The sequence below is a fragment of the Mus caroli genome, unplaced genomic scaffold (assembly GCF_978045245.1).
Source record: "Mus caroli unplaced genomic scaffold, Mus_caroli_1 scaffold_12, whole genome shotgun sequence".
NCBI classification, from domain to species: Eukaryota; Metazoa; Chordata; class Mammalia; order Rodentia; family Muridae; genus Mus; species Mus caroli.
Genome location: NW_028227267.1, coordinates 36,143,013 through 36,212,605, shown reverse-complemented (window position 1 = coordinate 36,212,605; position 69,593 = coordinate 36,143,013). Strand labels below are relative to the sequence as shown.

Here is a 69,593-nt window from a genome sequence, read left to right as displayed (position 1 = left end):
CCTTCTTCCTCCTCCTCTGTGTCCTCTCCCTCTTCCATTTTCTCCTTCTTCTCCCCCTCCACCTTCCCTTTTACCTGCCAAATCATCAGCTCTCCTCTATTTTACAAATTAAAATGGGAATAAGGTTTACAGGAAATCACCTGAGTGCTGACTCATTCCTTGTTCACAACCACTCACAGGAGAACAGAATTAATATCTTATATAATTAGCCCCAGGGCTGTCCACAAAAATCCTGTGATGGGATCATCTCCAGTTTCCTCTCTATTATTCCTGCTAGGAATAACAAGGGGCAATGCCCTTGAGCTTCAGTGAATGTCAACCCTGGTTATGCATGCTGACCACTGGAGGTGTCTTTCTACTAAAAGCTCACCCCTATACTCTACAGTCTTTGACTCTAAACAGCAGGAATGGGATCAGTCATAGGTGTCTTCCAGGAAGCTCTAATGGTTATTCTAATACTCAGGCACTGCTCTAAGCCACAATGTTACCTTCTCCCTCATTAGAGCAGTTTTCACTAATCCCAAGAAATAGAGATTTGGTGCAAACTAATAAGAGGTCATCAGGACTTTGAGACAGTTGGTCTGGGGAGGAAAAGGAAAGATCAGAAATTTTGCATCTGAGGCCCCTTCAGGAGGTGTTCATGTTTTTAAAAAGCCCTTGCACAAACAGGAAAGATGCAAGTCTGGTACATTCTACAGGAAACAAACAGATTTCATGTGAGTGAAGGCTGACATCATTATCCGTGAAATAAATATCAGCAAATGTTTTAAGAATAGCCATTTGAAAAGTCCCATGTTAATTTTCTGGAGCTATCATTACAAAGTACCACAAAGTGGATGCCTTAATCAATAGAGGATTTTTATCCTCGATTCTAAAATTCAGGAGTTCAAAACTATGGTGACTTAATTTCTTTTCCTGTTGCTGTGATATAATATCCGTAGACAAGGGCTAGCTTTCTGTGCTGCCCAGGCAATTTGCAGGACTGCTCTCCTGAATGCTTCAGCTGGTGAGGAGCAGGGCCAACTGTGACACTTGTATGGCCCCACATCCTGCTCCACTACCTGGCACAGGGTTGGGAATTTGGGGACAACCTCTCTCCCATGCCCATGCCACAGCTCAGCTGCCAAGTGACAGAATCATGTCTGCTGTACTCACATTCTTGGGGCTGGGTCACTGTTGCTCCTGCAACCTGGCCCAGATCTAGTGTGCAGCCCAGGTGATATGCTGGGTGTGCTGCTCTAACAGCTATACTTTGTGAGGGATGGGTAAGCTGTCACTCTCTCTTTTCCCTCAGGCTTCCTTCCTGTCTAACTAAGGTGGCAAAGGGTAAGGGCAGGAAAGGCATCTCCCCTGCATTCTGGCTTCCTCACTGCAGAAGAGTGGCAGGACCAGCTATCCTGTGGTGAAACAGGGAAAGATCAAGAGATGTGGCATTAGTGTGTGTGTGTGTGTGTGTGTGTGTGTGTGTGTGTGTGTGTGAAGTTGTAATCTCTCAGCACAGTGACTTACTGCCTGACTGCCTGATGCCATATTCTCTAGCCATGATGGCCACAGACACATTTTCTGAAATTTTAAGTTCCAAATATGCATTTAATGGTTAAATTCTTTTGCAAATTTACTGGATTAAGAACTACCTAGTGGGCAGGGTGTGGTGGCACATGCCTTTAATCCCAGCACTCAGGGACAGGGGGGTGGGGGGCAGAGGCAGTCGGATTTCTGAGTTCAAAGCCAGCCTGCTCTACAAAGTGAGTTCCAGGACAGCCAGGGCTATACCGAGAAACCCTGTCTCAAAAAACAAACAAACAAACAAGAACTACCTAGTATCGGAATGAGGTTAAAAACTACAGATATATGTACAAGGACATTTCCAAAGAGGATTAACTGGGTACAAAAGACCCACCCTGCAGTTTGGTGGCACAGTTTTATGTCCTTAAATCCCAGACATGTAATTGAAGAAATATTATTAAAATGGAAGAACTTAGAGATATTAATTTTCCTTGTAGAACAGTTTTGACATGTGCTGGAGATACTGTTGTGTTGTTCTTTCCTGGAAATTTTCTACTTTTTTTCTTTTTTGATTTCTTCTTTGATGTATCATTATCTAGCACTGAGTTGTTTAATTACAATGAGTTTTGTACTTATTAGAGATTTGTTTGCTGTTGGTTTTAAATGTTACTGTACTGTGTTGCAATAGGATATGTAGACTTATTTCAATTTTGCTCATATTTCTTTTGTGGCCCACAAACTTGTCTATTTTAGAGAAGAGTCCCTTGATTGTTGAGTACAATGTTTATTCTTTGGTACTTGGGTAGAATATTCTGCACCTATCTGTCCATTTGATGTGTAATATTTAATTCTCATGTTTCTTTATCTTTTGTCTTGATGACCTGTGTTCTGGAGAGTAGCATACTGCAAAATAGCTCACTACTATTCAATTGGTATTAATTTGCAGTAACCATAGAAAACAAAAATGTAAATGGAGACTATGGGAGTAGAATAGGCTATTAGGATACAGGTGATAAGGTGATATGAAATGGAAAGTGGACAAAACAGGGAGAGGCTTAATTTGAGAAGGATGAAGGGGATAATACAGAAGGAGAGGGAATTTGTGGGAAAAACTAACACTAAATTAATATGACTTAAGCGGTCATATTAATTTACAGATACGAAAAATTGTATAACACACATACACACACACAGTAACACGGGGAGAGAGAGAGAGAGAGAGAGAGAGAGAGAGAGAGAGAGAGAGAGAGAGAGAGAGAGAGAGAGAGAGAGAGAGAATTATGCTACTGGGATAAAAAGTCTTCCCCAGAGCCATAGGCTATCGAACAAAAAATCCCAATATAAGGCATGGAATACATCCTTTGGCTGTGTTAGTCAGAAGGCTCCAAGAGTCTCTTAATGAATCATAGACTATTGATTTTTGTGAGGCCAGAGAGCTAGGGGCTGAGGGAAGCAGGCCTGGAGCAAGAGGCAGTTGAGGCATGTCCAAACCCTGGAAATTTCATCCTCAGAGTGGCAGCAATAGAATACATTTTAGACTTTCAGACGGATTATCTGAAAAGGTGTAACTGCAAATCATGTGGCAAAAGAGCTTTTCAGAGGATTCTACTGGTTGTAGTGTATAACTGTTGTCATTCATTTCTCCAAGTTGTAGGGCTGAACAAGATCACTATAAGAAAAAAGTGTTTATGGACAATAAGAATTTCTATCATGCTCCAAGCTGAGAACCTAAGAAACTTCATTATTTGCAGCTAATGTGTAGACTTGGGGATGAACAAAGCTTTGAGTTCATTAGGCTCAATAGCCATTTCAGAGAGAAAGGAGCAATACCATACTCAGGTCTGTGCTGCTGTGTGTAGTACATGTCAGGAAAAGGGGGAGGGGAGCTATGTGCTCCAGGACAAAGCATTGAGAACACTTAGGTTGCAAGAATTTGTATTCTATACTATATTGGTTATGCTATATTATATTATATTTATGCTACAAAATTATTAATGTACATCAAGAAGATATTCATCTTCTTAGGAGTTGAAAGACCTGAGCAGAGATTAGATGATGTTGCTGGTAAGCAGGGGTAGTTTATTTCCACATAGAGGTGTATGGGCTTCCCCTCTTGCTGAGGTTGCACCTGGCAGTGCTTCAGAGAAGGCAGAAGCTCATCCAGAGCTGCTCAGAATTCAGGAGAAAATGTCTAAGACTGTAAATTAATACTTGTCCTCACCAACCACCAAGAATATTTAATCGATGTGAGTTAAGTAAATTTAAAAGACTTTGAGCAAAATCCTGTAACATGTGTCATCCTTGGTCTTACAAAGTCTTAAACTACAAAGCCCCCAAAGAAACATGGCAATGCTTGCCTTGATAGCTATTACATCTGAAAATTTCTACCTTGTCTTCATGGCTGACCACTTGTTGTAATTCAGTACCACTAAACTGCCCCTGTTTATTTGGGTTTTGTTTGCTTACAGGCTTAGCGTTTTTGGTTGCATTAGTTTGAGGATTTGATATTTATTTTCTCTTTCTTTTTTCTCGTCACTATTTTGATATTTTGCTAAAGCTATATACACTGCATATACTGATCCAGCTGAGTAGAGAGAGGTTCTTTTTATGCCAGTACCGAGTGAAATGTCTGCATTTTTATGAATTGAAAAACAAACCAACAATAAGGAAACAAGTTCAAAGCCTACACTCTCAAGCCCAGCATTTTTAGCCAGCTATGGTGTCAACTTCTGGAGCTCCAGAATTCACAGGCAGAGATGTTTTTCTGTACTCTCCAGGCATCATGGTCTAAATCATGAATTCCCAGTGCTTCACAAGGGTATATTTTGGGGTGTGTGGATGTCATGGCCTACTCTGTGAATAAGCACTTCATGATAGAAAATGGATTTATACTGTATCCTTTAGGTCATATAATTAGATACCCCTAAAATATGGTATATGGTATTCACATGTTCCTGTAATAGTCATGCTGACCACATTTGCCATGGCACTCTGGTCGAGTCAGCTTTTCAGGTAGGGATGCCTAAATAAAAGCTGCTCATAAAGCAAAAAGAGTTTCACAGAAACTTGCTTCTGGAGTCTGGCTTTCTCTTTAACCCATACATTAATTTTCCATTCCCACGTTAGTCTAGTGGATGGATCCACGTGCTCTCTTTATTATAAATGCCTTTTAAGATTGAATTCTGACATAGCTAAAGCCTTAGTGTTCCAACAGTCCTAGAACGTCCTTGAGCAAGACCATGGGCTTGAAATTCAGTAAGAATGTTGCTTATTCACTGACATTCAGAATAGCCTCTGGTACTACACTATCACTTAGAATAAAAGTCAAGTCGCTCCCATATACAGGAATTTACAATGGTTTAGGAAGTAGTTTAGGGCTGTGGTTTTAGAGTATTGCATTATTCATGAGATGGTTAGCTAGAATGGAACTCCCTAGTTAGAACCATGACTTGGGTGTGAAAGCCCTTGCCCTAGGAGTGAAAAGATCTCACACCAGGCTTCTAAGACTATAGCTGATCTTAGATAGGGCTGACTTTGTTTCAGTTATTTTATTGCCCAGTTCCTGCCAGTCTTTGTGTTTTCATTCCTCTGTTCTGTGTAAGAGTCATTAAGCATCCGGTTACCTCATTTGTACCTTGCGAGTATGTCACCCAACTTCGTTATTGTCTTCTGCATAAAAAGTCTGATGCTCGAATTGGCATTACATTCAGATTCCACAAGACCTCTCCTGTGTGCATCTGTTTGTCATTCATCTGACGCTTTGCCCACAGGTGACTAAAGACCCGTTCCGTGCAGACAAAGGGGCCCAGAGGGTCTGTGGCACACATTAATAAGAGTCACAACTGTATTGCTCTAAAGCTTCTTAGGAAATGAATATTCATTTGGGGTTCATAATAAATCAGGACCCAGATATAGCTGTCTCTTGTGAGACTATGCCAGGGTCTAGCAAACACAGAAGTGGATGCTCACAGTCAGCTATTGGATGGATCACAGGGCCCCCAATGGAGGAGCTAGAGAAATTACCCAAGGAGCTAAAGGGAACTGCAACCCTATAAGTGAAACAACATTATGAACTAACCAGTACCCCCCAGAGATCGTGTCTATAGCTGCATATGTATCAGAAGATGGCCTAATCGGCCATTAGAAGAAAGAGAGGTCCATTGGTCGTGCAAACTTTATATGCCTCAGTACAGGGGAAAGTCAGGGCCAAGAAGTGGGAGTGGATGGGTGGGGTAGTGGATGGGGGAGCGAGTGGGGGACTTATGGGATAGCATTGGAAACGTAAATGAAATAAATACCTAATTAAAAAATAGAAATCAGGTAACCCAGAGCTATCTGCTTTTCATTTCCTCAAAATATAGCATTGGTGATAACTGTAAAGCAGAAATACTGACCTTTAAGAAAAAGACCTCCCTACTATCCATGTGGAGATTTCCCATACATGTTGAGATAGGGCTTTCTTTTTAGGTAATATTAGTGTGACTACACATTTGATGCCTTTAGGTTTTTTGTTTATTTGTTTGAATTTGGAGCATTGCTATTTTTTTAAATATATGTATGTTTTACCTACTGCAAGCCGCACCTGGTACCAGCAAAACCTGGAAAAGCAAGCCTGCCAGGCAGGAGGGGCAGACCCCCACAGGATCCCAGAGGGGGCTCTAGAAAATGCCTCAGGACCACATCTGTGCACCAAATGCATGCAATTCCTCCAGAGGCCAGAAGAGGGCATCGTGTTCAACCCAGAGACTCATTAATAGGATTGTTAGCTGCCCTCTGGGTCCTCTGTTGGATAGACAAATGCTCTTAATGGAGGAGACTTCTTTCCTGTATCTACACTATATTTCTTCTTTGTCCTTCAAGATTGTGTGGTTTTCAATTGAACAAGATCATCCAAAATCAAAGATAGAAGTTTATGGAGACCTATAGGTTCAGGTGCTTGAAGAAGGAATTCTAATTTTCCTAGGTTACCTGGCACCCATGCAGATCTGTTGTGGGTTCAAGATAATGCCATAGAATTGTCAAGGCTTGAGCAGATCTGTCACCTCTCATGTAGGATAACCAGGCAGACTAGGCATGAAATGCCTACTTGATGAAATGCAGAATTGAGAAGTTCCTCAGTGGGTAGAAATGGAGGAAGGAATAACCATTTAAGGCCAGCTCACCAGTGTTGTGATAAAACTTCAAACTCTCCTGCATGGATGGAGCCTGAAATAGAGGTCACATGCCTATGGTGGAGAGCATGTCTGTGCAAGGCTAGGAAGGGAGAGAGATGGTTGATATTGATCTTGACCACACTGGATCTCAGAGTTTATTGAGGTAGTACTTCTTCCAGTGGATGCTTCATGCTTGTGAAGGTCTCCTAGAACAGATCTCATTTCTGAGACTAAATGTGAGTCAGAGACTTAATGTGTAAAGGAATTCATCCCCCGAATCCCCAAACTGGTGCTGTCAAACCAGGGCTTTAAAGCAGAAGCCTGAGAATGACTGGGGGATGTGTTAACTTGCTCACTGTCTTTGGACACCTTCTCTTTTTAAGCTCACTCTGACACAGAAAGGGTCACCTGTAAATACACAGGAAACCAATCATTATCAAGTGATACGGGTCTTCTTGTCCATCTCTTAATTCTCTGGTGGGTCCTGAGCCTTATTTACTTGTAGGTCTTCAGTGTAGTGCTTGGCTGTTTTGGTAAATGCTACCTGTCAGGTAGCTTAACCTGATATCTAGTAATGCTATTTGAGCAGGTAGATAACAGCTTGACATCAGTCTTTAAATGACTAAACTGTCCTGAGCATGCAGTGTGGACTGAGACACTTCCTTTTCCTTTTCAGATAGATATTCCTAGTCTTGAAAGTATTCTGAAAGCCATTCTCAAGGACCAATCTTGTAGCATCCAAACTGACTATGGAGTATCAAATTGCCACTTGCTTGTAGCTGTTGTAGCAGATGAATGAAGTTACAGGCCTGGAATGTAACTCAGGGAGCATGGACATTATTAGGTTCAATCATAGCACAGGGAGGTCAAAGAGAAGGAAAAATTACCCCATCTCATCCAGACTTGTTGGAGACAAAAAACTGTGAGGCTCCATTAAGTTTTAAATCCTGCCACCCTCCTCATAGATCCCTCCCAGACTCCATTTATTGCCCTTAATTGAGTAGATATATTCTCTGGGGAAAGTTTTCATAGTCGGGTTATAACCAGAAAATAAATACAAATACATAGATCATTAAATTCTGTGTCTGTGATGACTGGCTGATGAGAAGGCTCAGTGGATAAAGGTAAGGCAACCAAGCATAGAGACCTGAGTTCCTTCCCTGTGATCCACATCATAGGAGAGAAAAAACTCTTATCAGTTGTCCTCTGACTTTCATGTACGTGGGGGAACCAGGTCTTAGCCCACAGCATCTCAACTTTCCCACGGCTCGCTTACACTGAAAAATTTCCACCTGATACACACATGTAAGTATATGACTCTGTGCTCCATTTGAGAGATTCAGTACTTTTTTTATTTTTACTTTTGTTGTCCAGAAGCGAGAGAAACCAAGGAGGCCAGCATGGGACCATCACTTGAAAACCAGGTTAGGCATTATGGATACAGGGAACTGGTAACTGAGGTGTGAACATCATGAGGTCCAAACTGCTCTAAATGGTTTTCTATACATTCATGGCCAACTGTAGCTGATGCTGTTGTTTCACTGCAGTTTCTTTGTTGCTATTGTTTTGTTTTATTGTCTACCTCTGATTACCTCAAAGAGACAAAACCTGTGATGAAATTCCCAATAATTCCTCTGTCCTGTTGAATCCTCATTAGATGTTAGAGTCAGCTTTAGTGAGGATGCTGGCCTGGATGATGCACAGCAGCTCCGGGTTGCCTGTAATGCCATGATAATATCTTCCTCTGACAAAATAGCAGTTATCAGTGATACAGAGTGAAACGATTTACAGTGCTAGCACTCTTAGGTTTAAACAGACACCAGTTGGAAAGTACAAAGTACCCTAAGATGGAGGCATATGCCCCGGCTGACAACAGTAGGCTTTAAAACGATTATATTGACCTGGGAGTAGACAGTGGTATGTGAGGTGCATGCAGAGGCCTAGTACAGAGTGACTGACAGTTTTCCAGGTAGAAGGTATTCCCACTACTAGAAGGTCTTTGGACCTGTGGTCTAGGCAGCATATGGAGAGTAATGAAAGTCACTGTCTTGTGAATTTGCTGCTGAGACAATTGCTTTCTATTCTGAATATACATAGTGGAGTTGGCTCAAGGTCAAGAAGAAACAGCCATTGCTGTAGTTCATTCCTCTGAAGAACATTCTCCTTCTCTTTTCAGCCCACATAGATTAATCATGTACCACCTTGTTACCTGGACCCTCACATGACAGGGATGTGGTCCTACTTTCCTGTTATGTGTACCAGAAGATCACTTTATAGTGGCCCAGATGATCTAGTTCAATCTTGCAAGACACAATAATCTAGCCTAGTATTGTGACACTTGCCTTTAATACCAGGAGAGGCAAGGGCAGATAGAATGCTATGAAATCAATGCAGTCTAAACAGTTGGTGGAGATTATGTTTTTTTATTCAGGATCAAGTCAAATAAATTCCTGAGGTTGGGAGGTTTTAGGTTTACCTGTTAAGGGAACTTTGTACTTGTAGGAGGGGATAATGAAAATATTCACAGATAAATTGTAGAACCCGGGCCATCCATCATTCAGCTACAAGTAAATGCATCCAGGGGAATAATTAAGAATCTGCTTTGGGGATTCTGACTAGGCTAACAAAAGAGTACTAAACGTAGTTATTATAAGGAAATTGTCCCACCAATTCATATACAGTAAGATGCATAGCCCACATTTGGACAGGTTTTTTGGCACCATGTATTTCCATGCATGATGTGGGTACATGGTGTCAGGAGACACAGAAGAAGGCCTCATATCCCTTGAAACTGGAGTTACTGACATCTCACACTATTGCTTGAAATCCAGCACTTGGGAGTGGGGGTCAGAATCAGGAGTTCAGGAGCATCCTTGACTACATAAGGAATTTTAAGTCACCTTCATTACTATAAGAACTTCATTGAGTTTCCATTTGTTGCTACGTATTGTAATGCTAAATTCTTTTCCTAAGAAGGTCTGGGCCTAGGAGAGAACTGTCTTATAAAAAGATTTTGTTGTGAAAATATTGTTGCTTAATTTAAAACCACTGGTTAATTAAAATTGGCTACTGGTATTTACTGGAGGCATTAGACATATGTGAGTTTTAGTTATCTGGTTGCTGATGGAGAAGTGAAAGATAAGAGGAGAAACTAGAAAAAAAGAGAAAGGCACCATGGAAGACAGGTACCATGAGAACATATGGAGGAGAAACAGCAAGTATTTGGGGTCCACCCCTGGGGAGGTAGCCAGGTGAGCTGTCAGAAAAGCAGATTACGGGTCACCCCACAGTAATTATCTCTGTGTTTGTTTTTTAAGACAGGGTTTCTCTGTATATCCCTGGCTGATCTGGAACTCACTTTGTAGATCAGGCTGGCCTCAAACTCAGAAATCCTACTGCCTCTGCCTCCCAAGCACTGGGAGTAAACATGTGCACCACCACCTCACAGTAATTGTCAAAGCCAAATGATATAAGCATAGTCTGAGTCATTTGTTTGGAAGCAAGTCAGGATGAGCTTAAATTGGTTCTACTAAACGTTTGTCTCAAAAAAGAAAGTGATGGGGAAGGAGAAGAGCATTGGCTGGAAGGGAGAGGAGAGAAGACCATGGAGAAAATGGTCAAAGACATACTTGAACAGATATTCTCCAAAAGCCATAGTATGTACACTTTTTTATTGAATTATTTATTTATTTCCATCTGATCACAGCCCCTCCCTCTCTTCAGATCCAATGTCACATCCTTCCCCCTCCAATTCCCTATCCCCTTCTCCCCAGAGAAAGGGACCATCCTTTTTCCCCAGTACCAACCCACCCTGGCACATCAAGTTGCATCAGGAATAAGTGCATCCTCTCTCACTGAGCCCAGACAGGGCAGCCCAGCTAGGGAAAGGAGATCTAAAGGCAGGTAACAGAGTCTAAATCCGAGGTAGCACCCACTCCAGTTGTTAGTCGCTCACATGAAGACCAAGCTGCACATCTGTTTCATTTATGTAAGGGTCCTAGTTCAAACCCCTACATGGTGTTGGCTCATGGTTCAGTCTCTGTGAACCCCCATGGGCCCAGATTAGTTCACTCTGTAGGTCCTCTTGTGGCTTCCTAACCCTTCTGGCTACTACAACCCTTCCACCAACACTTCCACAAGACTCTGACCACAGTTTAATATTTGGCTGTGGGTCTCTGCATTTTTACATTTAAAGGGTGATGGAGAGAGCATGCAATTAGAGGGACTGCCCACAACAGGTCACAATGGAAACCTCTCAGGAGCCTGCAGCAGTTACTTGTAAAAAAGAATGGTGACTGTGGTCTTGAGAAGTAGGAGACACATTCCTCCTGGGTACCTGCCATTTGAAAAAAGGGACTGCCTGATGTAGGCTCTGATAGAAACATCTCAATAGCCTGTGGAAGGTCTTCATACTAAAACGTAATTCCCCTTTATCTTAACCTTAGCCCTGTACAATCACTGTATAGAATTCATTGTGTATGACTGCTTTTCACCTGGCCTTGATGGGTAGAAATATTCTATTATATCTGAATTTCCTATTTCTTTCTTCTTCTGCTTTGGTGGAGTCTGTGAAACTCGATGTTTCTTGATGTAATGATTCTTTTTTTTTTAATTTTTAATATTTTTATTACATATTTTCCTCAATTACATTTCCAATGCTATCCCAAAAGTCCCCCATAGCGCCCCCCACTTCCCTACCCACCCATTCCCATTCTTTTGGCCCTGGCATTCCCCTATATTGGGGCATATAAAGTTTGCAAGTCCAATGGGCCTCTCTTTCCATTGATGGCCGACTAGGTCATCTTTCGATACATATGCAGCTAGAGACAAGAGCTCCGGGGTTCTGGTTAGTACATCATGTTGTTCCAACAATAGGGTTGCAGATCCCTTTAGCTCCTTGGGTACTTTCTCTAGCTTCTCCATTGGGAGCCCTGTGATCCATCCAATAGCTGACTGTGAGCATCCACTTCTGTGTTTGCTAGGCCCCGGCATCGTCTCACAAGAGACAGCTATATTTGGGTCCTTTCAGCAAAATCTTGCTAGTGTATGCAATGGTGTCAGCGTTTAGAAGCTGCTTATGGGATGGATCCCTGGATATGGCAGTCTCTAAATGGTCCATCCTTTCATCACAGCTATGAACTTTGTCTCTGTAACTCCTTCCCTGAGTGTTTTGTTCCCAATTCTAAGAAGGTGCACAGTGTCCACACTTTGGTCTTCATTCTTCTTGAGTTTCATGCATTTAGCAAATTGTATCTTATATCTTGGGTATCCTAAGTTTTGGGCTAATATCCACTTATCAGTGAATACATATTGTGTGAGTTCTTTTGTGATTGTGTTACTTCACTCAAGATGATGCCCTCCAGGTCCATCCATTTGGCTAGGAATTTCATAAATTCATCCTTTTTAATAGCTGAGTAGTACTCCATTGTGTAAATGTACCATAATTTCTGTATCCATTCCTCTGTTGAGGGACATCTGGGTTCTTTCCAGCTTCTGGCTATTATAAATAGGGCTGCTATGAACATAGTGGAGCATGTGTCCTTTTTACCGGTTGGGACATCTTCTGGATATATGCCCAGGAGAGGTATTGCTGGATCCTCCGGTAGTACTATGTCCAATTTTCTGAGGAACCTCCAGACTGATTTCCAGAGTGGTTGTACAAGCTTGCAATCCCACCAACAATGGAGGAGTGTTCCTCTTTCTCCACATCCTTGCCAGCATCTGCTGTCACCTGAATTTTTGATCTTAGCCATTCTGACTGGTGTGAGGTGGAATCTCAGGGTTGTTTTGATTTGCATTTCCCTGATGATTAAGGATGTTGAACATTTTTTCAGGTGCTTCTCTGCCATTCGGTATTCCTCAGGTGAGAATTCTTTGTTCAGTTCTGAGCCCCATTTTTTAATGGGGTTATTTGACTTTCTGGAGTCCACCTTCTTGAGTTCTTTATATATATTGGATATTAGTCCCTTATCTGATTTAGGATAGGTGAAGATCCTTTCCCAATCTGTTGGTGGTTTTTTTGTCTTATTGATGGTGTCTTTAGCCTTGCAGAAGCTTTGTAGTTTCATGAGGTCCCACTTGTCAATTCTCGATCTTACAGCACAAGCCATTACTGTTCTATTCAGGAATTTTTCCCCTGTGCCCATATCTTCAAGGCTTTTCCCCACTTTCTCCTCTATAAGTTTCAGTGTCTCTGGTTTTATGTGAAGTTCCTTGATCCACTTAGACTTGACCTTAGTACAAGGAGATAGGAATGGATCGATTCGCATTCTTCTACATGTTAACAACCAGTTGTGCCAGCACCATTTGTTGAAAATGCTGTCTTTCTTCCACTGGATGTTTTTAGCTCCCTTGTCGAAGATCAAGTGACCGTAGGTGTGTGGGTTCACCAGCAGTCTCAAAATCCTGTGGCAGGGGTCGTGGGTAGCTGGCGAGTGTCTGCCGACCCTGCGCCCTAGCTACCCTGGTGCTTTTCCGTAATGATTCTTAAACTATGAAAAACTGAGATATAAGGGCTCAGTACAGCACAATTCAAAATATTCCAGGTGTAGGCTGTGTGTTCTCATCTTGGAAACAATGTAATAATAACTGTATAATGGTCGTTCTAAATTAATGCATAACTTTAAAAGAAACTTTGAAGAAATTATTAGAAAATGAAATAGAAACAACGTTGCGACCTGAGAAATGTAAAAGTTATTGAAGTTATGAAATTAGTTTTACAAAACATTTGAGAGTAGTCCTGAATAGTAAAGTATAGAATATGTCATACTGTATGCCAGTCAAACTAAGCCAAAACACTGGGACTCTTACAATGGTTATTGTGTGCAATGTACAGAATCAGAAAGCTAGCAGAAGTACTGAGATAAGGGTTAAGCACCTCTGACCCATTCATTGCTTTGGTAGAGGCTTTCCCATCAGAGCCCTACCCTGCAAAGCAGAGGATGAATCTCCAGTACACACCAGCTATTCAAATGGATACCATGTTAACTATTGTAAAGAAATGGAAGAGTCCATTCAGCCACCATCTGGGAAGGCTCTATCTCATTTTCAGAGTCACTGCAATTTCAGGGTTTTACCTTGGCACCAGCTCCATTGTCTTATGTCAGTATTCTCTGTATTGTCCACTTTCCTGTGGTAGTGTCAGTGATGAGCTCTGCACTATGATTTGTCCCTGTTACCTGGTGTTGCTGCTCACAAAACCTATTCTCTGATCCAAAGAAAAACTTCAAATCACATCCTAAACTGCTTTGGCTCTGAAAGGAAATGGGTGCTTCCACTTTTTTACAACAAAGTAAACATACTTCAAGAAACACTTTCTACAGGTATGATCCATTCGACTAATATAGCACACAAAGAAGGACAAGAGTCCATATTAGGGGATGGAGAGAGAGCCCTTCATTTGAGAATATGTTTCTCAAAAGACCCACATGGCATCTAACAGTCCTCTGTCATTTTCGTTCCAGGTGAAACCCAATAACTTCTTCTGGCCTTTGGGGAATGGCATGCAAGTGTTGCACAGACCTACAGAAGGCAAATCATGCATAAATATAAAATAAATGCAAATAACAAACAGAATCGCACTGGGGGAAAAAAAACCCCGAGGGAGAAAACTCATAGAGCATATGGGCCTGGATTTTGTCTCAGCTTTTAAAAACATCTGGATACTGAATACTGGACTACATTCTGTGCTTGTGTTAAAACTCCCTTAAAGAACCAAATGTATTGTCAAGCACAAAATTCACTCTCATAATAAAAAAAACAACAAAATAACCAAAAAAATAATAAATCCCTATCTCAAAAGGTCCTAAAATTGAATCTCTCTAGTAGTAGTTACCACTGATAGAACATTTAAAGGAAAGCAGAAGCATACATGTCTGTGTTTTCTGAAAGCTTTTATATTCCCTTAGAATATGTTTTTATTTCCTGAAAGACATTTCAGAAATGCTGATATATTTCCCATTAATTTGTTCAACACTATCATTCACAGTATTTTAGCAGCAGCTAAATATTTGACATGCAAGGATACAATATGGGTAATTTTTCCATCATGACATCGGTATCCACAGAGTTGGACACACTATCCACACTGAATGTAAAATCAATCGCTTTTGTTGCTCAGTCTGGCTGGGAAGTCATTATGGAACCCACTAAAAGTGGGCAGTCAATATGTACAGTGTGTAGACTTATCAAAATATTAAATCAACTACAAAACAAAACAACAGCAAAGAAACAAAGATAAAACTTCTAATGAAACAAAAAACCAAATAACAAAATTAATCAAATCTCAAACCAAGAATTGTGCTAAAGAGCCTTCTTTGGCTGTCTAACAATCTTTACAACAGAAATTTAAGTAGGTCTCCTTTTTTGGAGTATGGGTTTGAAGAATAAGGACACCCAAGACTAAGCAGAAAACATGTTACAGACTTTGGCTCAAAGTCTTTGCAATTTTGTAGAATGATTTTGTAATTTTCCTTGATGACCTATCAGGACAAGAAAAATTTACACTCTCAGAATCTTCCTGTTTTCCCAGCAGCTCTTGATGTGTCTCAGCACATGTCTGAATCCCTCTACATGCTCACTCTTGCTGAGCCAGAGCCCAGATGAAATTAAGGGCTATTCATTCCAATAAAACAAACGTAAAGAAAGAAAATGCAGCAGATGATAGCCATGATTACTAGGGATGAGAAGAAATATTTGCTTCACACATGCAGATCTCCCCCTATAGAAGTTATCTTCAAAGGAGACCTTGTCCTGGTCTGTTCCATGTTCCAGTTTCTGCTGGAGTATTTCACACCTAGGGAAGGAAGGAACAAAGGCCTGATTAGGATTTGTCAATTCAGCTCTCCATCCCACACTAGATCTATTCAGCTGGATAAACTATTATGACCTATCATTGGCTGAGGTCATTCCCTGCATCCCCAAGTGTCATAGAGCACCTGGGCTTGGAATTATTTCTCAGCTTTTAAAAACTGTTAGAAACTGAGCTGTGAACTACACACTGTACTGTAGTTTAAAAGAAAAACACTATATTACTCCAATAGTCCAGGTATAATATATTGAATAATAACATTGTAGGAATGTACAAATCTGAGTTCAAGAGAGATGTGAACAACCTAGAAAACCATGTGGATACCTTATGGGGAACCTGCCTAGAATTGAAGTGAAGGTTATGATTATTTCTCTAGTGCAGGATCCTGACAGGGTACCACTCATCAACCCTTATATCTGGAAATAACCAGAGAAAACCTATAACATGAAATCCACAGGCACTGCATGTGTTCTAAAATCAGAAAGAATGTGCTAACTGAAAATATTCCCCAGGCTAGGAACTGAATTTAAAAAGTGATGGTCATGAAGGAACATAACAACACACCTGTACATCTGAGACTGTTGTAGAGTACTCTGTCAAATATGCAAATTATTTGTGTTCACACATCACAAGCACAGTATACCTCAGTAACCTGTTTAGTTTAGTTTCCTAGCTAATGCTATTATAAAAATCTCCCAGGATATTTTGGAGTCATAAAAAACAAATCTTGAATGGGATAGGTACGTAATGAGCAAAGCATATAGACAGCTCAGTCAGTGATAAGCTTTCCCCTCATAAACACAGACTCGGAATCAGGGTTCTTGGCATATTATTCAATATGTCTTAGCAAGTTCAAAAAGCTATGTAGAGTAGGCTTGTCTGCCAGCAAAGGATCACATGGTGGTGGTGGACTAGCCTCTCCTTCACTGTTTCAGTCTTTTCCCAAAGTAAACAGTTCCTTCCTTTAAAGGCTCCCTTTGTCATTGCCTGACTGAATCGGTGTCCAAAGGTATGATCCCAGAAAAACAGGAAGTCACTATAAATAGTATGTAATGGAACAATTTTCACCCAATAATGTGAATGTGTCAGGGATATTTTGAGTAAGATGAGGCTAACTAGTTGAAAGTAAAATACTTACATGGATTATCTAACACTGAGCTATAATTCATGAAAGGGCTGCATCACATAGTATATTTTCACTCTTTAGCTGATTGACATCAGGATATCATCTTTTTCTGGGCTACTCTGAGGACCAGTATAGACCTCATGTGCCCTAGAGACTCTCTGGATATGTACTTATTCTGGAATCAGTGGGTCAAAGGGGACTTTTTTTCTACTTTCTGAACCTCGCTTCTCAAACACCTACCTGATTTTATACTACCAGACCTGTCTGAAGGTCCTCATTTCTCCCAACCCCTGTTGAGGCTGATTTTAACACTGAGAAAATGATTTTGAATAACAGCAATTGCAGAATGCTACACAGATAACATAGTGTGAGTTCTTTAGATTATCATGATCCTCAAGGGGTTCCTGAAACAGCCCCTTTTTGTACCACAGTATGGGAATTCTGCTGGATGCATGTACAGCTACGTGCAACTCAATCTCTCTATGATTAGAATCCAAGCCAAATTATAAGGCAACATTTTACTGAGTAGAGGTAGCTGGAAAGTGATGGAGGAAGGCAATGATGAAAACAATCTGGATTGCTGAGAAGAGACAGTGAGCCACCTGACATTACAGTGGGCCTTCTTAATTCTTCCAGAGCAGAAAAGGGACATAACACATGGATTTTATACACCAACCTCCTCCTCAACACTATGTACCATATTCCATTGATTTTCTCCAAAGGATTTCAATGAGGATCAGCAATTTGGTGCCTAGTCAGTTGAGAGTCTGACTTTACATGAGTTTTTGTGTCCTTTTTTTTTCCCCTTGGGAGCTAGGTAGAGTTGCACACTAATTGGACTGCTGTATTTGATTTTTCATGGGCAATTTGAAATCTCAGGGGCTTTACTCATCATGCTTGGCCTCTACAGACAAACATGGTTGCATGTCCACACAAACACACACACAAACACATATACACACACAAACACAGTTGTATATAGAGCATCCATACCAAAAACACTTGGAAAGGCATTTTGCATTATACAAACACACAACTTAGAATAAACACACTGAGTCACAGCTGGTACACACACACAAACACACACCACATACCACACAAAGACTGACACAAACACAGATACATCAGTGAAATTCTTGCTCTTATCTAGCATATTTTCTATTGTATGAGCATGTAGTGGGACCTATGATGTGTACAAGGCTTTTAGACTCAAGGGGGCTTCGAAGCCCTGACCTGTACTTATCTCCTCTTCAGGAACTTTTTCTATGCAAATATTTGCTGGTCCTACAAGTAAATTACAAGCTCTACACAGATATCGTGGACAACACAGTACTCAATTGCCATGAAAGAGATTTCTGTGTATAGCCTCCAGTAAGCCCCATTTTGACTCATCAAGGCCCTCTCACTAAACCTACACTGAGTCCTTTTGAGCATCCGAGGAAGACTGCGACTTTTGGTCATTACTCAGGATCTTTTCAACATATTACTTATTATATGATATTAAATCATCCTCAAAATCAGTCAGGAGAAATCTAGTTAAATGACCTGCTGTGACATTTATGAAATGCAGCACTCTGCACAACTCTCAGTGAGAATCTATCCTGAAACAAAGTCATGCCCAAAATACAGTTAGCAAAACAACGTCAGTAGAGTGATGCACTGTAGGCTTCTATGTATGCCGATGGTTAAGCCAATAAGACAAGCCAGAATCTCCCAGGCAATAACCATAAGCAGAAAAAATTAAGAAATGTAATACTAATTTTAAAAATAGTATTATTGTTTAATGATTTGTTGATATAAAGAAGAAACAGATCTCTACCTGGTAGTGGACAGGAGATGAAAACTCTACTGGACATTAGACAATAGGAAGTATCAGGTTTATTGAGAGACGTAGGCCCAAAGAACTGTTAGAGAATGACTACACAAAATCAGATGTCCTTAACTGGCCTTACAAAATACCCACAAAGGTACAGATTGGCATAAGCATCCATAAACACACATACACACACACACACACACACACACACATCTAAAATCATAAGGGAGCAAAAAACAATGAAGAATCTGTCATGCTAGTGGAACAAAAAATTTAGACTATGCAGAGTAGATGTTTCAACTGAGAAACACAACTCTGGTATCCTTACTAGGAAATAGAAAGATCTAGACAACATTCTTCTTGGTCAGAATGAGGGCTATATATGGAGAAATTTTTTCATGAAGCCTCAAAACTCTCACACCAAACCTGAGACTGTGAGAAGCCTTTCCTACATCCCTGCTCATTCAGCCAGCACCAGACCAGAAGGCCCAGGAACTCCAACTCCAACAGCACTCAAAGAAAATAGGACTGACAAGCTGCTACTCAGGCTCACTTAGTGTGAATCAAGATCTACGGTGAAAGGGTTGGGGTGGGGAGCAAAAACTTCCAAAAGGCAACAATGAAATCCACTTATTTGTCTATTCCACTAAGCTCTCATCCATGGCAATCTACTTCCTTCCAGGAATCCCACCTGATCCCTATAAAGCAAATGAGCTTCAGGACTTCTTCCTTCAAAGCTCTCTACTATTCCATCTCTACTATTCTAAAGAAAGGCTCCAGCCAAGTACCCTGCAAACTTAATGTCATGTAGAGTTGTGATGTGTAATCAACTAATCTCCCTTAGTAAACTGCACATTCTAGCAGAGCAGAAATATTTGCTTGCTAAACATACAGTTTCTTAAAAAAGGATACCTCCAGAGAAAGCCTTGTAGATGATCACCTAAATAAACACTTGGAGGAGACACAGGTGAGTGCCTGGATAAGTTGGTGGATGTTACATTGGATTGTCTATGTTTATGGTTAGCCATGAGGGCAATCTGCCTCTGATACACATCATCCTACCTGCTACTGCTTAGCACTTGGAATGCATGTTCTTGCTGACCTCATCACAGAACCTCTTTTCTTCAACATAAGATGCTCCCTGGTCTGCCTGCTCTACCAGCAGTTTTCTGGTCTTATTCAGCAACATCCTTACTTTTTCCTTCAATTGATTGCATTCTTTCAGGAGGTAGGTGTGCCTGAAGCTGAACCACAAATAAACAAAAAAACAAAAAAAGGTGATTCCCAGCAAGCTTCCTTTTGTCTGCCATTCCTCCAAGTACTATGATCCCTGCAAGAGTCCTGATACCCAAACAGCCCCAGACTGGAGTCCACAGTATACCCATCAGTACCAAATAGAGGCAGGTCAAATCCAGAGACCAGCCAAATGCCACAAGAATCAAAGGACTTCTGAAAACCCTGACACCAACAGTGTCCCATGTACATCACAGAAGAAGAAATGTTCCCCATGGGTGCTTATATGTCTGTGGTACCAGAAAACCATCAGTAGGGAGAGGGCAAATCCCCTCTGAGGGAGGAGAGGATACCCAAAAGTTATAAAATCTTTCCATTTTTGTCATGGATCCTGTTGTGGCCCGCCCGCAGTCCGCAACGCGAACGGTTCAACTGAGAATGGCAGTTCGAGCTGAAAAGAGAGGAAGCTAGACGGGGCGGGAGAAAGAATGAGGCCAAGATGATTCCATGTTCAAGGCCCCCCTTTACTAATTCCATCTTTTAGTTATAAAGGAAGGGGGAGGGAACCCAATTTCCCGCCAAGTAACTCGGGGTCCAGTAGCAGGATGAACACGTGTGTGCCTCCAAGCAGCAAAGCTGACAGGGTCCAGCAGTGGGCGTGGCAGAACGAATGAGCAGGAAACTCCACCCTTGAGCAAGCAGGTTCAAGCAGGTGGGGGAAGAGAGACCACAGGATCCCATATCTTTTAATCTGCTGTCAGAACCCTAGAGATCAGGGTTGCTTGTGATTCTCAGCATGGTGGAAATTGTTTCTATAAAGAGGATCCTGAATTTGGAAGAATAAAGACAATCTTGGACAATCTTCACACTTAGGAAAACTGTGTCCAAAGGTACAAATCCAAGACTCTTGCCTCAAGGAAGGTCTACTATTAAGAAACAGATATTATAGAACAGAGCTATTACTTTTGGTCAAAGTCCTGGAAGGCCACAAGCATTTCCTGACTAGTGCAGGGTCTCAGCTGTGTCTGGGACTCACCTGTAGGTATCCTTATCTTCTATGAATTCCTTGTACTTCTCAATGGTATCACTTATTGACTGCATCATTTTTCCATATCCAACATTGTCTTCTCATGTTGTGATTTAATGATGGTGAATTCAATGTTCATCCTGAGCAAATAATCCTCTGAACTAAGCAATCAAGTATCATGTGCAAAAAGGCTGTATCTGACTACCCAAGCCAATTGTATGCCACATCCTTGCTCCTTCAGAGTGGGTCCTATTGGTACTGATTAAATATCTTGGGCAGAGGACAGCAGAGCCAGGGGATCAAATGGAGATAGCTGATCTCCAAGTGTTTCTTACGTGAGCCTGAAGGAATATACTAGTTCTGTGAGATGTTTCTACAAGACTGTGCCATAGTCTTTGGTCCTTAGATTTAAGGCTTTTTTCTCCTCTTAGTTTTAAGGCAGGGATAATCCTTTGTTCCTATTGCTACATGAATTCTCAGAGGACATAACTAGTATTTACAAGGAAAAAGGTTTTATAACACCTCCAACCCCAGGCCATTCCTATGTGACACCAAGGTAAACACAGAGAACAAAGTATCCTGATGATCAATATGAGCCTCTAAAGATTCAACAGTAGCATGCTCTACAAACTGTGCATCACACAAATCCTCAGATCCCAACAAAGTTCCCATAACTCCAGATCCTGAAAAAAACGCATAAAACAAACTTCACACACAGGAAAATTAAAATGCCAAATAAATCCAGGTAGGTTCCATAGTTTCAGAGTACAATGAAGAAAACAAGAGTAAAGCAGCAATGGCCTGCAGACATTACATTCTTACACAGTAAGGCAGCTATTGTGACCAGGTCCTTCCAGCTGTTGACAGAACCAATCAGACTCCAAGTACCACAAGGGCAAGTACAAAAGGTTGGTGAAGAATTTTTCCCAATATGTAGTTTGCCTATTTGTCCTATTAATTATGCCCTTTGGCTTACATAAGTTTTTCAGTTTCATGAGGTCCCATTTATCAAGTTTTGATGTTAGACCTGAGCCATGAGAGCTGTGTTTAGAAAAATTGCCCCTATTTCGTGAGTTTGAAGCTCTTTCTCAATTTCTCTTGAATTAGATTCAGTGAATCTGGTTTTATGTTGAGGTCTTTGATCCACTTGGACTTGAGTTTTATTCATGGTGATAAATATGGATCTACTTTAATTTTTCTACATACTTACTGCCAGTAGCACCAGTACATTTATTGAAGATGGTTTCTTTTTTACATTGTATATTTTTGACTTCTTTGTCAAAAATCAAGTAACCATACGTGTGTTTTCATTTCTGGGCCTTCAATTCTTTCTCTTTTTATTTTCTATTTTAAAATATTTTAATCTTACTTTTCAAACTTTATCCTCTTTCTTGGTTTTTGGTTCAGAACTTATTATCTCATGCCCGATCCTTCAAAGGAACAAGGGCGTCTCTTTCCATTCATGTCTGGCAAGGCCATTCTCTGCTACATATGTAGATAGAGCCATGGGTTGCTCCATATGTACTCTTTGATTGGTGGTTTAGTCCCTGTAAGCTCTGGGGTATCTGGTTGGCTGATGTTGTTCTTTCTATGTTTGCAAGCCCATTAACACCTTCAGTCCTTTCTCTAACTCCTCCATTGGGGACTCTAGGCTAGGACCAAAGGGTAGCTGCAAGCATCTACCTCTGTATTTATCAGTCTCAGGCAGAGCCTATGAGAAGACAGCTGTAGCAGGCTCCTGTCAGTAAGCACTTTTTGGCATCTTTCATAGTGTCTGAGTTTGGTGTCTGTATATGGGATGGATCCCCAGGTGGGAAGTCTCAGGATGGCCTTTGCTTCAGTCTCTGTTCCACATCTTGTCTCCAAATTTTCTCCTGTGATGCTTTTGTTTATGCTTCTAAGACATTTTTTTTTTGTTATTCTAAATGAATTGGCAAATTGCTTTTCTAAGTATAAGAACAATTGATTTAGAATTTTGATGGGGATTGCATTGAATCTGTAGATGCACGATGGCCATTTTTACTATATCAATCCTGCCAATCCATGAGAGATGGAGATCTTCCCGTCTATTGAGATGTTCTTAGATTTCTTTCTTCAGAGACTTGAAGTTCTTGTCATACAGATCTTTCACTTGCTTGGTTAGAGTCACCTTCAAGGTATTTTCTTTTGTTTGTGACTATTGAGAAGGATGTGGTTCCCCTAATTTCTTTCTCAGCCTGTTTATTTTTTGAGTAAAAGAAGGATACTGATTTGTTTGACGTAATTTATATCCAGCAACTTTGCTGAAGTTGTATATCAGGTTTAGCAGTACTCTGGTGGACAGTGTTTCTAACCATTGGTTGTGTGCTGACCCCTGTGGTTGAATTATGGAAAGCTGCTAACCCCTGTTGTTAGAAAGCTGGAAGAAGCTGAGGACTGGGGGGGGGGGCAACCCTGTTGGAGGACCAGAACACTCAGTAAACCTGGACCCTGGAGATCTCTCAGAAACTGCAATACCAACCAGGCTGCATACAACAGCTGTTATGAGGCCCCCAAAATATATACAGCAGAGGACTTCCAGGTCTGGATTCAGTCATAGAAAATGCACATAAGCCTCAAGAGAAGGGAGGCCCTAGAGAGTTCAAAGTTCTGGTTTGGGTGGGCGTGGGGGTAGGGACATCCTGTGGCACAGGGGTGTGTGGTGGAGGTATGGGATATGGTATGGGGTTGGACCAGGAGAGGAATAAAATCTGGAGTTTAAAATTATAAAGGAAAAAAATTTTAAAAATAGAAAAAGAAAAAAGAAGGAATTCTCTGGTGGAACTTTTGTGTTCAGTTAAGTATATGATCCTATCATCTTCAAATAGTGGTAATTTACCTTCTTTCTTTCTAATGTGTATCCCTTTGTCCTCCTTCTGTTGTCTAATTACTCTGGATATGACTCTGAGTACAATATTGAATAGGTAGGGACTGAGAGGGCAGCCTTGTTTACTCCTCGATTTTAGTGGGATTGCTTCCAGTTTCTCTCCCTTTAGTTTGATGTTGGCTACTGATTTGTTGTATATTGATTTTACTATGTTTAGGTATGGGCCATGAATTCCTGATCTTCCCTAGACTTTTATCATAAATAGATGTTGAATTTTGTCAAATGCTTTCTCAGCATGAAATGATCATGTAGTGTTTTTTCTTTGAGATTGTTTAGATAGTGGATTATGCTAATGGATTTCTGTATATTGAAGCATCCCTGCATCCATGGGATGAAGTCCACTTGATAATGACAAATGATCTTAATGATTTGTTCTTGGATTTGGTTTTTGAGAAGTGAATTGCATAATTTTGCACTGGTATCCATTAGTGAAATTCAGAAGTTCTTTCTTTGTTGGGTCTTTATGTGGCTTTGGTATCAGTGTATCTGTGGCTCCATAGAGCACATTGGGTATTATTCTTTTTGTTTGTATTTTGTGGAATAGTTTGAAGGGAATTGGTATTAGGTCTTCTTTGTAGGTTTGAAAGAATTCTGCACTAAACACATCTGGTCCCCAGCTTTTGTTGGTTGGGAGATTTTACCCATTGCTTGTATTTCTTTAGGGGTTATGGGACAGTTCATATGTTTTATCTGATCCTGATTTAATTTTGCCTGTATCTGTCAAGAAAATTGTCCATATCATACATATTTTCCAGTTTTGTTGAATACATCTTTGTAGTAGGATTTGATGATTTTTTTTTGATTACCTTGGTTTCTGTCATCATGTCTCCTATTTCATTTCTGATTTTATTAATTTGGATACTGTCTCTGAGCCATCAGGTTAGTCTAGATAAGGGATTTTCTATGTTGTTGATTTTCTCAAAGAATCAGCTTCTGGTTTTGTTGATTCATGTATAGTGCTTTTTGTTCATTTGCTTGATTTCAGCCCCAAGTTTGATTATCTCAGAGCATCTACTCCTCTTGGGTATATTTGCTTCTGTTTGCTCTAGAATTTTCAGATGTTCTGTCAAGCTGCTAGTATATACTCTCTCCAGTTTCTTTTAGGAGGTACTGAGAGCTATGAGTTTTCCACTTAACATGGTTTTCATTGTATCCCATAAGTTTGAGTGTGTTGTAACTTCATTTTCACTAAATTCTAAAAAGTCTTTCATTTCTTTCTTTATTTCTTCCTTGGCCAAGTTATAATTGAGGAGAGCATTGTTCAGCTTCCATGTGTATGTGGGCAATCTGTTGTTTTTGTTGTTATTGAAGATCAGCCTTAGACCGTGGTGATCTGATCAGTTGCATCACATTATTTCAATTTTTTTTTAATCAGTTGTGGCCTGCTTTGTGAACGATTATATGGTCAAATTTGCAGAAGGTGCCCTGAGGTACTGAGAAGAAAGTATATTCTTATGATTTAGGATGAAATGTTGTATAGATATCTGTTAAATTGATTTAGTTCATAACTTCTGTTACGTTCACTGTGTCTCTGTTTAGAATCTCTATCCATTATCTGACCATTGATGACAGTGGGGTACTGAAGTCTCCCTCGAGTATTGTGTGAGTTACAATGTGTGCTGTGAACTTCAGTAAAATTTCTTTTATGGCTTTGGTTGCCTGTGCAGATGGAGCATAGATGTTCAGAATTGAGAGTTTATCTTGGTAGATTTTTCCTTTGATGAATATGAAGTGCCCTCCTTACGTTTTTTGAAAACTTTAGGCTGAAAGTCCATTTTATTTGATATTAGAATGCCTACTTCAGCTTATTTCTTGGGAACATTTGTTTGGGAAATTGTTTTTCAGCTTTTAATTCCGAGATAGTATCTGTCTTTGTCAGTGAGGTGCATATCCTGTATGCAGCAAAATCCTGGGTGCTGTTTATTTTTCCAGTCTTTTAGTCTATGTCATTTTATTTGGTAACTGAGTCCACTGATGATTGAAAACCACTCTAGAAATCAGTTTCCTGGTTCCTTAGAAAACTGGACATAGTCCTACCTGAGGACCCAGCAATACCACTCCTGGGCATATACCGAGAAGATGCTCCAACATGTAATAATGACACATACTCCACTGTGTTCATAGGAGCCTTATTATAATAGCTAGTAGCTGGAAAGAAACCAGATGTCCCTCGAAAGAGGAATGGATGGAGAAAATGAGATGTATTTACACAACAGAGTACTATTCAGCTATTAAAAACAGTGAATTAATGAAATTCTTAGGCAAATGAATAGAACTAGAAAATATCATCCTGAGTGAGGCAACTCAATCACAAAAGAACACACATGGTATGCACTCACTTATAAGTGGATCTAGCCCTGAAGCTTGGAATACCGAAGATACAATTAACAGACCACATGAAGCTCAAAAAGAAGGAAGACCAAAGTGTGGATATGTTGGTCCTTCTTAGAATGGGGAACAAAATACCCATGGGTGGAGACAGAGAGACAAAGTGTGGAGCAGAGACTGAATGAAAGGTCACTGAGAGACTGCCCCATCTGTCTAACCATTCCCTATACTGTCACTACACCCAGGTGCTATTGTGGATGCCAACAAGAGCTTGCTGACCAGAGCCTGGTATAGCTACCTCCTGAGAGACTCTGTCAGTGCATGTCAAATACTGAGGAGGATGCTCTCAGTCAACCATTGGACTGATCACAGGGACCACAATGGAGGAGATAGAGAAAGGACTCAAGGTACTGAAGGGGTTTGCAGCCCCATAGGAGGAACAATAAGATCCAACTAGTACCTCCAGTGATCATAGGGACTAAAGCACTAGCCCAAGAGTACACATGGAGGGAACCATTTCTCTAGCTGCCTATTTAGCAGAGGATGGCTTTGTTGATCATCAATGGAAGGAGAGGTCCTTAGTCCTGTGAAGGCTCAATGCCCTAGTGTAAGGGAATGCCAAGACCAGGGAGCTGTAATAGGCGGGATAGTGAGCAGGGGAAGGGGGGATGGGACTGGGGGTTTTCGGGGGAAAAGCAGGAAATGGAATAACATTTGAAATGTAAATAATGAAGATACTTAATTTAAAAATATTTTAAAAATAATAAATAAACTGAACTTCTAAATTATCCAGAGATTATGAGACTTGAGAAGGTTTTGGCTAATGTTCCTAACCTGGTTGTCCTGGTATAAATCAAGACAGGTTTCTTTGTGTGCTGGGGAGGGTAGTTGAAGGAAACAATTTTAATTTTCATCTGGAGGTGGCTTATTCCCTAAGGATGAGGAGGAATTCTGACCATGTCTGTCAGGAATGGCACGGTACCATACATTGTTGTCCCATTTCCAGACTGTAGAGCCCCACTGGTTTCTGAGCCTTATTGGCTGTTTGCTCTTGTCTACAAACCCTGCTCTCTCTTTTGGAGTAAATTGTCCGCTATTATATGAACTTAATTTCGTGTTTTGTCTTCCTACGTGTATTAACCTCTTCTGGATAGGTTCAGTACTGCAAGGGGATCTATCACACTTTATCTAGGAATGTTGTATATTGCCTAGTATCTTATTCTGGAGTCTGGGTATTTCATGTGGATTTGCATGGGGATCCAAAGGATCTCTTCTGGATACGTTTGGCATTGGAAGGTGATTGATAGCCACTTTTTAATATTTTGAGTACCAAAAGGCAATCTATCCCACTCTCTGGAAAAGCCACTTTGACTTCAGGTCAATTTGGGTGAGGTACTCAGCAGGAAGGCAAGAGCTGTCCTGTGTGACATCAGAAGTCCCTTCCCTAGATGTTGTATTGTAACCTGGAGAGCCCTGGCATTGTCTGTGATGTTACTAATGTTGTGGTGACTCCAACTGCTCTTGGAGCATTCATTAACTACCTTTAAGGTTCATCCTTAGACATGCTGACAAAACTGAGCAGGCTTCTTGGAGGAGAGAACAATGAACCTACAGAGACCAGAAAGAGGCAGCCACAAGATGGCCTTTGGTCTTAGTGTTAAAGAGCCAGAATTAATGGTCCTGGGGAAGTCACTGTGAATCCTGGGCATGAAAGAGGGAGCTTCCTAGAGAAGGTGGGCTTGAGCTTGGAATTCCAGTAATAGAATCAGGAGCTTGGGGCTTCTGGGAAGCAGTTTGTTTGACAGGGAGCAGGAATTGTCAAGGCTGCAGCTGCTGTACAAGAGCTCCTTAATTTCATTCTGACTGTCAGAAGAGGGCATCAGGCGGCAGACTCCTCCTCCTTGCTCCTAGGGCTATACCACAAGCTGACTTTGATCTTAAGATGCTCTCTGGATGTCTTTGGTACTGGATGGCAATCTGTCTTATCCCATCTTCTGGATAATTTGGGGACTGAGGATCTAGCACCCTCTTCTGAGTAGTTTTCATAATGCATAGAGGACTTTCATCCTTTGCTGTCTGCTTTGAGTATAGGAAATAAATCTAACCCATTCTTCTACTCACTGAATTTACTCCATGACACAGGCTTCAAGGATCACGTGAATTCAGGCTATGTCCTGGACTACCCTCATGCAGTGGATGTCACATTCTGCCTCCTATATACTGAGACCTTCTGTTGCTTATTAAACTCAGTATCCTGATGCCAGGACAACACAGGTTGGGGTTCCTTAGTAAGGGATAAAGGGCTTCAAGACCTCCCTCATGGGCCTGGAAGGAAAGACTACCCTTCTAAAAAGTTCCCAGGAAGTCTGTGCCACAGGTCCTGGCCCACCTCAACCCTGTTACCATTTTTTCAAAAATATATCTTCAGAACACAGATTCTCAGTTGTAGGTTCTTATTGCTACACAGCTACCGAGAGCAAAAAAATCAGTATTTGCAGGGAGGAGACTCAGTATCAGGATGGCTATATATAATCCTCATGTGATTTCAATGTGCCACCAAGGTGAACATAGAGACAAAGAGCAGTGCTGACTAAGGTGGGGCTCCCTGCACATGGAGACAGCATCACCTTGCAACAGGCCCCACTGTAGACTCCAGATTCCAAGGATGCATAGACCCATGGGGGATACAAGCACATACACACACACACACAGACACACACACACATAATTGGTCCTCTATGAGGAGTCCATGACTGTAGGCTTTTGCTACACTGCATCCTTGGTGTATTGCTTTAAGTTCCATGTATGTCTGATAGCAAAAATCAAGGAAAGGATATTCCAAGTTCTCAGACATTTACTACTTTCATCTTGTACACAGGCAATCACAGCTTGGTGGTGCTAAGCACTAGGGAATCCAGGACCTACTTGCATCACATCAGATACTAGCTGACAATGCCCTCCAAGCACAGCATGGCTGACTAGCTTATGCCATCCAGAGCCAGTAGGACTGCAGTATGTGCTGAGGTACATGACTAGCCACAATGGTTGGGAATGATATCCTATCTTGAGAATAGCTGCCCTGATTTTAGCCCAAGAAGTGGGAGTGAGTAGGTAGGGGAGCAGGGCAGGGGGAGGGCATAGGGAACTTTAGGGATAGCATTTTAAATGTAAATGAAGAAAATATCTAATAAAATAAAATAAAATAAAATAAAAAGAAGAGGATACTTCTCAAAGAGTAGCTGAAAAGCTCTTCCAGATACTGGACCAACAGTTTTACCAGTCCCTTTGAATTGTGTCAAATCATAGCAAAGAATTCATAGACAAAACTTGTCAATAAACAGTGAATGATTTATGGATAGATGGGAAACTTCATGGTGCATGCAGACTTCAGAGTTCTGGTCTCATGCAGTAAAGAAGATTTCATTAATGAAAACACTACAAAACACTTAGTAGAGTGCAGGAAAAGGTGGATGGGCCTCCTTCTTACTTTGGGCCTATTGCATGTAAATACAGGGAGGGATTCATCCCAATACTATTTGATTGGAATGCATGCTGCATTGCTTTCCATGCTCAGAGATAATCAGCTACCCAATCTATAACTATTGCTTTTTCATTACCCATTTTCTCCAGTTCTCCATAAAGGCTATTCATCTGATGACCTGAGAGACAGATTGGGCTTCTGACTACCCCACCATCCCCCCAGACACTTTGGAGCCTTGTCATAGTGATATTACATAGCTCAAGAAGGTAGACAAGACAACATAATCAATTTGGAAAGGCTTTACATGATTTTTCCACTATTTTACTGGAGAGTTTAAGTATCATTTTAGCATGCACTCAGCACACCCAGGTCAAGAAGGCAGAAGGAACAGATGTCAATGCCAAACAGATCCCCTCCTGAAATGATGGATCCATTAAAATTGAGATTTCACTGGGCCAGAGGCCTTTCCATCCCCTATCCATCACCTATCCATTATATTGAGTCTTAAGCATCTCATGAATACAGGATCATTATGCAATCTGGAACAGTCTCAGGCCTGGAACTGATAACTCAAAAATGTAGAAACTGGAGAAGGGATAGGTAATGGGACTATGGAGCAGCAATTCAATATCCCTGTAGGCCTTTGTTCACAGATACCTATTTTGTGTGGTTGTTTTGGAGACAGGAATAATGTGGGATTTTATCTTTTGAAGAATGGATGTAAACTTTACAAGTTGATGCCCTCCCTGAATCTGCCTTCCTCTATTGCCAAGTATAAGGGAGTTTTCTTTGCAACGAAATGGGGTTGTAAAACAGAGATTTAATGAAAACACATGGCTCAGTATAGTGAAACAATGTGTCCTTCCAAGGCATGTGCAGACTAAAAAATATAATCCAACTTGCATAAAAGTAAAGGTGCAGGAGGATGTTTTTGGCCTCTGGGAAACAGGGCCTCCTGAGGAATAGGATTGTATGTTACATGAATACACCCAGAACTAGATTTATATTAAAGAAGAATCGCCCACATCCAATGATGCTAGAGCTTTAGATCCTATCACAGATGAGCTACCCATGCCATGGCCCTAACAAAATCTCCCCATTCAAATCATTTGACTTGTAGTGAAGCAGAGAGAAATGTCTCATTTTGGAAGGAGAAGTTGCCAAGGGTTAACCCCTGGGTCAAAAGAGAGACTCCAGGAAAGGGCACTTCAGAAACTGGTCAAGATGGGGCAAGCTGGCAAGCAGGTAAGCCATGAACATTCCCAGTGACATCATCAGTAGTCACTTCCCTTGACAATCTCTTGTATCCAGGAGAACCTTAGAATCTTCAGTGATGTCACCAGTGTTGTGGTAACAAGAGTTGCCTGTGAGGTATTCCATTAGATCCTAATGGGTTCCCAAGCAGGTATGTTGTCCATGCTCCTCAGGGTATTTTGGAGGGAGAATATAATACAAACTGAGACCAGATCAAGGCAGAAGGACACTGTCAGTCTATCATGTTGGGAGAGGGCAAGAAAGAACTGGTCATGGAGAAGGCACAGTGAGACCTGGGCAAGGTTGGGGAAGATACATGGGGGATGTGGGCTTGAGCTGGTCCTTGCAGGAATATGGCGTTTGATCTGGATCCTTCAAATTCCTTAATGGTAAAGCCAGAGACAAGAATATCTGATGATTAGTTTTTTAGACAGTGTGGAATTGACAAGCCTGCAGTTAATTTGCTGAGAGATCTTTATTTTCCTATGAATGGCAAATTATTCAAAGACCCAGCTCTATGAGATTAACAAAGTGTTGCTCTCAGGAAAGAGTGTTGAAGCACTCCATGCTGATACAGTTTCCTCTAGGTTACATAAGCATGTGATGCCAAGAACAGAGAGCTATATAATATTCCCCTGCTCATGTATCAAGGTTTCAGACACTTTGGTATTGAACACATATGATGTGGACTGATTCACAGTCTGGGGTCAGTGTAGTAGTATATGAGCTCTCATCACACATTGTAATACGCCTATAAAGGTGTTGGCTCATGGAATGTTAGGGGCTGGTGTTTATTGTCAATTTTCTTGTGCTAAGAGGGATGGAATATGTTGTAAGATATGAACTGAAAATGCCCTCCAAATTCTTCTTTCTGGAGCAGCTTATTATGCATTTCAGGCCTGGGAGATTGCAGTAGGTTGTCAGGCATATGTTTAGTGATGGTGGATGGGAACAGGGACTTAGCTGAGGAGACCAGCTTGAAGATAGCTTTCCTGCTCTTTCAGGGATTCACAGTGTCTCTAGATTTTTTTCTTCCTCAGGCTTCTGTGTGTGACAATGCTTTCCCTGTCCTATTTTCTCTACAAGTTTACTAGTGTTTATCTACCTACAGGGTCTTTTAGGAAGGCATCACCCCAAACTCCCAACATCAAAGAGCACAAGAAAAGAATCAAGAGGTTGGAGAAGCTCAAAAGAGATCTCCAGAACATAAAAAATGAGAGAGACAAACTCCAGGGAATCCTGGCCAAGTACTCTAACAAGGATTTGAATGACAGGTAGTCACTGTGCCTACTTCTTTACTATCTTGGGACCTTCCTGTTAAGCACAGATTCCCTCGTAAAACAGGACACTACAACTCCAGACTGTCCACATATCCAAACTCATTTGGCTGATTGGAGTTTCAACACAGAACTTGAAGTTCAGATAAGAGTAAGATGGGGGTCACAGGAATTATGATGCCTCCAAAACTAAATCAGAGCCTTTAGCATGAATCACCACCTGGGGACGAAGATAGTAATGTGTGAGCTCTCATCCTGCCTTTTTTTTTTTTTTTTTTTTTTTTTTTTTTTTTTGGTTTTTCGAGACAGGGTTTCTCTGTATAGCCCTGGCTGTCCTGGAACTCACTTTTTAGACCAGGCTGGCCTCGAACTCAGAAATCCGCCTGCCTCTGCCTCCCGAGTGCTGGGATTAAAGGCGAGCGCCACCACGCCCGGCTTCATCCTGCCTTTTAAGAAGCTTGCACAGGTGTTAGTTTGGGGGACTTGCTAGGTATTGTGTGATTATGGCCTATCCTTTTAAAATTGATCTGGAGGTAATTTGGGTGCAATTGACCCTGTCAACAGCTGGAGTATCCAAGTCCCACATATTACCTCTCAGTATGACTGGATTGGCTGCAGTTCATCACTGCTTTTCTCAAATTTTATTCATTATATTCTCAGATAATGCCACATCATTATATTTATTTAGCATTCTGATTGAGTGTGTGTGTGTGTGTGTGTGTGTGTGTGTCTGTGTGTGTGTCTGTGTGTGTGTGTGCTTATCATCTGGAGAATCTATGTAATGTGACAGGTAATTATGTTTTGCCTGACTCAGTTTCTAGGAAATGACAGTGAGGAAGCAAGGAAGGATCATTCTGAACAGCACAGGACTTGACTTCTGTGCTTACATTCGAATCTCCTGGTATATGTTATAAAGGCTTCGCCCTGTAGATATGATTATGTCCTTTGGGAATTTTTGTAGTAATAGAGCCAAGGATTGCCAAATCCTTGTCAAAAAACAGGAGGAGTGTCATAGAGATTTAACGTGGTCCCAGGCCTGTTGCACAGGTTCCAGGAAAGTTCGTTGAGAGCTAATCTATTATTTCAAGCCCCTTCAGTTAACTGAAGCAGGTGAGCTCCCTGCCATTACTTCCCTGTCTCTACTGGCCCCAGGAAAAGGGTAATAAATTTAATAAGCACCAAGTGGAACTGGTAATAAGGAGCTAGGTTGTGGCATACATGGGTTGGCGTAGTACATGATTCTCCTTGAATTGAAATGATTCTTGTATCCTTAGTTCACGGGATTATTTATTCCTTGGGCCATGTCCTCCCACAGGATCAACTTTGAGACATTCATGCTTGAGATGCAACATGACCAGGTGATGACTGACCTGAAGAGAATGCCCCAGGACATCAGTGAGGCCTTGTACAAGTGCCAGGACTTGACTAAAGAAAATCAATATTACTGGTGAGTGACTAACATGGTCATGAAGCAAGAACTAGACACAGGATATGTCTGTCCATATGTGTCTTTGAAACAAAGTGAGGGCTCAGGTTCTATATTGTTTTCTCTAACAGGAAGCTTACCTTGTTTAAAGCAAGCCTGTAAGATTTTAACATCTTGTACTCATTTCGGCAAAGTGTGTAGAGTCTGTGAGCCCCTCAAGTCATTGTCCTTTACAACTAAGTATCCTCAAGATAGAAAATGTTTACACCATGGTGGAAATAGTTATCAACCTTGAGCCTCTTGGGCTCTGAAATTAGATTCATAGATGAGGTTTCCCTGAGGAACATAGAACGACTGTGTGCTGCTTGGGTGTCTTCTCTCCTAGAGAAATTTTGCCCTATACCTACAGGTGGTTTTTTTTATACTGCAGACATATAAGCACATATGGACCCCATGTTCTCTTCTGAGGGATACATGAATCCCTGTTGGTATCAGTGGTTTCAGAAGTACCTTGGGTTTTCTGGAAAGTGTCTGACCTATGGATTTGACCTCCCTCTATGTGATGCTCCACGGACAATCTGGATACTTGTCTGGGGCTGTCTGGGTATCAAGGCCCATGATAGGGGAATGGTCCTCGGAGGAGTGGGAGGAAAATAGATACTGCCTGGAGTCACCATATTTTGTTTGTGGATCAGGTTCAGGAACTGCCACCTCCTGATTGAATCTAAGCTCATCCAGCTCAATGTCAGGATGTTGCAGAAGGAGAACAGACAGCTGCTAAGGGAGCAGATTGCCTTGGAAGAATGCAACATAGAAACAAAAATACTAAGTAAAGAAGGCAGCCAGAAGATCAAAGACAAATATAGCAGGCAAGCAGCAGGTAGGCTGAATGAAGCATCAGGGACAGGTTGCCCTAATGTGTAAGCATAAACACAGTCAAGCCTATGCAACTGTCCTGAAACTTATGCAGGCTCTCTCCTATGTCCCATCCAGTTGTACAATTCTGTGATCATTACCAAGACTTTCTGTGGATTTGACCTTTTTTCAAGAAATTTAATTACTGCCATGCCCTCTCCTCCTCCTCCTTCTCCTCTTCCTCCTTGCAATTGGACACCTCTAGTTGGCCACTATAAGGCAGAGGAGATCCTGGACCCCTTATAGCATCTCGTTCTTGCTCTACAGTATGGAGAGGTGCCTCAGGATGCCACTTCCTGAATTATCTAGGAGCCAGGTCCTCTGTTCTGATCTATGGCAACTCACTCAGAGGGGCTTGTGCCCAGTTCCCTCCTAGGACAGTAGGGTAGCCTCCAATTTTAATGTTTTATAATTAAAGTCTTTAGTAAAAAAGAGTAAGTTCCACAATATACATATTTTAAAAATAAAACTTAGGCTTCTTTGACTTTCTTGTACTAAGTTAACCACCTAGAAATTCAAGGTATATCTGATTGGCTTCACCAAGAGGATTCATAGAATCCTACTCTGCATCCCTCTCTTGATGTAGTTTTCCTTAGTATATCATGGCCTTGGCTTTGCTTCAGTACAGATTCCCCCTCAGAGTTTTTCAGAGTGCTGCATTTCAGAACAATCATTGTATGTCTATTCACTACCCTCATTATGACTGACATTGGAGATGATTTTTATGTCACATGAACTGCAATATGTTGAAATGTTACTGTATAATAACTGTTGTTAACTCTTTTTATTGGTGCTACCAGGGTCTTCTGAGATGTGGCCAAGGTAGGTTAATGAGCAGAATATATTTCAAGTTTGAGCTGGCTGGAAGATGTTCTTTGACCCCTCTTTCCTAGGACCTTGAATCTTGTTTGCCAGCTTGTCTGTGCAAGGCTTATACCATACTTGTAGAATCAGCAAGTATATGCATGGAAAATGTTCCTGACAAGGAAATCAGTACAGGCCAGGGCACACAGGCTGGTTTAGTCTAAGAGCCTTTTACACATCTTAGGTCCCAATAATTCCTCAAGTGACAGGAAATGTTCTCAAACATAGCCATCTTTTCATAGAGGAGTTTGTGTCTCTCTATGTGTGTGTGTGTGTGTGTGTCTGTGTGTGTCTGTGTGTGTGTTTGTGTACATTTGTGTGTGTGTGTCCTCTTGTCCATGGGTGTTTAGCATGTGTGTTTTATATTTCAATAATCATAGGTGCTTGTTATAGTTGCTTCATTATACAAGTGTGTATTCATGTACTCTTTTTGTATGTGTGTGCATGTGTCTTTGAAGGGATGCAATTGTGTGTCTTTGTACATATATGTATGTAATTGTGTCTATATATATTCAGACGTTTGCTTGGTCTTTAAACATCTTAAATGGTAATAGAGGAAATCTTTAATGAGAATTGTACTCTGTCAGTTCATATTGTATTTTAAGAACCTCAAACATAGTAGCCCATCATCATGCCTATCCACCTGGGTCACTAGAACTAAAGAAGACAAAAAATGGTATAAAATCTGATATTCCAAAATTTGTAGATTGAAAAATACTTATCTGTTTTGATTTTATTTGTAGGAAAACAAATAATTGTGGTACCTGGAAGTAAGGAGAAGGCTCCTATGTCAAATCCATGATCCTGAGAGTCAAAAAAGCTGGCTAAGGCTTTGTGTTCCTTCTCTGCACTTGGTGAATAGTGATTGCCCACTGGAAGATCAACAACAGCATCAAAAACAACAACTTAAATAATGGACTTTGTGTGAATCTAAGGGGCATGTCTCTCTTAAAAAGAAAAAAAAATGGCATCTTCTAACGGAACTGAATATGTTTGCTATGTATTAGTCAGTTTGTTTCACTAGTATTAGAAAGGTATGAGGAAGAATTTATTAACATCTCATCACCAATAAAAATTAAGGTTTTTAAAATTATTATTAATGTTAATTATTTATTTATATCCAGATCTCAGCTTCACCCTCCTCCCTTCACAATCCCTCTTTCCAATGGCTCCCTGCTATCCACCCTTCCTACCCTTCTCCTCAGAATTGAGGAGGTCTCCTATGAATAACAACCAGCCTTGCATTATCAAGGTGCAGTATACCTAGGTGCATCTTTGTCTTTTCAGGCTAGATAAATCATGACAGTCAAGACAAGGGGATCCAAAGTTAGGCAATATTGTCAGAGACAATCTCTTCTCTAGTTTTACAATTCCCACGGGAAGACCAAGCTATGCAACTGTTACTTCTTTGGAGAAGGCCTAGGTCCATCCCACATATAATCTCTGGTTCAAAGTTCAGTCTCTATGAGTTATTCAGAGCTCAGATTTGTTGAAACTGTAGGTTATCATGTGGTGTCCTTGATCACTGTGGCTCCTTCAACCCTGCCTCTCCCTCTTCCACAGAATTCCCCAAGCCTCTGCATCTGTTTCCAGAAGCTGCTGAGTGAAGGCTTTCTCGCTAACAATAGTTATGCTAGATCCATGGCTGCACATATACACGAATATCATTAACTATGTCGGGGGTGGGGGGGCTCCATTTCTTGGCATGGGTCTCAAGTTGGGCAAACCATTATTTTGTGCTTTCATAAAATTCAACTTCATTTTTTACCATGCACATCTTAAAAGCAAGAAAAATTGTGGGTCTAAGTTTTGGTGGCTGAGTTGTTGTTTCAGTCCCTCCACTGGAAGTCTTGTCCGGTTACAGGAGATGGCCAGTTCAGAATCCAGACTTTCCATTTTGACTCTTAGAGCCACCCTAAAAGATTCCTGGGTTTTTCTACTGTCCTGGGATTCTAGCTCTTCCCAGAGAGCCTCCCACCCCCAATCCAGGTGCTGCTATGAAGAGAGGTATACAAGTATCCTTGTTGTATGGTAGAGCATCATTTACATATATGCCCAGGCAAAGTTCAACTGGGTCTTCAGGTAGAAATATTTCCAGTTTTCAGAGAAAGCATCAAGTTGATTTCCAACCTGGTAGGACAAATTTGTACTCCCTCTAGCAGCAGTGTTATCCTTGGCACACATTTTCATCAGTATGAGCTGTCCCTTGAGTTTTTTACTTTATCCATTCTGAGGCTTGTAAGATCTCAGAGTACTTTTGATTTGCATTTCCCTGATGATGATGACTAGGAAAAGTGAATATATCTTTAAGTGCTTCTAAGCCTAGTAAGATTCTTCTGTTGAGAATACTCTCTTTAGATCTGTACCCAACTTTAAAATTGGGATAAATTTTTATTTAGTTTGTAGATACATAGTTTCGTGAGTTATATAAGAGTTAGTGAAGATCTTTTCGCATTCTGTAGGTTGCACTTTTGCCCTTTTGATATTACCTGTGCCATTGTGAAGCTTTTCAGTTTTATGAAGTCCCATTTATTAAATTTTTGCTATAAGTGTTAGACCTGTTGGCATTCTGTACAGGAAGCTGTCTCCTGTGTGATTGTGTTCAAGGTTATTCCTCCCTTTCTCTTCTATCAGATTTAGTGTATCATGTTTTAGATGAGGTCTTTGATCCAGTTAGACTTGTGTTTTGTGCAGGGTGAATAATATGGGTGTATTTTCATTCTTTAACATGCAGTCATTCAATTAGACCTGAGCCATTTGTTGAAGATGCTTTTTTTTCCACCCCACTATACAGTTTTAGTTTCTTGGTGAAAAATTAAGTTCTCATCAAGGTAAGGGGATTTGCTTCTGGGTCTTCAATTCAATTCCATTGGTCAACCTTTCTATATCCGTGCCTGTAGCACTTTGTTTGGTTGCTATTGCTCTCTAGTAAAGCTTAAATCAAAGATGGTGATGCCTCCAGAAATACCTTTACTGTAGGTGATTGTTTTAGTTCTACAGGGTTTTGGTATTGTTTTGTTTTTTGCTTTTGGTGGTGTTGGTTGTGGTTGTATGGTTTTTTGTTTGTTTGTTGCTTTTGATTTTATTTCTTTTTTTTTTTTTTTGGCTTTCCATATTGAGTTGTGTAATGTCCTATCAAAGTCTGAAAAGAATTGTGTTGGAAATTTAATGGATGTTTTGCACTGAGCCTGTAGATTGCCTTTGGTAAGATGTTCACTCTTACTATGTAAATCCTACTAATCCATGAAAATGGGATATCATTTCATGTGGTGATATTTTCTTCAATTTCTGTCTTACAGGTGTGAAAATTCCTGACATAAAGGTCTTACATTTGCTTGGATAGAGTTACACCAAGATATTTAATATTATTTGTGGCTATTGTGAAGTGTGTTGTTTCCCTAATTTCTTTCTCAGTCCAATAGATGGTAGGCAACTTTATGATGTACCACTTGCTCAATGCTATATACATATGCTGAAGAAACCTAGTTGTTAATTGGAAACATCTAATACATATCCTTGAAAGACACAACAGACTTCGTTTGATAATGAGTGTCTTTAACTCTAGGTTCAGACATTGGTATTCTTGTGTTCCACGTCTATAGCTAGGACTATAGATACTATCTTCAAAACAGTAAAAGAAAATGAATATAATGAACTCGTGGGATGTCACAATAGTGAAGGTGATTGCAACCAAGCTGGAGACCAGAATTTGATCTCCAACAATTGAAAGACAAGAGTAAATTGATTCACAACTTGTCTTTTAGGCTTCACCCAAGTGTGGGGGCAACAAGCACAGAGATGGAGTCAATAATTCATAAGTGTATAAACAATGCACAACATGATAAAAATAGAGGGAACATGCCACAATTTATGGATTGTTATACCATAAAAACCATTACATTGACCACTATGTATGTGTCTTGTGAAGAGATTCTAGCCTACATCAGACTCTCCTGTCCTTATCCAAGTTTCTCCTTCCCTTCCACTCTGACATACCCAAATGGGACTCACCTAAATTCATTGTCTATTGCTAGCAAATAGGGTTTAACGTGAAGGCACAGGACACAGTACTAACCTGATGGTGAGCCTTTGCAGTCAATGCATCCTGAAAGGCTTAGGATTTACCCATCACAGAAAGAGTCTTCAAAAGTAGCTTTGAATTACACTCTTTCAAAGACATGATTTCTTCCCCATGCTAATATCAATCTTCTGAGTTTAAAGAAGCCCCACACCCTACAGAAGGGACACTTTAACTTCTTCAATAACTGAATTTGAAGTACCCAGCCAGAATCCTAAAGGTTCTGTGTAATTCCAAAGCTTGAAAACTACCTGAAATATGGCATGAATAGCTGGACAGACATTCATCTGGAGGCATCTTCTCTGTCAACTTTTCAGGATGAAGAGCAGGGCCTTGTCCTCTACCATACTCTGTCCATCACAGTATGTTGACACTTTTCCTAATGAAACTGTTCATGCTAAAATGTAATCTAATAGCTTACATAATTTGGCCCAAATCATCGCACTACACATTAAGGCCGGACACCATTTTCTGACCCAGACTGGTAAGAGTTAAAGAAAGAGACTCTAGTTAATTCTGTTTCCCATGTTATACAGGCTACTCACAAGCAGAGTGGCATAGTTTCCAGTATTCATTGAGCTGAATATTAGGAGTGCCTCCCAAAAAGGCTAGCATGTTCTGGTTTCAAAATCCACATTGAAATATGCAGCTGGCTATGAGTTTAAAAAAACTCTTTCATTTGGATGTCTTTGTATATAATGCAGAAATGCAGGGCTTTTTAGGCATTGTCTTTGCCAGGCCTCCATATTAAAAAGACACCAAGCAACCACGACACATGCTACTGTCTAGGAAGCTAAGCAAATCACAGAAAGAGTAAAAAGAGATCTGGGATTTGTTACAGGCTTGACAACACACTCAGTTCAATTTATCTTATAACTGTCATGCTGCCTAAAAAGTAACTCTGGTTTCTGAAAAACAAATAAAAATTACCTCTTGGATTTTCCTGGGTGCACAGAGCTGGCCCTGAAATTTGGTCTGCCTTATGTGGAAATGAGCCATGAAAACAGACAGGTATACTTAAACTCCTGTTTCCTGGTTGACTCTGCCACTTCCAAGATCTGCCACCTAAGGCAGATCTCCTAGTATTCAAGGAACCTGTTTGGCCAAATCATTGTTAATTTCCACCTTTTGGGGACCTGAAAAAGAGTAGTGGCTTCAAGATTGTTGGAAACCTTAGACCTTTCTCAGGCTCCTTGCATGGATTATCAGCCCAAATAGCGTGAATGTAATAAAACAAATTGAGCATTTTCTTCCTACATAATCCACATTGAAATTTGGTGTGAACTCTCAGCAGAGGTCATGACCAACAGGAGCACCTGGCCTCCCTTCTTCCCAATGGCCCTTACTGGGTCCCCTTCCATTTTTTCTGTTCTCTTGTCTAATCTGAACAAACAGCCTTGGGAACTCAGATTTTTGGTATTTTGTCATTTCGTTCACACTCTGTATATTGCCTATGTCTCCCTTTAGGACTCTGTGAATCAGGCTGAGTTCTTCTTAAAGCTTTTTCCAGCTCTGTATCAGCAGATACCCATGGGAGCTTCTGGCTCCCAGGCAGGTGGTTTTCCAAAGCTTAGATAAGAGATATGACTATGAACAACACCCTGACTCCTGCAGATGGATCTCTGATGAACATACTCCATGACTAGGTGTACAAGGAGGGTTTTGGGACTCCTCCAAATCTGCTTGCACTGCAGCTTCCCCCTACAGTTTAATGGGGATGCCTTACATGTTCAGAGGATCAGTCCAGTATCAACAAGGTGGCAACATTGTAGCATCTAGAAAGGCATGGTCCAGGAAAATCTGAGAGTCCTACATCTTCTTCTCAAGGCTACTAATAGAACACTGATTTCAAAGCAGCTAGGGTGAAGGTCTTGAGCACACACATCATGTCACATCTACTCCAACAGTGGCACACCTTTTTCTAGTGCCACTCACTGAGTTGACCATATACAAACTATAACAAATACTGATGCAAAAATACTCAAAAAAATTCTAAGCAACTGAATCTAATAACACATGCAAATGATCATTCACCATGATGAATACACACTATGCAGGGGATGTAGGGATGATTCAATATGTTGACATTCATCAAGATAATGCATTATGTAATCAAATTTAAGAAATTATCACTTGATCATCTCATTAGATGCTGTATCATCCCAGGAATGCAGGAATGATACAGTATATGAAGATACATGAACATAATCCACTATATAAAATAACTTTAAAAATATACTGTATCATCTCATCAGATGCTAAAAAAGCCTTTGAGAAAATACAGTACAGCTTCAAGTTAAAAGTACTGGAGGGGTCAGAAAGTCACGGTCTGTATTTGAATATAATAAAAGCAACATAGAGCAATCCAGTGGCCAATATAAAAAATTATGGAGAGAAATTTGAAGCAATCCCATTAAAATTATAGACAGGACAAGGCTGGTCACTCTCCCCCTATGTATTCAACATAGTACTTGAGTTTCTAGTCAGAACAATCAGGGAAAAAATGAGGATCAAAGAGATAGAAATCGGAAAGGAGAAATTCAAGAGACTACTATTTGAGGAGTATACAATACTACATATATGTGACCCTAAAAAATCCAGGAGAAAATTCATAAGCTGATAAACAACTTATGAAAATAGGTGGATATAAAATTAGCTAGAACCATACAGCAACTTCCATCTACTCAAAAGTTTTGGGGGTTGAAAAAAATTAAAAAAAAAAAAACTACACACTTCACAATAGTCACAAACAATATAAAATATCTTGGTGTGACTCTAACCAAACAAGGGAAAGAACTGATTAATAAAAACATTAAGTCTCAGCCGGGCGGTGGTGGCACATGCCTTTAATCCCAGCACTCGTGAGGCAGAGGCAGGCAGATTTCTGAGTTGGATTTCTGAGTTCAAGGCCAGCCTGGTCTACAGAGTGAGTTCCAGGACAGCCAGGGCTACACAGAGAAACCCTGTCTTGAAAAACCAAAAAAAACAAACAAACAAAAAAAACAAAACAAAACATTAAGTCTCTGAACAAAGAAATCAAAGAAGATCATAGAAGATGAAAAGATCTCCCATGGTCAATGATGACCAGGATTAATTGGGTTAAAAAAGTCCATCTTGCAAAAAGCAATCTACAGATTCAATGCAATCCCCATCACAATTCCAACTCATTTCTTCACATAGATAGAAAAAGCAATTATGAAATTTAATATCATTTATAAATTCCAGTATAGTGAAAATCATCAAACAATAAAAGAATGGGTGAGAAAACACCATCCCTGTTCTCAAACTATACTACAGAGCAATAGTGATAAAAACAGGCATGGTATTGGTACAGAGAGAGGCATATAGACCAAAGGAATACAATTAAAGACCTAGAAATGAACCTACACTCATACGGTCACTTTATGTTTTTCAAAGGAGCCAAAACCATCCAGTGGAAAAAAAAAAACAGCATTTTCTTTTTTTTTTAATTTTTTTTATTATGTATTTCCTCAATTACATTTCCAATGCTATCCCAAAAGTCCCCCATACCCTCCCCCCCATTTCCCTACCCACCCATTCACACTTTTTGGCCCTAGCGTTCCCCTGTACTGGGGCATATAAGCTTTGCATGTCCAATGGGCCTCTCTTTCCAGTGATGGCCTACTAGGCCATCTTTTGATACATATGCAGCTAGAGTCAAGAGCTCCGGGGTACTGGTTAGTTCATTATGTTGTTGCACCTACAGGGTTGCAGATCTCTACAAATGGTGCGGGTTCCACTGCTAGTCTGCATATAGAAGAATGCAAATTGATCTATTCTTATCTCCTTGTACAAAGCTCAAGTCCAAGTCACACAAGGACCTACACATAAAACAAGATACACTTAATCTAATACAAGAGATAGCAGTAAAGAACCTCGAACCCATTGCACAAGGGAAATGTTCCTGTATAGAACACCAATGGCTCGTGCTTTAAGATAAAAAATTTGGCAAATGGGACTCCCATAAAATTGAAAAGCTTTGTAAGACAAAGGACACAATCAATAGGACAAAATGGCAACCCACATACTGGGAAAACATCTGTACCAACCCTATATCTGATAGAAGGTTAATATCCAAAATATACAAAGAATTTAAGAAGTTACACTCCAAAGAACCAAATAACCCTATTAATGAATAGGGTACAGAGCTAAACAGAAAATTCTCAACGGAGGAATCTTGAATGGCTGAGATGTACTTAAAGAAATGTTCAATATCTTTAGTCATCAGGGAAATTCAAATCAAAATCACCCTTAGATTCCACTTCACAGCAGTCAGATTGGCTAAGATCAAAACTCACCTGACAGCTGATGCTGGCAAAGATGTGATGAAAAAAGAAAATTCCTCCATTCCTGCTGAAACAGCAAGTTGGCAAAAATCACTTTGGAGATCAATCTGGCAATTTCTCAGAATGTTGGAAATAGTTCTATCTTAAATGCAGCTATGCCACTATGGTGCATATAAGCAAAAGATTCTCTAATACATTAAAAGGCATATGCACCACTGTGTTAATAGCAGCCTTATTTATAATTACCAGAAGATGAAAACAACCCTGATGTTCCTCAACAGAGGAATGGATACAGAAAATATGGTACATTGTACAGTGGAGTACTACTATACAGCTATTAAAAAAAAAAGACTTCATGAAATTTGAAGACCAATGGTTGGAACTTGAAATATCATCTTGCATGTGGTATCCCAGTCACAAAAGGACACACATGGTATGTACTTTTGATAAGTAGACGTTAGCCAAACAACTGCATGGAATGCTCATGAAACATTTCACACGCCATATGTAACCCAGAAAGAAGGAAGACCACACAAAATGTGGAAGTTTCTGTACTACTCAGAAGGGGGAAAAAAAGAATGTTTGGAAGTAGGAGGAGAAAAGGATCTGGGAGGGAGAGAAGAGTAGGAGGTAAGGTGGGGGCTGGTTCAGATATGTGAGGAGATAGGGAAGAAGTACAGAGGGTAACTCATTTGAATGGAGGTCTGTAGCCATGGGGGAGGGGGAAGTCTTTGTAGCCACTATAAAGTCCCAGATGCCAGGGACCCAAGAGATTCCCAGGACCCAACATGGAGGATATTAGCCTAAATACCAAACAAAGGGGAGGTAGGAACTATACAAACCATATTCAGTGGATATGCATGGCCACAGTTGAAGAGTGGGGCCAGTTAACTGCCTCAAAAATACTAATTCAGAATTCCTCCTCTCAAAAGAAAATGCAGAGATAAAGAAAGGAGCAGAGCTTGAAGTAAAGACCACCCAGAGACTGACACACCTACTGTTCCATCCCATCTGCAAACACCAAACTCAGTCACTATAGCCAGTGTGAAAAAATTTGGTGCTGACAGGAACCTGGTCTCTCTCTCTCTCTCTCTCTCTCTCTCTCTCTCTCTCTCTCTCTCTCTCTCTCTCTCTCTCTCTCTCTCTCTGTCTCTGTCTCTCTCTCTCTGTCTCTCTGTCTCTCTCTGTCTCTGTCTCTGTCTCTCTCTCTCTCTCTCTCTCTCTCTCCCCACACACACAGGGGAATAACCTTTTTTGTTTTGTTTCCCTAAATAACACAGTGTAACAATGATAGATAACATATGTATCAAGTTAGGATTATGGGTAATCAGGAGATGTTTCAGTGTATCAGTACAGAGCAGTGCTTCTCAACCTTCCTAATGCTGTGACTCTTTTTATGAAGTTCCTTAGTTCTTGGTGATGCTCCCCACCCCCATACCATATAAATATTGCAATGCTACTTCATAACTGTAAGTTTTGGTATTGCTGTCTCTTGAAATGCTATGCAGATAGCCAAACATGGGACTGAGCAAGGGGACCCAGATTTGAAGTTAGGGCAAGGAATGAAGAAGTGTAATTATACCCAAGAAAACACAAGAAATGAATCATCTCACATGAACCCCAAAGAAGAGAGTCTCTCTCAAAAAACCACCAGGAAAAATAAACAAAATAAAACAACAACAACAACAACAAACCTGGAACTAACAATCATCTATCATTAATATCTCTCAACATCAATGGACTCAATTCCCAAAAGAGGCATAGGCTAAGAAACTGGAAACATAAACAATACCCAGCATTTTGCTGCAGACAAGAAACACACCTCAGTGTCAAACAAATACATCCCTTCAGAGTAAAGTGCTGCAAAAAACATTTGCAAGCAAATGGTCTAAAGGATCAAGTTGGAGAAGCCATTCTAATGTCCAAGAAAGTAGACTTTCAACCAAAAGTTATCAAGAGAGATGAGAAAGGACACTTCATACTCATCATCCAAGAGGAAGCCTTAATTCTGAACTTCTATGCCTCAAGTGCAAAGGCACCCAGATTTGTAAAAGATGTGTTGCTTGCTAAATCTCAAAACACAGGTTGAACCACACATAATAATGGCATATTTCAACTTTCTACACTCACTGGTGAACATGCCGCCCAAGCAGAAATTAAAGACAAACACAGTGTAAGTAAGAGAAGTTATGAACCAAATGGATTTAGCAGATATCCACAGAACATTTCACTCCCAATTTTAAAAAGGATAGGTTCTTGTAAACACACAATGGAACAGTCTCTAAAACTGACTATATAAATCGACCAAAAACAAGCCTTAACGGATACAAGAAGATTGAGAGAATAGCTTGCATTCTTTCATATCACCAGGAACAAAGACTGATCTTCAATAACAACAAGAACAACACAAAGCCCACATACTCATGGAAACAGAAAAACTGTCTACTCAATGATAACTTGGTCAGAAAAGGAAGAAATTAAAGACTTTCTGTAATTCAATGAAAACAAGCACCATACTCCATCAATTGGGACACAAAGAAAAGCAGAGTTATCAGGAAAATCTTCAGCACTGAGTGCCTTGGGGAACTGGGTGTAGCAACCAGAAAGTACCAGATGACAAGAAAGCAATAGCCTCCCAGTACCCCCACTGGAATGACATTAGCTGAAATACCACACAAACTGAAGGGAGAACCTGTTGAGACAATATCCAGAGGTTAGGCATGGTCTCCCAGTTGAGAGAAAGGGCCAACCTCCCATCTCTAAAATTGTAACCCAGAATTGCTCCTGTCTAAAGGAAATACAGAGACAAAGAATGAAGCAGAGACTGAAGGAAAGGCCATAAAGAGACTACCCAACTTGGGCATCCATCCAACATGCAGACAGCAAAGCCAGAAACTATTGTAGATGCCAAGAACTGCTTGCTGAGAGGAGATAGAGTGATACAACTTTCTCCTGAGATGCTCTGTCAGATCCTGATCAATACAGATGTGGGATCTGTCTCACAATCAACCATTGGACTGAGAGCAGGGATCCAAATGGAGGAGTTAGGGGAAGAACTGAAAAAGCTAAAATGGCTTCATCTGGCATCAGTGGGAGGGGAGACCCTTCATACTGTGGAGGCTTGAAGCCCCAATGTAGAGGAAGACAATGGTAGTGAGGCAGGAGTGAGTAGTTGGGTGGGAGAACACCCTCATAGAGACATGATAAGGGTGATGGCCAGGGTGTTTGCAGAGGGGAAACCTGGAAAGTGGATACAATTTGAAAATCAAATAAATAAAATATCCAATTAAAGAAAAAAGAGTAAATTTGTGATAGGAAGAATTTTGGGTCATCTTAATAAGGAGTCAACAGCACCTTAAGAGCACACCTAAAACCTCTAGGATGAAAAGAAGCAAACACATTTAAGAGGAATAAATGGCATAAAATACTTAAACTCAGGGCTGAAGTCAACCAAATAGAAACAAAGAGCAAGATACAAAGAATCAAAGAAACCGAGAGCTGGTTTTTCTGAAATAAATATCAACAAGATAGATAAACCCTTAGCCAATCTAACTAAAGGACACAAAGATAGTATCAAAATTAAGAACATCAGAAATGAAAAGGGAGATATAACAAAAGAAACTAAGAAAATTAAAAGCTCAGCCTGTCTGACTAGAAAAGCCTATGCTCAACAAACATGGAAAATGTAGATGGCATGGATTATTTTATTTTATTTTATTTTTATATTTTTGAATGTATGAGTATTCTGCTGCATATAGACCCACATGCCAGAAGTGGGCATCAGATCCTGATATAGATATTTGTGAGTCCTCCATATCTGATTTCCACTATTGCCAAGTGCAAGGCAGTTTTCATTGCAAAAATATTCAGATTTTAAAACAGAGATTTTGTATAAGCACAAATATCCAATACATTGACACAATATCTCCTCTCAAGGTATGTGAACACTAAAACAATATAATAAGACATGTGCAACATTAAAGGTTCAGAAGAAAGAATTTGGCCTCTGGGAAACAGGGCAACCTGGGGAATTGGACTGTATATTACATGAATGGACCCCAGAAGTAGATGTACATTAGATAACAATCTACCTCATGCAATGATCCTAGAGTATCAGGTCCTAACAAAGATAATCCACCTATGCCATGTCCCTAACAAACTTTCCCCATCCTAAGAATTTGACATGTAGTGAAGCAGAGAGAAATCTCTAGATTTGGAAGGAGAAGTTGCCAAGGGGTCTTACCTGGGTCAAAAGAGAGAGTCCCATTTTTTTTTTTTGAATCTATGAAACCCCCCTTGTACTTGGGAAAAGAGGAACTCAGGTACAGGGGGAATATGTAATTGTACAGGCACCTCAGAAACTGGTCTAAATGGGGCAAGCTGGTAAGTATGTGGGCCATAGTAGTTCCCAGTGGCATCATCAGTAGTCAAGTCCATTGACAATCTCTTGTATTCAGGAGAACCCTTGAATCTTCTGTGATGTCACCATTGTTGCTTGACACCAACTGCCTGTGATATATTCCTTCAGAGTCTATTTGGTTCACAAGCAGGCATGTTGTCCATGCTTCTCATGCTATTTCAGAGGAAAAATACAATACACAGAGTCCAGACTTAGGCAGAAGGAGGCCAGCATTCTGTCATGTTTGGAAATGGAAAGAAAGAAATGTTCATGGGTGAGTCACAATGAGTCCTGGGAAAAAGTTGGGAAGGTACATGGAGGACGTTGGCTTGAGCTGGTACTTCCAGGAATAGGGCTTATGATTTGAGAAATCAATCCTTGCTTTGATGGGAGATTTTAATTTCATCCTGACTGGCAAATTATACCAGGAATCTCTGTGAGGATAACAAAGTGTTACTCTCAGGATAGAGTGTTGAAGCACTTCATCCTGTTAGAGTTTCCAATAGGTTACATGATGATGTGATGCCAAGAACAGTGTGGGATATTCCCCTGCTCTCATGACTCAAGGTCCCAGACACTTTGGAATTGAACACACAAGACGTGGACTGATTCACAATCTGGGTTGAATATAGTAGTCTGTGAGCTCTCATCATGCCTTTTAAGAAGCATGGATAGGCTTATGGGAGATGTTAGGTGCTGGTGTTTATGGTCAATCTTTATTGTGCTAGGTAGTACGGACTATATTGTCCCATAAGAGCTGTCAATGCCCTCCAATTATTCTTGCATGGGAGAGCTTATGCAGTTCAGGTCTAGGGAAATTGCAAAAGAGAAGGGGGAGGAAAATGGTTAATGATGGTGGTTGGGAACAGGGATCTACCTGAGGAGCCCAGCTTGAAGATAGCTTTCCTGCTCTTTCAGGGATTCTCTGTATCTCTACATTATCCAATTGCTCAGACTTCTGTGTGGGACTAAGCATGGGTTCACTTTTCCTGCACTATTATCTATACAAAATTTACTAGTGTTTATCAACCTACATGGTCTGTTGGAAAGACATCACCCCAACCCTCGACCACCAATAAGTAGGAGCAGAGAATGAAGAGGATGAAGAATCTCAAAAGGGATCTCAAGAAGATCAAAAATGAGAGAGATTAATTACAAGGAATCCTGGCAAATTACACTAACAATAGGTAGTCATTATGCTCAGTTCTTTGCTGACTATCTTGGGCCATCTCTGTTAAGCCCAGATTTCCTCATACCACAGGTGGCTACGACTCCAGGTTGTCCGCATATCCAAACTTATTTTGCTGACTGGATTTTCGACACAGAACTTCAAGTTCTGATAGTAGTGATATGGGACTCAGGCACTTTTGATTCCTCCAAAAGTAAATCAGAGCCTGTAGTATGAATGACAGTCTGCAGATAAGGGTAATAGTGTGTGAGCCCTAATCCTGCACTGAAAGAATCCTCTACAGGTGTTGGTTTGTGGGAGATGCAAAGTATTCTTTTTTTTTATGACCAATCATGTTTGCAATTGACCTGGAGGTAATTTGGGTCCAATTGGTTCCTTCAACAGCTGGAGGGACCTGGTTCCACATACTACCTCTCAGTATGACTGGATTGGCATCAGCTCATCAGTGCTTTTCTTAAATTGTATCCATTATACTCTCAAATAATTCCATGACAGTGTGTTTATTTGTCATTTTGATTATGTTTGGTTATATGGGTGGTGTGTGTGTGTGTGTGTGTGTGTGTGTGTTTGTGTGTGTTTGTGTGTGTGTATGTGTGTGTGTATGTTCTAGTTACAATCTGGAGAATCTGTGTAGTATCATGGGGCTGAGATTTTCCATGACACAATTTCCAGGCAAAAGACTGATGAATCCATGGAACCTCACTTTGAGTAGCTCAGGTTATGACCTCTGTGCTCACCTTAGATGCACACTGGAAACTCCTGGTGTATGTAATAAAGGCTTTTCCCTGTAGATACTGATTATGTCCTTTGGGAATTTATGTAGCAATCGAAGCAAGGATTGACAATTCCTTGCCTACAAACAGATATGTCATCACAAGTTTAAAGTGGACCCAGGCCTGTGGCACAGATTCCTGGAAAGTTCTTGGAGAGATAGTCTATTTTTTCAAGTCCCTTCGGGTATATAAATCAGGTCATCTCCCTGCCTTTACTTCACTGGCTCTACTGACCCTATGAGAAGAGTAGTAATTTTAATAAGCTCCAAGTGGAACCAGTAACAAGGAGATAGTCATGGCATATATGGGTTGTGATAGTCCACAATTCATCTTGAATTGACATGATCCTTGTATCCTTACTTCATGGGATTATTTGCTCTTTGGACCATTTGCTCCCACAGGATCAACTTTGAGACTTTCATAATCAAGATATAACATGATCAGGTGATGATTGACCTGAATAGAGTGCCCCAGGACATTAGTCAGGCCTTGTACAAGTGCAAGGAGCTGACTAAAGAAAATCAATTATACTGGTGAGTGACTAACAAGGTCATGACCCAAGCCGTAGGCACAGAATGTGACTGCCTGTCCTTGTTTTTGAACCAATGTGAGGGTTCAGGTTATATCCTGTATGCCTTGAAATAGGAAGACTGCCTCCTAAAAGCAAAGCTCTAGGATTTTTACCTCTTAAAGTCATTTTGACCAAGTGTGAAGAGTCTGTGAGCCCTTCCAGTCATTTTCTTTTCCAACAGAGTATCTTTGAGACAGAAAAGATTAACATCATGATGGAAATATCAACCAATTGAGCTCTGAAAGTAGATACATTGAAGAGGTTTTCATGAGACACATAGAAAGACTCTCTGTTGGTTGGGTCTCTTCTCTCCTATAGAAGGTTTCCCCTCTACCTACAGGTGATATTTAAATACCAGGGACATACAAGCACACATTGGCCCCAGGTCCAGTTCTGAGAGATATGTAAGTTCCTATTAGTGTCAGGGTTTTCAGAAGTGCCTTCCCTTCTGAAATATGGCTGTCCTCTGGATTTGACCTCCCTCTATGTGATGCTCCATGGCCAATCTGGACAGTTGTCTGGGGCTGTCCTGGGACCATGGCCCATTGGGAGGTGGATGGTCCTTGGAGGAGTGGAAGGAAGATGGATGTTGACTTGATTGATTATAATTTGTTTGTGAATCAGCATCAGGCACAGCTACCTCCTGAGTGAATCTAACCATCTCCATCACAAAGTCAGGATGTTGTGGAAGGAGAACAGACAGCTGCCAGGGAACCAGATGGATTGGAAGAATGCTCCAAAAAACCAAAGAGGCTGTGTAAAGAAGGCAGCCTGAAGATCAATGACCTATGTGCCAAGCAGCAGCAGGTAGGATGCTTGAAGCATCAGGGGCAGGTTGCAGTAATGCCTAACCTTAAACACAGTCAAGCCTCCACAACAATCCTGCAACTTATCCAGGCTCTCTCCTATGTCCATCCAGTTCTTCACTTCTGTGATCATTTCCAAGACTTTCTGTGGAGTTATCCTCTTTCATAAAAGTACATGTTTGGGATGTAAGCCATTCTACTCAACTAAAAGCTGCATTTCCTTATGATAGATAGGTTGAACACACATTACACAAGTACATTCCACTATGCTAAATGTGTTCTATGTGGTTGCCTCCATTGTAGTAGTACAGAATATTGATTAATGAATTCAGAGCTTTTTTAACTCATTTGCTTCTTAGGGATCATGTGAGATCACCGGCAGGACAAAATCTGCAAGTGTTAGATCCCAGTGGAATTGCCAAATTAGTGGTTTTCATTGACTTTGGGGGTGGGGCGGGGTGGTTGTATGCTTTCTTTCCTCTTTCCCTGTATTGAAAGATGGACTCTTCACCCTGCCAGATTTGGATCACACTGAAAGAACCTGAGTAATGACTTATCAGTCCTGTTTTCTGTCAGTGTTGCTAGAGTTCTTTCCTAGAGCTTATATTTTGGAGCATATTGGATCAACAAGGACGTGAGACAGGCTTCTCTCTGGCTGAGTGTTGGTGTGAGAGATGTGAGACTTCAAGGATGAAATTTAACTAACTCACCCTAGTCTAAGAAGAGTGCTCCCTAAGAATTTTTAGTGCCCAAGGGATGGATAGCAGAGCCCTGTGTCCCACATGATACATCAGCTTTTAATACTCTCCATTCAACTGTTCTTCCACCATTGTTGTCTCCTCATAGTTTTCTGCTCACTCTTGTCTCTAGCTGCATATGTATCGAAAGATGGCCTAGTCGGCCATCAATGGAAAGAGAGGCCCATTGGACTTGCAAACTTTATATGCCCCAATATAGGGGAATGCCAGGGCCAAAAGAATGGGAATGGGTGGGTAGGGAAGTGGGGGGCGCTATGGGGGACTTTTGGGATAGCATTGGAAATGTTATTGAGGAAAATATGTAATAAAAATATTAAAAATCAAAAAAAAATACCATTATTTAGGAAAAAAAAAAGATTTCGGGAGAGATCCGGGCACCTTCCCAGGCAGATGAGAGGTGTCTGCCTTGCCTGGGAGGGTTTGCCAGAGCACCCGGGAGAGCCATCTTGGTTCCTGGATCCTGCTGAGACTCCTCTGTGCAGGTGAGAGTGTGGACTACAGAAGCTAACAACTTCTGGGACAGGCCCTGTTTCAGGCCTTCATCTTCGGCCAGGAGTCAGGTCCGAATGCCAAATATCTGTGGACCTTCCCGACAAGAGGAGAGCTTGCCTGTAGACAGTGCTCTAATCACTGAAACTCAAGAGAAAGCTAGTCTCCCAGGTCTGCTGATAGAGGCTAACAGAATTATGAGAGGAACAAGCTCTAACCACAGACAACAATAACAACTAATTCCAGAGATTACCAGATGGCAAACGGCAAATATAACAATCTTACTAACAAAAACCAAGCCCACTCAACATCATCAGAACCCAGCACACCTACCTCAGCCAGTCCTGGGCACTCCAACACACCCGAAAAGAAAGACCCAGGTTTAAAAGCATATCTCATGATAATGGTAGAGGACATCAAGAAGGACTTTAATAACTCACTTAAAGAAATACAGGAGAACACTGCTAAAGAGGTACAAGTCCTTAAAGAAAAACAGGAAAACACAAACAAACAGGTAGAAGTCCTTAAAGAAAAACAGGAAAACACATCCAAACAGGTGATGGAAATGAGAAGACCATACTAGACCTAAAAAGGGAAGTAGACACAATAAAGAAAACCCAAAGTGAGACAATGCTGGAGATAGAAACCCTAGGAAAGGAATCTGAAACCATAGATGCGAGCATCAGCAACAGAATACAAGAGATGAAAGAGAGAATCTCAGGTGCAGTAGATTCCATAGAGAACATCAGCAAAACAATCAAAGAAAATGCAAAATGCAAAAAGATCCTAACTCAAAACATCCAGGAAATCCAGGACACAATGAGATGACCAAACCTACAGATAATAGGAGTAGATGATAATGAAGATTTCAACGTAAAGGACCAGCAAATATATTCAACAAAACGATAGAAGAAAACTTGCCAAACCTAAAGAAAGAGATGCCCATGAACATACAAGAAGCCTACAGAACTCCAAATAGATTAGACCAGAAAAGAAATTCCTCCCGACACATAATAATCAGAACAAGAAATGCACTAAATAAAGATAGAATGTTAAAAGCAGTAAGGGAAAAAGGTCAAGTAACATATAAAGGCAAGCCTATCAGAATTAGACTAGATTTTTCACCAGAGACTATGAAAGCCAGAAGAGCCTGGAAAGATGTTATACAGACATTAAGAGAACACAAATGCCAGCCCAGGCTACTATACCCAGCCATACTTTCAATTACTGTAGATGGAGAAAGCAAAGAATTCCACGACCGAACTAAATTCACACAGTATCTTTCCACCAACCCAGCCCTTAAAAGGATAATAACAGAAAACAAAAAAACAAAAAAACAGAACAATACAAGGACGGAAACCACGTCCTAGAAAAAACAAGAAAGTAATGCTTCAACTAACCTAAAAGAAGACTGCCACAAGAAGAGAATGCCAACCTTAACAACAAAAATATTAGGAAGCAACAATTACTTTTCCTTAGTATCTCTTAATACCAATGGACTCAACTCCCCAATAAAAAGACATAGACTAACAGACTGGCTACTCAAACAGGACCCAACATTTTACTGCTTACAGGAAACCCAACTCAGGTAAATGAGAGACACTACCTCAGAATGAAAGGCTGAAAAACAATTTTCCAAGGAAATGGTCTGAAGAAACAAGCTGGAGTAGCCATTCTAATATCTAATAAGATTGACTTCCAACCCAAAGTCATCAAAAAAGACAAGGAAGGGCACTTCATACTCATCAAAGGTAAAATCCTCCAAGAGGAACTCTCAATTTTGACTATCTATGGTCCAAATACAAGGGCAGCCACATTCATTAAAGAAACTTTAGTAAAGCTCAAACCACACATTGCACCTTACACAATAATAGTGGGAGACTTCAACACACCACTTTCACCAATGGACAGATCATGGAAACAGAAACTAAACAGGGACACAGTGAAACTAACAGAAGTTATGAAACAAATGGGTCTAACAGATGTCTACAGAACATTTTATCCTAAAACAAAAGGATATACCTTCTTCTCAGCACCTCATGGTACTTTTCAAAAATTGACCACATAATTGGTCACAAAACAAGCCTCAACATATACAAAAATATTGAAATTGCCTCATGCATCCTAACAGATCACCATGGACTAAGGCTGATTTTCAATAACAACATAAATAATAGAAACCCAACATTCACATGGAAACTGAACAACACTCTTCTCAATGATACCTTGGTCAAGGATGGAATAAAGAAAGAAATTAAGAAATTTTTAGAGTTTAATGAAAATGAAGCCACAACATGCCCAAACTTATTGGACACAATGAAAGCATTTCTAGGAGGAAAACTCATAGCTCTCAGTGCCTCTAAAAAGAAACTAGAGAGAGCAGACACTAGCAGCTTGACAACACACCTTAAAGCTCTAGAACAAAAGGAAGCAAATTCACTCAAGAGGAGTAGAGGGCAGGAAATAATCAAACTCAGGGCAAAATCAACCAAGAGGAAACAAGAAGAACTATCCAAAGGATCAACCAAATGAGGAGCTGGTTCTTTGAGAAAATCAACAAGATAGATAAACCCTTAGCCAGACTCACTAGAGGGCACAGGGAAAGCATCCTAATTAACAAAATCAGGAAGGAAAAGGGAGACATAACAACAGATCCCGAAGAAATCCAAAACACCATCAGATCCTTCTACAAAAGGCTATATTCAACAAAACTGGAGAACCTGGATGAAATGGACAAGTTTCTAGACAGATACCAGGTACCAAAGTTAAATCAAGATCAAGTTAATGATCTAAACAGTCCTATATCCCCTAAAGATATAGAAGCATTCATTAATATTCTCCCAACCAAAAATCCCAGGACCTGATGGGTTTAGTCCAGAATTCTATCAGACCTTCAAAGAAGATCTAATCCCAGTTCTTCACAAACTATTCCAGAAAATAGAAGCAGAAGGTACTCTACCCAACTCACTGTATGAAGCCACAATTACTCTGATACCTAAGCCAGAAAAATAACCAACAAAGATAGAGAACTTCAACCAATTTCCCTTATGAATATCTATGCAAAAATACTCAATAAAGTTCTCGCTAACTGAATCCAAGAACACATCAAAACAATCATCCATCCTGACCAAGAAGGTTTCATCCCAGGGATGCAGGGATGCTTCAATATATGGAAATCCATCAACATAATCCAGTATATAAACAAACTCAAAGAAAAAAACCACATGATCATCTTGTTAGATGGGGAGAAAGCATTTGACAAAATCCAACATCCATTCGTGATAAAAGTCTTGGAAAGATCAGGAATTCAAGGCCCATACCTAAACATGATAAAAAGCAATCTACAGCAAACCAGTAGCCAACATCAAAGTAAATGGTGAGAAGCTGGAAGCAAACCCACTAAAATCAGGGACTAGACAAGGCTGCCCACTTTCTCCCTACCTATTCAACATTATACTTGAAGTCATAGCCAGAGAAATTCGACAACAAAAGGAGATCAAGGGGATACAAATTGGAAAGGAGGAAGTCAAAATATAACTTTTTGCAGATGATATGATAGTATATATAAATGACCCTAAAAATTCCACCAGAGAACTCCTAAACCTGATAAACAGCTTCAATGAAGTAGCTGGATATAAAATTAACTCAAACAAGTCAATGGCCTTTCTGTACACAAAGCTTAAACAGGCTGAGAAAGAAATTAGGGAAATAACACCCTTCTCAATAGTAACAAATAATATAAAATACCTTGGTGTGACTCTAACTAAGGAAGTGAAAGATCTGTATGATAAGAACATCAAGTCTCTGAAGAAAGAAATTAAAGAAGATCTCAGAAGATGGTCTTCCATGCTCATTGATTGGCAGGATCAACATTCTAAAAATGGCTATCTTTACAAAAGCAATCTACATATTCAATGCAATCCCCATCAAAGTCCCAACTCTATTCTTCAATGAATTTGAAAGGGCAATCTGCAAATTCATCTGGAACAACAAAAAACCTAGGATAGCAAAAACTCTTCTCAAGGATAAAGAACCTCTGGTGGAATCACCATGCCGGACCTAAAGCTGTACTACAGAGCAATTGTGATAAAAACTGCATGGTACTGGTATAACGACAGACAAGTAGACCAATGGAACAGAATTGAAGACCCTGAGATGAACCCACACACCTATGGTCACTTGATTTTCGACAAGGGAGCTAAAACCATCCAGTGTAAAAAAGACATCATTTTCAACAAATGGTCCTGGCACAACTGGCGGTTACCATGTAGAAGAATGCCAATTGATCCATTCCTATCTCCTTGTACTAAGGTCAAATCTAAGTGGATTAAGGAACTCCACATAAACTCAGAAACACTGAAACTTATACAGGAGAAAGTAGGGAAAAGCCTCGAAGACATGGGTAGAGGGGAAAATTCCTGAATAGAACAGCAATGGCTTGTGCTGTAAGATCTCGAATCAACAAAGGGGATCTCATAAAACTGCAAAGTTGATGCAAGGCAAAAGACACAGTCAATAAGACAAAAAGGCCACCAACAGATTGGGAAAGGATCTTTACCTATCCTAAATCAGATAGGGGACTAATATCCAATATATATAAAGAACTCAAGAGGGTGGACTCCAGAAAATCAAATAACCCCATTAAAAATGGGGCTCAGAACTACACAAAGAATTCTCACCTGAGGAATACAGAATGGCTGAGAAGCACCTGAAAAAAATGTTCAGCATCCTTAATCATCCGGGAAATGCAAATTAAAACAACCCTGAGATTCCACCTCACACCAGTCAGAATGGCTAAGATCAAAAATTCTTGTGACAGCAGATGCTGGTGAGGATGTGCAGAAAGAGGAACACTCCTCCATTGTTGGTGGGATTGCAAGCTGGTACAACCACTCTGGAAATCACTCTGTCGGTTCCTCAAAAAACTGGACATAGTACTACTGGAGGATCACACAATACCACTCCTGGGCATGTATCCAGAAGATGTTAAAACATGTGAGAAGGACACATGCTCCACTATGTTCATAGTAGCCTTATTTATAATAGTGAAAAGCTGGAAAGAACCCAGATGCCCCTCAACAGAGGAATGGATACAGAAAATGTGGTACAATTACACAATGTAGTACTACTCAGCTATTAAAAAGAATGAATTTATGAAATTCCTCTGCAAATTGATGGACCTGGAGGGCATCATCCTGAGTGAGATAACCCAATCAAAAAAGAAACTCACACAATATGCACTCACTGACACATGGATTTTAGCCAAGAAACTTAGAATACCCAATATACAAGATACAATTTGCTAAACACATGAAACTCAAGAACACATTGTCCCTCCTTAGAATTGGGAACAAAACACCCATGGACGGAGTTGCAGAGACAAATTTTGGAGCTGAGACGAAAGGATGGACCATCTAGAGACTGCCATATCTGGGAATCCATCCCATAATAACCTTCCAAACGCTGACACCATTGCATACACTAGCTGTCTCTTGTGAGACTATGCAGGGGCCTAGCAAACACAGAAGTGGAGGCTCACAGTCAGCTATTGTATGGATCACAGGGCCCCCAATGGAGAAGGTATAGAAAGTACCCAAGGAACTAAAGGGATCTGCAACCATATAGGTGGAACAACAATATGAACCAACCAGTACCCCCCAGAGCTCATGTCTATAGCTGCATATGTATCAGAAGATGGCCTAGTCGGCCATCACTGGAGAGGCAGGCCCATTGGTCTTGCAAACTTTATATGCCTCAGTACAGAGGAATGCCAGGGCCAAGAATGGGAGTGGGGGGAAGGGAGGGTATGGGGGACTTTTGGGATAGCATTGGAAATATAAATGAAGAAAATACATAATAAAAATAATAATAATAATAAAGATTTCGGTAGAGAGAGGGTGTGTGTTTGTGGTGTGTGTGTGTGTGTGTGTGTGTGTGTGTGTGTGTGTCTCAGTGTGTCGGAGTGTGTATGTGAGATATGTATGTCTGTGACAAAGTGTACATTGCTGGCTATGTTGAAAGGCCAGTTATTTATGTCAGGTTCTGTTCAGTCTTTCTGTAACATATTCCCTTGTGCCCAGGTCTCTCACTGAACCTGAAACTTCATGTTTTGCTTAAGCTGTCTGACCAGCATCTTTGAATCTTCTTTCACCTCCCATGCAGATTATCCTTGTATGGTTTGGTCTCAATTAATTATTACAAGGTTCAGTTGCTTATAGCAAGGAAGATCATGGTCGCATTTTCTACAATTTAGGGTTTGGGTTTTTTTGTCTGTTTTTGTAAGTGCCAATTCATTAACAAGGAGGAAGCAAAGGCTGACTGTTCCAGGTGTCAGACAAACAACTTGGCCCACTGTACCTTCTCAAGAGCTTTCGTCTCATCATGATAGAAACAACAGGGAGAAGTAGGATGGTGGTGGTGGACCAGGGTGGGACTTACACAACAAATTTATGTTATCCACATTTGAGTATTTCAACCCATTAATGTCTTACTAAACCAAGAGTAACCACGTTGCCAACACTTAAAAGTGAATAAAAACATCTTTACTACAGGCCATTCTTCCCACATCTTACCAAGTGAACTCAGATTTCCCTTCCCAGGCCTTCCCTCATTCATTACACCTTCCAGACCCTGGGAAGCACTCTACACAACTCTGAGTGAGAATCTATCCTAAAACAAAGTCATGCCCAAAATATAGTTAGCAAAACAATGTCAGTAGAGGGATGCACTGTAGGCATCTATGTATGCTCATGGTTAAGCCAATAAGACAAGCCAGAATCTCCCAGGGCAATAAACCTAAGCAGGAAAAATTAAGAAATCTAACACTTGTTTTCAAAATAATAGTATTGTTTCACAATTTGCTGATATAAATAAGAGACATATCTCCACATGGTTGTAGACGGGAGATGAAAAGTCTACTGGACATTGAATGACAGGAAGAATCAGGTTTATTGAGAGACCTAGGCTCAAAGAACTGAGTTAGAGAATGACTAGACAAAATCAGATGCCATAAACTGGCCTTACAAACATACCCACAAAGGTACAGATTGGTACAAACCCACACAAACACACACACACACACCTACCTAAAATCATAAATGTGCAGGAATCTGTCATGCTAGAAGATGAAGATAATTTAGACTATGCAGAGCAGATGTTTCAACTGAGAAACACGACTCTGCTCTTCTTCCTAGAGAACTAGAAAGCTCTAGAGAACATTCTTCTTGGTCAGAATGAGGGGTATATTGGAGACATTTTTTCACGAATCCTCAAAACTCTCACACTAAAACTGAGATTGTGAGAAGCCTTTCCTACAACCCTGCTCATCCAGCCAGCTCCAGACTACAAGGCCCAGGAAAGAGAACTCCAACAGCACTCAAAGAAAATAGGACTGACAAGCTGCTACTCAGGCTCACTCAGTGTGAATCAAGATCTACAGGGGAAAGGGTTGGGGTGGGGGACAAAAACTTCCAAAAGGCAACATTGAAATCCACTTATTTCTCAATCCAACTAAGCTCTCATCCTTGCAAACTACTTCCTACCTGAAATCTCACATGTTCCCCACAAAACTTTTGAAGGCCTTTACATCTTCCTTCAAAGCACTCTACTATTCTAAAGAAGGGCTCCAACACAGCACCCTTCAAACTCAATGTCATATAGAGAGGTGATGTGTAATCAACTTATCTCCCCTAGTGAACTGCAGATTCTAGCAGAACAAAAAAATTTCCTTGTCAAACATTCAGTTTCTTGAAAAAGGCTACCTCCACAAAAGCCGTGTAAATGATCCCATAAATAAACAGTTGGAGAAGACATAGGCAAGTGCCTGGTAAGTTGGTGGACTATTACATTGGACTGTCTATGTTTATGGTGAGCCATGAGGGCAATCTGCCTCTGATACACATCACCCTACCTGCTGCTGCTTGGCTCTTGTTACAAAGATGTTCTTGCTGGCCTCATCACAGAACCTTTTTCTTCACCATAGGATGCTTCCTTTTCAGCCTGCCCCACCAGCAGCTTTCTGTTCTCATTCAGCAACATCCTTACTTTTTTCTTCAATTAATTGCAGTCATTCAGGAGGTAACAGTGCCTGAAGCTGATCCACAAACAAAGAAACAAAAAATGGTTATTTCCAGCAAGCTTACATTTCTCTGCCACTCTTTTAAGAACTAGGATCCCAACAAGAGTCCTGATCCCTGGACAGCCTCAGACTAGAGTCCACACTATGCCCACCAGGACTAAAAAGAGGCAGGTCAAATCCAGAGATCAGCCACATGTCACAAGACTCAAAGGACTTCAGAAAACCATAACACCAATAGTGTCCCATGTACATCACTGAAGAGGAAATGATCCTCATATTTGCTTATATGTCTGTGTACCAGAAAACAATCAGCAGGGAAAGGGCAAAAACACTCTGAGGGAGGAGAGAAGACCCAACATGTATAAACTCTTTCCATTTTTATCATGGATCCCAGAACTTTGAATCTGCTGTCAGAATCCTAAAGTTTGAAGGTTCCTTGATATTCCCAGCATGGTGGAAATGGTTTCTATGCAGAGGATTCTGAATTTGGAAGAATAAAGTTTGGAATGTCTTGGACACTCTTCAAACTTAAGAAAACTGAGTCCAAAAGGTACAAATCCAGGACCCTTGCCTCAAGGGAGGGCTCCTATTAAGAAACAGGTAGTGGGGCTGGAGAGATGGCTCAGAGGTTAAGAGCATGACTGTCTCCCGGAGGTCCTGAGTTCAATTCCCACCAAGCACATGGTGGCTCACAACCATCCATAATGTGATCTGACCTCCTCTTCTGGAGTTTCTGAAGACAGCTACAGTGTACTTACATATATAATAAGTAATTTTTCTAAAAAAGAAACAGGAGAATTAGAGCCCTTATTTTTGATCAAAGTCCTAGAAGGCCACAAGCAATCCCTGCCTAGTGCTGCTCCTTACCTGTGTCAGGGACTCACATGTAGGAATAGTTATCTTCTATGAGTTCCTTGTACTTCTCTATCATATCACTTATTGACTGGGACATTTTTTCCATATCCAACATTGTCTTCTCATGTTGTGATTTAATGATGGTGAATTCAATGTTCATCCTGTGGTAGAGCATGGCCCAAAGAGCAAATATCCTCTGAACTAAGCAATCAAGTATCATGTGCAAAAAGGGTGGATCTGGACTACCCAAGCCGATTGCATGCCACATCCTTGTTTCTTCAAAGAAGGTCCTATTAGTACTGAGTAACCTTATTATCTTGCCCAGAGGACAGCACAGCCTGGGAACCAAATGAGGAGAGATGACCCTCAGGAGCTCCTTGGGTGAGCCTGAAGTAATATACTAGTTCTGTGAGAAGTTTCTAATAGACCTGTCAAGATATTGAATCCTTTATCCTCAGGCTGGTCTTCTTGTCTTAACAGCTTGGTGGCTCCCACTATCTAGTGAAAGAAGCAGAGAAGTTCTCTCTGGGTCAGCATCTTATATTTACATCACCCCATGCAGTTGAGGTTCTTCTCAAAGCAACACCAAAATTCTGGCTGTTCAAAGCAAGGGTCAAAGTCCTACTCTTTGACTATCCTGGAGTCTACTTTGAAAAACCCAGTGTCATCACTTCTCCTAACATCTTGACAGATGAAGACCCTCAGAAGCTCATCAATAATTGTATGAGGAAACAAACATGAAGAAACAGATCACTCTAGACATATTGGACACCCCCACATCCCAGGAAAGAGTCTGAGGGAATGTTCTACATGGATGGGAATACCTCAATTAAACATGGAACCAGGTACACAGCGGCTTCGGGAGATAATTGCAGCTGAAATTATTTGGCCCAAAGATATATAGACTAAATCTATGGTGAAAGAAAACACCTGTCATCACTTACCAGGAATTTCCCTATGCTTTACTTAATAAACATATGGATATTATAATATATGGAGAAGGAGGGCTCATCACTGCTGGCAGAAAGAACATTAAAAACAAAGAGGAATTCTGGGCTCTCCTGGAAACTCTTTGAATTCCTCCATGATACACTTGGTTTCAAGGCAAAGCACATCAACTTAATGACCCCCTTGAGGTCACAAGTAATGAGGTCACTGAGTTGGCATGCCAAAAATTGTTTGAAGATCAGTGTAAGCTGGGCATGGTGGCACATGCCTTTAATCCCAGCAATTGGGAGGCAGAAGCAGGCAGATTTCTAAGTTCGAGGCCAGACTGGTCTACAGAGTGAGTTCCAGGACAACCAGGCGATACAGAGAGATCTTGTCTTGAAACAAAGCAATCAAAAAGCAAACGAACAAAAAACAGTGGAATCTACTGACATTCAGGTGACATACTGTGACCCACTGCCTCCTGAGAATCCATAGGATAAACAAGGGGAAATAAGGGATGTAAAAATATCTAAAGCATAGCTGAAACCAAAGTTTGGTGGTGGACACCAGAGGGAAGGAACACTAATACTGACAAGTTTCTGAAAACAAACCTTCACCAGACTACCTGACTGGCATACACACTACTTTCTAAGTTGCTCATAACAAGGTATGGTATAAGTGGACTTAACAGCATGGCTCAATTCCTCCAAGCAATATCTCAGCTTAATAGTAAAATACATGTAGAGACAGATACTTCTGCCAGAAGTGGGAACATATGAGAGGCCAAACAATGGTCAATTGTGGGAAACTGACTTCAGGGATGTGTGTCCATATGGGGGATTGTAAGAGTCCGTGGTTTTGTTTTTTTGTTTTTTTTTTTTACTGAAACCTTCTACTTTTATCCACTAGTCTGAAACTTCTAAAAGAGTAGCTGAAAAGCTCTTCAAGGTACCTGACCAACAATTATACCATGCCCTTTGAATTGTGTCAAACTATAGCAGAGTATTCATAGCCAAAAGCTGTCAATAAACAGTGAATGATTTAGGAGAAAGTGGGGAGCCTTGAAGATATGGGCACAGGGAAAAAATTCTTGAATAGAACAGCAATGGCTTGTGCTGTAAGATCGAGAATTGACAAGTGGGACCTCATGAAACTGCAAAGCTTCTGCAAGGAAAAGACACCATCAATAAGACAAAAAGACCACCAACAGATTGGGAAAGGATCTTTACATATCCTAAATCAGATAAGGGACTAATATCCAATATATATAAAGAACTCAAGAAGGTGGACTCCAGAAAATCAAATAACCCCATTAAAAAATGGGGCTCAGAACTGAACAAAGAATTCTCACCTGAGGAATATCGAATGGCAGAGAAGCACCTGAAAAAATGTTCAACATCCTTAATCATCAGGGAAATGCAAATCAAGACAACCCTGAGATTCCACCAAACACCAGTCAGAATGGCTAAGATCAAAAATTCAGGTGACAGCAGATGCTGGTGAGGATGTGGAGAAAGAGAAACACTCCTCCATTGTTGGTGGGATTGCAAGCTTGTACAACCACTCTGGAAATCAGTCTGGCGGTTCCTCAGAAAATTGGACATAGTACTACCGGAGGATCCAGCAATACCTCTCCTGGGCATATATCCAGAAGGTGTCCCAACTGGTACGAAGGACACATGCTCCACTATGTTCATAGCAACATTATTTATAATAGCCAGAAGCTAGAAAGAACCCAGATGCCCCTCAACAGAGGAATGGATACAGAAAATATGGTACATTTACACAATGGAGTACTACTCAGCTATTAAAAAGAATGAATTTATGAAATTCCTAGCCAAATGGATGGACCTGGAGGGCATCATCTTGAGTGAGGTAACACAATCACAAAGGAACTCACACAATATGTATTCACTGATAAGTGGATATTAGCCCAAAACTTAGGATACCCAAGATATAAGATACAATTTGCTAAATGCATGAAACTCAAGAAGAATGAAGACCAAAGTGTGGACACTGTGCCCCTTCTTAGAATTGGGACAAATCACCCATGGAAGGAGTTACAGAGACAAAGTTTGGAGCTGTGATGAAAGGATGGACCATCTAGAGACTTCCATATCCAGTGATCCATCCCATAATCAGCTTCCAAACGCTGACACCATTGCATACACTAGCAAGATTTTGCTGAAAGGACCCAGATATAGCTGTCTCTTGTGAGACTATGCCAGGGCCTCGCAAACACAGAAGTGCATGCTCACAGTCAGCTATTGGATGGATCACAGGGCTCCCAATGGAGAAGCTAGAGAAAGTACCCAAGGAGCTAAACGGATCTGCAACCCTATAGTTGGAACAACATGATGAACTAACCAGTTCCCCGGAGCTCTTGTCTCTAGCTGCATATGTATCGAAAGTTGGCCTAGTCGGTCATCACTGGAAAGAGAGGCCCAATGGACTTGCAAACTTTATATGCCCCAATACAGGGGAATGCCAGGGCCAAAAGAATGGGAATGGGTGGGTAGGGAAGTGGGCGGGGTATTGAGGACTTTTGGGATAGCATTGGAAATGTAATTGAGGAAAATGAGTAATAAAAAAAAAGAAAAGTAAAACAAACTATATAAAAAAAAGGAATAGATGGGAACGTTCATGTTACGTGCAGACCTCAGAGTTCTGGTCTCATGAAAGTAAAGAAGAGTTCTTTAACAGAAACACTACAAATCTCTCAGAAGAGTTCAGGGAAAGGTGGCTGGGCCTCCTTCTTACTTTGGGCCTATTGTACCCAATACAGGGAGGAATTCATCCCAATACTATTTTATTGGAATGCCTGCCCCATAGCTTTCTAGGCTCAGATATCATCAGCTAGCTAAAATATAACTATTTCTTTTTCATTAGCCATGTTCTCCAGTTCTCCATAAAGGCACTTCATACGACTACCAGAGAGAGAGAGAGTACACATCTGACTACCCCACCATCTCCCTAGACACCTTTGGGCCTTGTTGTAGTGATATTCCATAACCGAAGATGGTAGCCAAAGACAACACAATCAATGTGGAAAGCCTTTGCATGATTTCTACACTCATACACATGCGAAGTTAGGTGGCATTTTACCATGCACTCAGCACACCCAGGTCAAGAAGGAAGAAGGTACTGATGTCAATGCCAAAGAGAGCCCCTTCTGAAATTATGGATCCATTAAAATGGAGGTTTCACTGGACCCAAGTCCTTTCATCCTCTATCCATCCAATTGAGTCTTAGGTATCTCATGAATACAGGATCATATTCCAACCTCCAACAGACTCAGGCCTGGAACTGGGAACTTAAAAAGGTAGAAACTGGGGAAGTGAGAGCTAATGAGACCAGGAAGCAACCATTCAATGTTCCTGTTGGCCTTTGTTCACAGATGCCTATTTTGTCTGGTTGTTTTAGAGATACAGAGAATGTAAGATTTTAGCTTTTGAAGAAGGGACATAAACTTTACAATTTGATGTTGCCCCTGTAGTGACTTCTTCTATTGCCAAGTACAAGGGAGTTTTCATTGCAAAGAAATGGGGTTGTAAATCAGAGATTTTGTGAAATCACGTGTCTCAATATATTGAAACAGTTTCTCCTCTCAAGCCAGTTGCACTCTAAAACATATAATCCAACTTTTGTAAAAGTAAAGGTGCAGGAGTAGGTTTTTGGCTTCTGGGAAACAAAGACACCTGGGTAAATAGACTGTTTATTCCATGAATGGACCACAGAAGTAGATTTATATTGGAGAAGAATCTCCCTCATAAAAGGATCCTAACCAAGATGAGCGACCCATGCCATGGCACTAACAAACTCTCCCCATTCAAAACACTGGACTTGTAGTGAAGCAGAGAGAAATCTCTAGCTTTGGAAGGAGAAGGTGACAAGAGGTATCCCCAGGGGCAAAAGAGAGACTCCAGGAAAGGGCACCTCAGAAACTGGTCAAGATGGGGCAAGCTGGTAAGCTGGTAGGCCATGGAAGTTCCAGATGACATCATCAGTACTCACTTGCCTGGACAATCTCTTGTATTCAAGAGAACCTTGGAATCTTCTGTGATGTCACCAGTGTTGTGGTAACCAGAGCGGCTTGTGGGGTATTCCTTCAGATCCTCATGGGTTCCCAAGGAGGCATGTTGTCCATGCTCCTCAGGGTTTTTGGGAGAGAGAATAGAATACACACCGACACCAGACCAAGTCAGAAAGAGTCTGGTCGCCCGTCATGGTGGGAAAGGGCAAGAAACAACTGGTCATGGAGATGGCACAGTGAGTCCTGGGCAAGGTTTGGGGAGCTGCCGAGAGGATGTGGGCTTCAGCTGGTCCTTCCAGGAATAGGAATTATGATCTGGATACTTCAGATTCTTCAATGGTAGAACCAGAGTCAAGAATATCTGATGATTAGTTTTACAGACAGCCTGATATTCAAAAGCCTGCAGTTTCTTTGCTGAGAGATCTTAATTTCCCCCTGAATGGAAATTAGGCAGAGCAAGCTCTGTGAGAATAGAAAAGTGTTGTTCTCAGGATAGAGTGTTCATGTACTTCATCTTAATATAGTTTCCTCTAGGTTACATGAGCTTGTGATGCCAAGAACAGAGAGGGCTATTCCCCTGCCTATGAATCAAGGTCTCAGACACTTTGGTATTGAACACACATGATGTGGACTGATTCACAGTCTGGGGTTCCTGTAGTAGTGTACGAGCTCTCATCATGCATTTGAAGAAGACTAGAAAAGTGTTGGCTAGTATGCTAAGAGGTACAGACTTTGTTGTCAGCTGACAATGCCCTCCATTTATTCGTGCCTGGCGCAGCTTATGCATTTCAGGGCTAGGGCTAGGGCTAGGGTGATTACAATAGGAAGTCAGGCATATGTTTAGTGATGGTGGTTGTGAACAGGGACCTAGCTGAGGAGCCCAGCTTGAAGATACCTATGATGCACTATCAGGGATTCACAGTGTCTCTAGATTTTCCTCTTCCTCAGGCTTCTGTGTGGGACAAAGCATGGTTTCCCTTTCCATGCCCTATTATCTCTACAAGGTTACTAGTGTTTTTCTACCTACAGGCTCTGTTGGGGAGCCATCACCCCAACCCCCGACCATCAATGAGCAGGAGAAGAGACGCGAGAGTTTGGAGAAGCTCAAAAGAGAGCTCCAGAACATAAAAAATGCCAGAGAAGAACTTCAGGGAATCCTGGCCAATTACACTAACAAGGATTTAAACGACAGGTAGTCTTTATGCCCAGTTCTCTGCTGACTATCTTAGGCCATCCCTGTTAAGCCCAGATTCCCTCATACCACAGGTGGCTACAAATCCAGGCTGTCTGCATATCCAAATCAATTTTGCTGATTGGATTGTCGACACAGAACTTCAAGTTCACATAGGACTGAGATGGGGACACAGGCACTTTTCATTCCTCCAAAAGTATTTCAGAGGCTGTGGCATGAATCACAGTCTGGGGATGAAGGTAGTAATGTGTGAGCTCTCATCTTGTCATTTAAGAAGCTTACACAGGTGTTGGTTTGTGGGAGTTGCTAGGTAATGTTTGTTTATAGCCAATCCTTTCCATAATTGACCAGGTGGTAATTTCGGTCTAATTGGTCCTGTCAACACCTGGAGGGGCCTGTCCCACATAATGCCTCTCAGTATGACTGGATTGGCTGCAGTTCATCACAGCTTTTCTCAAATTTTATTCATTATACTCTCAGATAAAGGCAAATAATTTTATTTATTTGGCATTCTGATTGAGTGTAAGTGTGTGTGTGTGTCTCTCTCTCTGTCTGTCTGTCTCTGTGTGTGTGTGTGTCTGTGTGTCTTGTGTCTCTGTGTGTGTGTGTGTGTGTAAAAGAGACAGAGACAGAGACTGACAGAGAGACAGAGCCTGAGAGAGATACTGGGTGCATGTGACCTTGTGTGTGCATTTGTGGATGTGTGTGTTCCTGGGTGTGTGTGTTCCTGTGTGTGCAGCTTAGGATCTAGAAAGTCTGTGTCATGTGATATATCCTTAGGTTTTGCCTGACTCCATTTCCAGGCAATAGCAGTGAGGAAGCCAGGGAGGTTCATTCTGAGTAGCAGAGGACTTGACCTCTGTGCTCACCGTGGATGCACATTGGAATCTCCTGGTGTGTTATATATGATTATGTCCTTTGGGAATTTTTGTAGCAATAGAACCAAGGATTGGCAATTCCTTGTCAAAAATCAGGAGGAGAATCATACAGATTTAACGTGGACCCAGGCCTGTGACACAGATTCCTGGAAAGTTCTGGGAGAGCTAGTCTATTCTTTCAAACCCCTTCAGGGAGCTGAAGCAGATCAGCACCCTGCCTTTTCTTCCCTGGGCTTACTGGCCCAAGCTGAAGTGCAATATATTTAATAAGCACCAAGTGGAACCGGTAACAAGGAGCTAAGTCCAGTGGCATGTATGGGGTGGGATAGAGCATGATTCAGCTTGAATTGAAATGATCCTTGTATCCTTAGTTCACGGGACAATTTGTTGCTTGGGCCATGCCCTCCCACAGGATCAACTTTGAGACATATATGCTTGAGATGCAACATGACCAGGTGATGACTGACCTGAAGAGAATGCCCCCAGGACATCAGTGAGGCCTTGTCCAAGTGCAAGCACTTGACTAAAGAAAATCAGTTCTACTGGTGAGTGACTAACAGGGTCATGAGCCAAGAACTAGGCCCAGGGTATGTCTGCCAATCCTTGTCTTTGAACTAACGTGGGGGCTCAGGTTCTATACTCTTAGTCTCTAAACAGGAAGCCTGCCTCCTTCAAACAAGGCACTAAGATTTTGACATCTTAGACTCATTTTGACCAAGTGTGAAGAGACTGGTAGCCCCTCAAATCACTGTCCTTTCCAACTAAGTATTCTCAAGATCGAAACGTTTCCACCATGATGGAGATATCAATCAATCTTGGGCCTCTTGAGCTCTGAAAGTAGATTCATAGATGGGGTTTCCAGGAGAAACATAGAAAGATAGTGTGATGCTTGGGTCTCTTCACTCCTAGAGAATTTTGCCCTATATCTACAGGTGGTTTTTTAATACCACAGACTTACAAGCACATATAGACCCCATGTTCTTTTCTGAGAGATACATGAGTCCCTGTTGGTTGTCAGGGTTTTCAAAAATACCTTGGGTCTTCTGGAAAGTGGCAGTCCTCTGGATTTGATCTCCCTCTATGGCCAATCTGGATACTTGTCTGGGGCTGTCTGGGGATCAGGGCCCATGATGAAGGA

At 40.9% G+C, this 69,593-nt stretch overlaps 1 protein-coding gene across 1 annotated transcript; it reads left to right on the top strand.

Moving 5' to 3' along the window:
- The first annotated feature begins 30,727 nt into the window (after positions 1 to 30,727).
- LOC147001731 (disks large homolog 5-like) lies at positions 30,728 to 36,160 on the top strand. Its single transcript, XM_085828562.1, has 5 exons — positions 30,728 to 30,789; positions 31,750 to 31,912; positions 33,231 to 33,362; positions 34,037 to 34,221; positions 35,864 to 36,160. Exons 1-5 carry the CDS (start codon positions 30,774 to 30,776, stop codon positions 35,920 to 35,922), a joined length of 555 nt encoding a protein of 184 aa, XP_085684688.1. The 5' UTR covers positions 30,728 to 30,773; the 3' UTR covers positions 35,923 to 36,160.
- The last annotated feature ends 33,433 nt before the right edge of the window (positions 36,161 to 69,593 follow it).

Bases quoted from the DNA above. Each gene is read 5' to 3' on its own strand.
- LOC147001731 (XM_085828562.1), top strand. The intron at 31,913-33,230 runs GTAGTCACTGTG...GTCCTCCCACAG, and splicing joins AACAAGGATTTGAATGACAG to GATCAACTTTGAGACATTCA. The intron at 33,363-34,036 runs GTGAGTGACTAA...TTTGTGGATCAG, and splicing joins AAAGAAAATCAATATTACTG to GTTCAGGAACTGCCACCTCC.